Source organism: Corythoichthys intestinalis, chromosome 8 (genome assembly GCF_030265065.1).
Source record: "Corythoichthys intestinalis isolate RoL2023-P3 chromosome 8, ASM3026506v1, whole genome shotgun sequence".
NCBI classification, from domain to species: Eukaryota; Metazoa; Chordata; class Actinopteri; order Syngnathiformes; family Syngnathidae; genus Corythoichthys; species Corythoichthys intestinalis.
In genome coordinates this window covers 16,466,330-16,527,277 of record NC_080402.1, presented here as the reverse complement: position 1 = coordinate 16,527,277, position 60,948 = coordinate 16,466,330, and the positions used below count along the sequence as shown (strand labels likewise).

The 60,948-nt window shown below is 39.5% G+C and overlaps 3 protein-coding genes across 3 annotated transcripts in view; all 3 read right to left on the bottom strand.

The window, feature by feature from the left end:
• Window positions 1-401: 401 nt before the first annotated feature.
• On the bottom strand, window positions 402-36,472 carry LOC130920459 (lysyl oxidase homolog 4-like). The gene is made up of 15 exons (XM_057843703.1): window positions 36,432-36,472; window positions 35,466-35,722; window positions 31,889-32,475; window positions 30,916-31,127; window positions 22,230-22,268; window positions 21,952-22,159; window positions 19,012-19,192; window positions 12,455-12,609; window positions 12,214-12,381; window positions 11,573-11,735; window positions 11,253-11,496; window positions 10,354-10,469; window positions 10,120-10,256; window positions 956-1,067; window positions 402-777 (listed from the first exon to the last, which is right to left on the bottom strand). The coding sequence occupies exons 2-15, from the start codon at window positions 35,719-35,721 to the stop codon at window positions 707-709; spliced, it is 2,649 nt and encodes an 882-aa protein (XP_057699686.1). The 5' UTR covers window position 35,722; window positions 36,432-36,472; the 3' UTR covers window positions 402-706.
• A 4,474-nt stretch (window positions 36,473-40,946) lies between these two features.
• Window positions 40,947-53,158, bottom strand: tekt4 (tektin 4). The gene is made up of 7 exons (XM_057844276.1): window positions 51,287-53,158; window positions 47,435-47,505; window positions 45,112-45,255; window positions 44,962-45,048; window positions 44,739-44,874; window positions 44,478-44,632; window positions 40,947-44,399 (listed from the first exon to the last, which is right to left on the bottom strand). Exons 1-7 carry the CDS (start codon window positions 51,800-51,802, stop codon window positions 44,186-44,188), a joined length of 1,323 nt encoding a protein of 440 aa, XP_057700259.1. The 5' UTR covers window positions 51,803-53,158; the 3' UTR covers window positions 40,947-44,185.
• Window positions 53,159-59,285: 6,127 nt separating this feature from the next.
• metrnlb (meteorin like, glial cell differentiation regulator b) overlaps window positions 59,286-60,948 on the bottom strand; it is a 17,424-nt gene continuing 15,761 nt past the window's right edge. The window contains exon 5 of the mRNA XM_057844277.1: window positions 59,286-60,495. Coding sequence (XP_057700260.1) covers window positions 60,176-60,495 — 320 coding nt within the window. The 3' untranslated portion in view covers window positions 59,286-60,175. The remainder of the gene's footprint in view (window positions 60,496-60,948) is intronic.

Sequence of the window (60,948 nt, the reverse complement as noted above, 5' to 3'; positions counted from 1 at the left end):
TTAAGTAATGTTTAAGGCGCACTACTGTGGGGCATCCAGGTCTCATCTGATTTTCCCATTGTTGAACAAGTAAAGAACAAACAAGTAAATGATCTCTCAATAAAAATTAACAATACAAAACACAGCCACACACGGACAATGCCAACTCAAAGTACAATAAAATCTGCATAAATTAGAGACCTAACATTGTTCCAGAGAGGTAATATAAAACTGTACATGACAATACATGTGCAATACATTACAATATTTATTCAAATAAAGGCAAAATAGCACCATGGGGAAAAAAATGTTGATTCTCGTTCAATACCATAAAGCACACACGCATAACAGTTAATAATGCATTTGCAATTAGAAGTGAATGCAAGCAGACAGATGTAACCTCTGTCAATGTGGGCCTTCATGTCTTTATGTACTTTGGTCATGACTTAATCTTTGGAATCATATGTATTGATAAAAAGACATCCAAATCATTTCAAATGGATATTAAATGAAAATGAGTTGACAATTTTTTTTAAAGATGCGTGCTTTCCTTTTTTCTGCTTTTCAACATTAATCATCTTGACTTGAACTGCTTCCGATAGACTTCAACCAGGTACCAAAATTCTTCCTTCTCCCTGATTTATTCTTGTCTCTCAACCTCTTTGTTTTGTTGAGGTGTGCTGAGGAGTTTAATGGTTCTTCTTTCCCTGTATCTGTGATCATCCATTCACAGGAAATTGTTGGTGATCTGACGCTGGTGGTCAAACAAGTCCTCGATATCTGCGCTGTAAGCGTCACCTGATGAAAGACATTAAATTGATTATACAACAGTGAATGTAGAGATACTGTCGTATTTTATCTCAACTTGTTTCTTCTGATTGTAATTCATCATCACATTTGAATTTTTTCTTGCATTCTCTCTCTATTCCGCAGGTTAGATTTCATGCAAATCCCAGCTCGGATGATTTGACTCTACCTGCGTGGCATCCGAACATGTAAGCGCGCGCTCCGTCATATTTACACCGGCAGCGGATCACATTGTTTTTGAAATCGGACTCAGCCATATCCAAAGATGGGTTGACCTCAACCTGAAAAGGAAAGGATAAAGATTTTTTTTAGCAACACAGATCTAGTACACTTTTATACATGAGCACAGATATATAACTAGAAGTGGGAATCTTATGGTACCTCTTGATACAATACGATTTGCGATACAAAGCTGACCATAACGATGATCTGACGATATGGCGATACAACGATTATCGATACATTGGTCAGGAAATCATTCTAGGATGTTCTACAAACAACTAAAAAACAGAAAAACAAGCTGCTGTGAATTGGAATGAGTTTATCACTGGTAGACGCCGGCTTGAACGTTTATGGTCGTCAGTGGCAGCCAATGCCAGGCAATGAGGTAATTTTGGGCCATTTAAAGTAGGGCTGTCAAACGATTAAAATTTTTAATCGAGTTAATTACAGCTTAAAAATTAGTTAATCGTAATTAATCGCAATTCAAACCATCTCTAAAATATGCCATACTTTTCTGTAAATTATTGTTGGAATGGAAAGACACAAGACGGATATATTCATTCAACATACGGTACACAAGTACTATATTTGTTTATTATAACAATAAATGATGGCACAAGATGGCACTAACATTATTAACATTCTGTTGAAGCGATCCATGAATAGAAAGACTTGTAGTTCTCAAAAGATAAATGTTAGTACAAGTTATATACATTTTAATATTAAAACCCCTCTGAATGTTTTCGTTTTAATAAAATTTTCAATCAAAAATAAAACTAGTAGCTCGCTATTGTTGATGTCATTAGTTACACACAATGCTCATGTGGTGCTGAAACCCATAAAATCAGTTGCACCCAAGCGCCAGCAGAGGACGAAAAAACACCAAAACACACAAGTAACAAGTGGACATTACACCGTGCTGTCATTTTAATCTGTTTGAGCCGGGCGTTAAATGCGTCAAACATTTTAACGTGATTAATTTTAAAAAACTAATTACCGCCCGTTAACGCGATAATTTTGACAATTTAAAGTCATTTACCTGTTGATTTTCAGTCACTTCCTGTTGATTTTGGGGCATTTTATGGGTCACTTCCTGTTTATTTTGAGTTACAGAGCAGGAAGTGACCTGGGAATCACCTAAATAGGCAGTGACTCAAACTCAAAAGGAAATGACCTGTAAATGCCCTAATATTAACAGCAAGTAACCTGTAAATGCCCTAAAAAATCAGACAGAATGACTGTGAATGCTCTGGTTTCGAATGAACGAACGTTCCCAGTTTAAATGGATTGGGCTTTGAGCACCGTCAATGGCAGTCTTAGAGTTAACTGAGACACTATTAAGGTTGAAGATTTTGGTAGCAACTTGTTGGTTCCTATTTTTTGTTTTTTTTAAACGCTAACACCTTTTTAAAACGATATCTCGATTCTTGGCACGAGCATTTCGATAAGCTTTGGGATACGAAGTATCACGATATATCACCATTTCGATATTTCGTCACACTCTTATATACAGTATAACCCTAATGAAGCCTCATTTGGTGCGGAATCCAAAACTGATATCAGTTTTTCTCTCTCACATCAAGTTTGTGAACTATAGGATCCTCTTTTTTTCCCAAAAATATTAACAAAAAAAAAAAAAAAACACTGGGCGGGGGCGATGGTAATCGCAAGATCATTGGTTCGAATCCAACTCTCACTTGTTGACATTTCGCCCTACTTGCCTGTGTAAAAGCAGTGCAAGGAGTGGTTGATGGCGTTTTGAAAGGCAAATTGTCTGCCTCGCTTCTGTCAGTCTGCCCCAGGGTAACTTTGGCTACTATAGAAGCTTATCACCATCTAGTGCGGAGTGAATGCAATGTAAGGCGTCTTTGAATGTAAATCCAATTATTATTTTTACTAACATGTGCTTGTTTTATAAACAGAAATCAAATGTCAAGCAATTGTGGCATTTGAACGAAACAGGCATGACGAGTGCAACGTTTATTTGACTATTATGTGTTTACGAAGAATATGTTTACCAAGATGTTTGCATGTAGGAACAAAATAGTAAATCGGTGAACTGTGGAGGGGAAAAAAAAACTTTGACAGAGGAAAAACAGATCAGTTTTTGATTCCCAGACAACAGACCCAAAACCACGGATTTAAAAAAAAATTGCCGCCGAAGGTTTTATTACTGAATTTTTATGAAAATACATCCAAGAATTTCTGTAGACATTCAGTCTGTTTTTCCTGTAATGTAAATCAGGGGTGTCCAAACTTTTTGCAAAGGGGGCCAGATTTGGTGTGGTAAAAATGTGGGGGGCCGACCTTGCCTGACGTCCTTTACGTGGAACAATATGTTTCAGCAAATTTTAGCAAGCCATTCTGTGTGTCACATTTGCTTTATTAAAGAGTTCAATGTGAAGCGATATTCCTAAACAAGACACGCTGACATGTACGACAAGATTACAGGGAAGGTACGTAGTGAAAAACTGAAGCAACTTGAAGCTAGTTTAATTTTAAAAACTGCGACTGTCTCTTTGCAAATGAGGCAGACACAGTTGTTGCGTATTTTAGTGAAGAAATAGTCCAATTTTCACCTATCGTTGAGGCTCCGGGCGTCGCAATCAACTTTCTTTTTTTTGTTGTTGTTGATTGTCGCCATTTTAGAAAACTGGGAGTAAAGGGTCACACGGGGTAATGTTGCTTAAAGTGCTGCTGCCTTTTAGTGGGTAAATGAGAAGCAGCATTTATTGTGTAAGCTACTTCATATGCTGGTAGCAGTACTGAAGACCAATTTATTAAGTCTGTGTGCGGGCCAGACGTTATTGATTTTATGACAGAGGCTGGGGGCCGGATGAAATTTGACCACGGGGCGCATTTGGCCCCCAGGCTGGACTTTGGACATGTCTGATGTAAATGTTTTGGAAATGTGTTGATACCACTTTATTTTATTTACATTCTGAGTACAGCCCTGTTAAAATGACAGATTTCTTTTTCCATGCTACATTAGGGCCCTAAAGTGGCTTTCTGTTAAAGCCAGGGGTCTCGAACTCATTTTATTTCAGGGGCCACTTTAACGACAATTCGCTCTCAACTGTTTAGGACCAGTATATTTTTGGCCTAATAAGTTATTCATATAATATCAGTTCATCTTGTCACAATAAAACAAGGTATAATGTATATACTATTTGAAATGCACATGTCAAAGACTTCATAATTGTCACATCCGTCCGCCACTGCTTGAAGTAGGGGGCCGTCCTACAGTCCGCTTCAGTTATTCGCAATCGGTTGCAGTTAGTCAACACATTCAGCGATCCAACGCCGGATTTAGGTTGGAAAAGTACGAAGCTATACCGCATACAAACAGGTAGGATTGTCTCAGGAGTGATTTGTCCGAGGATTCAAGGTAATTATTATATTTTTCATGCCATGCATGCATTCTTCGACATATTTACGTAAAGCAAATGCTAACCGCCCAGTTTTTTGCTCTTTTAACAAAGAATCGAGACTGTTTTACGTCCATATCTATCAAGAATTCAGGGATTTAAGCATTTATTCACAAGAATTTTCACCCGAAAAGCTGTTTACATAAGGCGGCCGCTACATTGTCTAACAGACTAGCAACATTCATTGACATATGTACGTAAAATAAATCCTAACTGCACGTTTTTTTGTCTTTAACCAAGAATCGAGACTGTTTTACGTCTGTATTAATAAAGAATTCAGGGATTTAAGCATTTATTCACAAGAATTTTCACCAGAAAAGCTCTGTTTACATAAGGCGGCCGCTACATTTGCTTACTGACTAGCATCATAGTTCGCAATATTTACGTAAAGTAAATGCTAACTGCATGTTTTTTTTTGCCTTTAACCAAGAATTGAGACTATTTTACGTCCATATTTATGAAGGATTCAGGGATTTAAGCATTTATTCACAAGAATTTTCAACAAAAAAAAGCTCTTGTCTGTGATTCCACTCGGTCAGCTTTGACGGCCACGCCAACAATCCCGTCAATATCATTATGAAGTCTATGGCACGTGCATTTTCACGTCCATTTTGAAATCATGGCAGCTTCTACTTGACTCTTCACACCTTGAAAACTCAAGGAACAATTTAGTATAAAAGTGCACTTGTACCTCATCTTTTACAAGTAAATGTATGCATCAAAATGCATTAGTAGGCCATGTGTTAGTTATATATATACATTGCTCAATATTCCCATGCACAGAAATATTTAATTAAACGTTCAACTTTCATATATTTGTTTTGATGAGCATATTGTAATATGATTTATAGAGGTGTGCGGGAGCACACTGACTTTATGCTAGATGCGCCTACAGATTCCACAGTGTTCGCCACGGTAATTTATTTTCAGCAACCATGCCTCTCCGCACGACGTACGCTTGCGCCAACATTCCGCACTGTGTACCCACTGAAATTCTTAAACCTTGCTGAACTTTCCGCACGAAGAATCGTGGCGGACGAGCAACTACTGGCTGATGTTCGTAGCTAATTGCAGACACGAAAGAATACGAAGTGTACATACATGGTCAGACAAGCATTGCATGTGCATCGATCTTTACAAAAAGTAATATTTTCAGTTTAGCGGAGCTCATGTCAGAATAAAAGAATGTGATTCTGTATGCATGAATCAACAAAAACGTGCCTGTCAGGCGAAGCCTGTTTCGGTCTGCAGGCCATATATTTGACACCCTTGGCCTAAACCAAACCAACAGATCTTTTTTGATAATGTAGCAGAAGAAATGAAAACTTTTGACAGCTAGGAAACAGGCAGCTTTCAATGAGGGGAGGCTGAGAGACCACAGGATTATTGTTCTCTCTTTTTCTAAATAGCTCAAATTGGGGGTTCAAGTGATGAATGACATCACTTTCCACTGTTATCTCTTTGCAGGTTACAAAAACAGCCGACGGATGCAGATGACAGTTTTGGTTTACATTCAAGTTACAGCCTGTCATTACACTGTCGCCATGCTTGGTTGCCACGACTTGATATTTCCATCCTGTCTGTGCTGCCTGCTGCTATATAAGCACATACTGTAAGTTTATTTTCCCCAATGAACACATCAAACAGATAATGTGACGTAAAAAAAAATGCCACACACTGTGGCATACAGTACATAACCTACTTAAAATAACAGTATTCTTTTAATTAGGTTTACAAGCCTTATTGTTTGCATACAGGGACTTTTTATTATAATGTAAAAAGTGTATTTTAGACATCAAAAGTGTTTGTCACTCTTCAAATAGAATATAAAAATGTGATATTAATTGCAAGAAGGACCAATCAAGCTTGACTCAATGTTACTCATCACTTCCACCATCGTATTCCTAAAAACGGCTGCCTTTCTTGGTAGAAGCCACACCCAGCTGGTGGAAGAAAGCTGAGCAAGCATTTGCGAGCTCCCTCCCTCTATCTCCACTTATGAAATTTACGGACAGCTGCCAGGTCACGTAACACAACTTTTATGCGCGTAGGTGGTTTGCTGTCCAGTCGTGGCCTTATTGCCGCATGTGTGCCATGCAGCTGTAAACGCGCATGTCTGATGAAAGCATCTTTGATAATGCAAACGCTTAGAAACTAATTAGAAACCATATGCATCATCTATGTGGTGCCACTTAGCTTGCAGTAAAAAATAGAACAAATGACAGAGCGGGAGAACAGATGAGAAGGTCAGCATAGTAGATTGGACGTTTAGGAACAGACAAGACCAGCTAACTTCAACATAAAAAAAAAAATAATGTGAAGTGCTGGCAGTTTGTCCACTGGCCAATAGCTCCACTTACTCTCTAATAGCAGGTCTACTTTCTATATAAAGCCACATAAAATGTCCTCTACTTAAATACACACCCACCCTGAAAAAACATGCATACGGCATACCTGAATGGCCGAATGCTTAGCCAAGAGCCACTTCGCTACAATTATAGTTGGTTATCGTTTTTATCCCACATGTGTTTGCAGATTTTAAACTTCTGCGTTTTCCCCTAGCTTCAACACACTTAAGATGCCACTTCACATTCATTTTGGGCATATTCAGCAGATGGCTGAACTTTTACCCATCTTTTTTTCTATACCGTTTATACTGGGCGTCAGCAACCTGTGGCTTTGAAGCAGCATGTGGCTCTTTGAACCCTCTGATGCGGCTAAGTTTAAAATTAGATTAATGAATATCTGATTAAAATGTATTTTGCTGCTTGCTAGATTTATCAAAGAATTTTAACTTCATCAGGTCAGATACTGTGTCCGCCACTCAGAAGGTGCAACCACAAGTCTGTGCCATTCACAGGCAAAAAGACTTCCATGTGACAACCATGACTTTACATAGTTGGTGAATTCATGACCTGCGTGCGTGCTCTGTGAACCTGTAAATATAAAATTTGGCTTATACCGACTTATTCGAGAATTTTTGTGGTTAACCTTTTAACACCGAACATGACACGTTTACGCATATCGTCTTTGAAGCCTCGTCATGCTGTTATTACGTCACCCACGTGCCGCTGGTTTGTCTCATTTGAAAATGCGGAAGTTAAGGTCCACGCCCGTTTTTACTTGAAGCCAATTGACCAAGTAAAACAGGAGATAATGTAATTTGAGTTTTATTGTTTTTTTTTTGCCCTCATAAATAAACATTAAAATGCTGCATGGACCTTGCCTGGCACCGCCAGACTATTCTCCCTGTATTTTTCAAACACTGTGAGAAGGGTCTGGCACCCATGTCATTATTGGCCTCTCGAGCCAGAACAAATCATCCGTGCAATCAGATTTGTTTATTTGCGTGACGTGTTCTTAACGAGCAACGTCACTCTTGCGTGTTGGAAGTCGTCTCCACAACAACACAGATGGCGAACGGTAAAGCTGAGAATATGTTCCAATCCACGGTAAATTGTTTTAAATGACCAAATACACATAGTCGCTAAAACCAACAGTCTGTCTCTTGCTAGCCATATTGAATAAACTTCTCCGTTCTCCGTTCTCCTTGTATGTTTATTCCCTCGCGCTAGAGTTTTTTTGTCGCTCTATCAACGGCACGTCTGCCCGTCGCTGATTGGTCCACTCCGCTGTCTGTTTGCTGTGGCTTGCTCCGCCCTGGGAATTTGATCCGCCGAACGGTCGCCAGACTCTAAAGCTGGAACAGCGGTGAGTCCGTTGTACCAGGCAAGCATGGACCATGTGTTTATGTCCATATTTCCATCGCTTCTTGTCCTTTTTCAAAACTGAAAGTACCAAGAAAAACTACATGTCCGAGGAGCCGACACAATGTGAACATTTTCTAATAAATTGCCGAGCGAGGCACCACCTAATGGGAGGGAGGCGAGGTAGCGAGCAACGGCCGGTTAGATTGAGCGAGGAACTGTGAAACGTGCGGAATGAATCGAAAACTAAATTTTGCGCAAGCTAATGCATTATGCATCAACTCGAGGAAGAGGGTGGGCCAGATTTGTTGTTGTATTTTTTAGATTTAGAGTCGGCGAGTGAAAAGTGAGAACAGCGCGCAAACGGTGGAAGAGTGGGCTGTGTGACGTAGCCTTTTGTCCTGTTCAAGGGGAAATTGAGTAACATTCCTTAAAAAATGAACAGAACTAGTATTTTTAAATTGTGTTTTCAATGTTAAATTTGAAGTTTTTTCACAGTTTTTCACTCTTTTCAATTTGTATATAGATGTGTGTGTTTGAGAAGCTTGATTGTATGTGTATATACTTTTGATAAGGTGATGGGTGCAATACCTAAACTCACAAAGAGATATCCTTCAAACCCTTTTTGTGTTAGAGGATATATATGTATATGGCGGAAAACACTCAGGTGACTTGAAGTTCCGCTCTGAGACCCCCAATTTGGCCAAATTTCAAAATTGTCCAATATCCATGTGTGACACATCATTGGAAAGCTCAAAATCTTTATCTAAAATTTTCTGGTGAAAGAAAAATTTTGAACAGGACAGCATTTAAAAAAAAAACACACACAAAAAAAACTGCAAAACCCATGTGGAGGTGAGAGCACGCAAGAGACTTTTTTACAGACACCATTTTTTTCATTGTGACGTGATTAGTTTAAAAGTTTAAAATATGCGAGTGAATTTTTTTTTTTTTAAACTAAATATCAGACATCAATTAATGATTGTAAGCTTAAAATGACAGATATTTTGAATAATAAATATAATTAATTACCTTCATCTGGGTTGAAACAAAAGCGGTTGCGTGACGTCTGTAAACGTGTGTTTTGAGGGTAAAACGTACAAATTAAAAATAGCTCGGGGGCTTAATGCGCAATGAATCTGCTATGGCAGCATGTAGACATATTGTTCTATCAAACACAACGGTTGTTTTGGTTTAAAATGCAGCAGTTTCTTTTAAAGAGGAGTGCAAAAGCAGAAACTGCTTTCTCAGTCTTGTCTGTGTTTTCCGCCGTATATATATATTTTTCTCTTTTTTCCCTCTATTTTACACTGTTGGTCTACGGTATATAACCTGTTTTGACCATAGTATGTCGAAAGAACAAAAAGGCAAATGACCATACCTGTTGTTTCTGTTGAATCATCAAATATATGACTATTCAGTCTCATTTTTTTCTGTTGAATGTTTATCCTAACTATTTTAATAATTATTATCAAGCTTCAAAATGTTTAGTTCAGCAAGTTTGGTTGTCAATGGGTCATCAATATTACAAATTTTGACTAACAAACTGGGGATTTTTTTTGGGGGGGGGGGGGGGGGGTTCAAAATGTTGATTGTAATTAGTCAGTTTAAACATGAAGGTTATGGTGTTCTGAAAGAAGGGATCCAACCAGGCCATTGTGAACATTTTCTTTGAAATATAAAGGTAACATTAAAGGCATCCAAATTCGGACAAAATCGGCCCAGGTGTTAAACGGTTAACTTCCCTTGTGCAGGTAGATCAAGTCAAGTGTCTGCCACTCGGAGGGTGCACTCACAAGTCCGTGCCATTAACAGGCGCAAAGACCTCTGTGTGACACCATGACTTTACATCGTTGGTGAATTCATGACCTACATGAATGTTCTGTGAACCCGTAAACATAAAATTTGGCTTATCCCCACTTATTCGAGAATTTTTGTGGTTAAAAAAAAAAGTCTTAAAAATATAGCTACCTTACCTGGAACACATATTCACCAGGTCGCACATCCGTGATGTCGATCCACTGGCAGTCAATGTCATGGCGGTAAGTATCCCAGCAGCCAATTGAGATGCCTTGTTGTCCCATGTTGTAGCAGGAATACCGCTTCTGAATACCTGGGAGTCAAAAGGTTTGTATTATGAGGCCCTCTGCAAGCAACATAATATTTGGAAATGTAGAGCAAAAATGTATTATTCTTTGAATTAGTCTGACCATCAGGACAGTAGGTGTCCTCCAGACAGAAGCTGGCTTTGTGACCCTCAGCCACCCTAGTTCCATTGAGGGTCAGCAGATCGTAGTGGGTGAACACCTCAATGCTGTGGTAGTGCCTAAGAAATGAGACAGGGCAAAATTTTATTCACAATAATGTGAAAATTGTCAGAACTCTGTAATTTATTTGAGCTCTCTTTGAAGAATTCAATCAAATTAGTAATTTATATAGGATGGGTGAGCTGCTGACAGTTCATTGTGCAGAAAATGCACTGTTTCGAAATTGATCGTTTTTCCCTCTTTACAAAAGACAAAACTTGGATTCCGGACAAAAACAAGTCATTATGCAAATGTTCTTGGTAATTTGGGAAGATAGTTAAAATTGAGCGCTGTCGTAAGTGTTGAGGTACAAAACTGACTTCTTTGTTGTGATTTTCTTTTGTTTAGATCAACACGTCCTTTCGATACATTTGCGTAACATTTTATATGAGCATTGGAATTTCTATTTCCAAACATAGTATAGCTGAAGTCTGTTGTGGACTTTAAAGGCGTCACACAGTGTGGGTTGTTTATCTGCTTGCTGTCGCACTGTCTCTCGTTATAGAAAGATTCCCGCAAGAGGCCCTTGCAAAAGTTGGAAACCAAACCAATGTGCTAGCTGGTTTGGGAGGTAGTGATTGAGGCTGGAAGAAACTAAAAGCTCTGCCCCTTTTGTTTTCGGAAACAAAACCTCAGCAGCTGAGTAAAGACGTTAAGCTGCTCTGAAGTCAGTCTTAGCGCTGATATTAACAAAAAGGTACTTAATAAGTAGGTGGGTTTATCAGATTTAATCATGCAAGCCAAATTTCACACAGTTTTACAAATGTCATACATAACTTAATGGACAAAAATGAACCTCCTACCTGTGACACTGATGCCAAATCCAGTTCTCTCTGGATGCCCGAGGTTGGAAATCAGCACGGCCAACATTCAAGATACGAGAGGAAAATCGCAGCAGTCGGCGATGTCCGTAGGGCCAGTTCATCCTGGCAGCAGAAGATGAGAGGCATTTCTCCTCATTGGCACAGGTGAGCAGATGAAGAGGTCTGTCCTCCAGGTAGGACGACTCCTGGAGCAGCTGAGCATCTACTACCAGGTCTGGAGCAGCTTTTCATGGTAGACAAGCGGAAGTTCAAAATCATTGCCGATAATATATCTATGTCAAAAAGGTGTTTTTGCTCACTTTCCACACAGGTGACTCCAGCGGCCCTGCCGTCGCCACCTCTTGGACAGTAGACATTTGAATTTTTGCGGCATTGCTGGATGGAGAGCTCAGAGCCGACACAGTGTGTTCCACTCAGAATCACATCACGGGCATCGCCTGAACTAGCCCAGTACCAAGTTTCCTGGACAAACATATGAAGAACAGGTTTTTGCACAGTTAAAAGCTTGAAAACCAAATGATAGTGCCCCTCTTCAAGGCTGTTTTTGCTTTATGACTTGAAGTCCTCTTTTTCATAGACTATCAGTACATATTATCACATTTTACAGTCTTTTTCACAGTTTAAATCTTCCTTTTAAATGCCTCAACACTACACCAACACCCCTCTCTTTCCATGAACTACCCTATTTTCAGCTTGTTTTCCCTGAGAAGTTCTACTGATTTTTCTTTGCCTTACTTTCCCTATTTTATTTTCAGAGTGCTGGAAGTGGACCTTCTAGAAGCCTATAATTACCTCAGGCCTCGGTAATAACACAGCACAGACACACAAACCTAGCACAGAGGGTAGGGAAATGTGGGAGTACAAAGGATATATGCCAAGACGGAGTGACACAAAGGTTGATAGAAGCTACTATGTACGTTAAATTCACTTTTCTGATTACCTGATGAGCTCTGGCGGCGAAACCCAAACCAAGTTGTCGGCACACCACCATAGCCTCGTTGATTCCCCAGTTCTCGCTGCAGACAGAACCCCAGCGCTTCACTCCTCCGACCTCGATCAACACCTCGACGCGACCCTCTGCTCTGTCTCGTCCTCCTGCCAGTCTCACCTGAAACCAAAGAGTGTTTTTGTAAGACTGACCACAGCTTTCACTTGCCGTGTGTAATTTCTTTCTGTCTCACCGTATTTTGTGTACCGGTGTATGGGACATTGCAGCGGACAGCAGCATCTTGATTATGCTTGATGGTGTACAAGGGGACCGGTTTGGAAGCACATTCTGTTAGGGACCTCTCTCTGCCTGTGCACTGGACACTGTTCATGTGGATGGGCCCGGTACCTAGGACGGCATTTCCAAAAATGGTCAATGTTAAACGTTTCCATGCAGGTATTGAAATATATGTATCATGACCCTCCCAGAATAGAATAGGATAGAATAGAATGACTTTATTGTCATCGTACAGAGTACAATGAGATTTAAAGCGTCACCGTAACGTGCACCACATAGAACAAAAGTACAATAATGCAAGGTTAAAACAAAGTACAGCGTACACAGATAGGAATAAGTGACTAGCAGTAAGTGGTATTGTAGTGACAGTGCGTAAATAACAATTTACTGTACTCAGACTAGGAGGCAGATGGATGACTGTCATGCCTTAGGTTGAGTTTTGTTAAGATTTTGCCCTAGTGTTTCTAGTCATTGTGATTACCCATTGATTTCACCTGCTGTGGCCTGCTCCTTGTGTGTTGACCAATCTGCTGCCTCTTGTGTCACCCACTTGTGCCTGTGCGTTTTACCCCATGTCTGTGTTTAAGTTCCCAATGCGCTGTCTTTTCTTGTTGGATCATTGTCTATCCAAGCGTCTGTCTCGTCATCGTTCATGCCTCTGTTGTTCCTGGGCCTCTGCTATTGTAAGTTTTGACCACTTTTGTTTGATCCACTTAATTTTTGTTTGTACTTTGTTTTTTGTTACATTTTTTAGTTTTCCGTCACCCTGCCTTGCCTTTGCGTTGTTGCCTTATGTTTTCCCTGCGTTTGGTTCCAACTTGTATGCCTGCCCGCTATTCCTTGACAGACTTGATATGATAGTGAAAATGCCAGTTTGTGCATAGATATTGATGTAACAGTGCAAAAATGCTACTATGTAACCGTGAAAATATTGCATATGCAGTACCCAGATTGAAGCAGATGTCTGAGAACTTATTACTTAGTGACATGCATGTGATAATGTTGTGGCATTAGCAGTGCAAGGATAGTGATTTCAGTGAGTATGGTGAGAGCCTGTCTTTCAATTATCTTATTATAGTGATTCGTGCGTATCAATGAATTGAGGAGCTAAGGTCATTTGTGAAGGAGCAGACCAAGCAAAGTTCAAAACCCTATTTTGACACGTACATACATATGTTGAGCGACCAGGGCCGCCCTTTGGAGATTGACTGGGTCTGCACTATGGGTCTCAACTGGATATAGGCCGAAGAGACGATTTAGGCATGGGATCAACACCTGTGAAAGGGGCCAAAGTCAGGTGTTTTGTAAGCCAGGCACCTTGGCCTTCTGATCACAGGCTAGAGAAGTTGTCTTATCACTCAAAAAAATGACTCCGGTAGGTTGTAAAGTTTACTAAAAGACTGTGCATTTTCAGCAAGAACACATCATGTTTCCAAGGTGAGCTTGATTAAATCATGCAGTCCATACATAAACATGAACAATTAATGAGTAGCTAGATTAGATCATGTTGATGCAACATAATGTTAACGTGCCTTTCCAACCAATTGCAATAGTCTCGTCATTTCTCGCGAGATTTAAAAGTAGGGTTGCCAGCTCCCTGAAAAAATAAGTGACACCTCAATGGTAGAGCCGGCCGGCCCAATAACCGTCACCATTTCATTATTATTTTGTTTGTGAAAAGTGATTTTCTTTATTAGATGGGGCTTTGCAAGGCACAGGCCCAGCTAGTAAAATTCCTCAACTTTATTTTTATTTCTTTCTTTCATAATCTTATTATCCACATTTTCCCGGCGCACTGGAGACTCCAAACCGTCTGATCGACCGGCACCGTTTGAATATCAAAATGACCGGAATTCCATTAATTTTTAATGGCAAGCATTTTCCCTTCATTTTCAATGACAGGAAAACATAGGTGGTTGTGATTTTTGACCACTTACCATTACATCCCATTGACATTGACATTGAACTGGCGCCTAAGTAAGTCAATACCACTGACAGCTATGTACGTCCATGCCATTGACTATCAGGAATGTCGCTACTATTGATGCCAATGTACTGGATTCCATTGAGGCATATATAAATTGATGCCATTGACGTTAAAATTAGGGCTGTCAAACGATTAAAATTTTTAATTCAAACCATCTCTAAAATATGCCTTATTTTTCCGTAAATTATTGTTGGAATGGAAAGATAAGACGGATACATACATTCAACATACTGTACATAAGTACTGTATTTGTTTATTATAACAATAAATCGACAAGATGGCATTAACATTATTAACATTCTTTCTGTGAAAGGTATCCACAGATAGATTCTTTAAGGATAAATGTGACATTGTATGTTGTGACCAGGGGTCGCGTTAACCGGATATTTTCCGTCGTTGACCGGTTTTTTAAAACGGTGACGGAAAAAACTGAAATCCGTCCGTCATTTTGACAGGTTGCAATTCGCACCCCAGACCACAGGGTGGCGAGTCAGCATATTAGCTATTGTCTCTCTTAATGCATGACGTCGTTGGCTCTTCTGTCAGAATATTGTAGCGTCACCGGGGTCTGGCGGCGGCACCGTGATTGACACATCAAAGCGAGGTTCTTATTTGTGCACCCGGTGTGCCAGCGCGTCATCCAATCACCCAATCACATGACGTCACAACTCCGCCCCCCTGACCGGAGCCGCCATATTGTGTGTCAGCTCGTCATATTTACACATTACCGCTACGTACATGCCTCCTATTACGGCGTGTTTTTCTGCTCATTAATATTAATAATCAAAATGGTGAAGATGAGAGCGAGATGGACTGCTGTAATTCGACAAGGACAAGAAGTCTGGGCACCAAACGATCACCACAGACTATGTAGAAGTCTTTTTATATCTGGTAAGATGCATTTAATATATATTTAGAAGATTTTGGGCTGACAACCACAATTAAGATCATTGTGTGACGTTGGTGATTGGGGTCTATATCGTTGCCTCTTTTTCTTTGGGGGCGGAGTTGTTGGTAAGCAGAGTAAAAAGGGAGAAAAATACCACGACTTCCGTGTCTAATTTTTCGCCGCCAAGCAAGTGTTACAATATTAATTAAAAATGAATGAAAACTAAATACTATTGAATATGTCATCATTATCATTTAAAAAATTTAAGTGACGGGTAAAAATAGACTATGACCGGATTTTTATGACCCTGTCAGTCAAAATGACAGACAACGAAAATGTCTAGCGCAACCTCTGGTTGTGACTAAATATTGCCATCTAGTGTATTTGTTGAGCTTTCAGTAAATGATACTGTAGTGACTAAACTGTTCTGCCCAAATGCATGATGGGAAGTGGGGCAACCATGACTGTGTGTGGTGGCTGCAAATGCTATATCTTCTCTGCGTTGTGTACACTGCAGGGTGTTAAGAAAAAGATCAACTCCTGTTAGTCTTCCCTACGTCGCTCGCCTCAATAGTTATAATTGTTGGCAATTTTGGCAATTAAAAGCACGGTTCAAATGAATGTTTGTAAACACTCCACTCACTTGTCACTGCCTCTTAGCTCTGTATATACATAAAACGGCGCCATTGTAGTCTGTTTGCGGCAATGCGTGAGTGGGCTGTTCCGTGCATGCGTTAAATATTTTAATGTGCTTAATTTAAAAAAATTACTTACCGCCCGTTAACGTGATAAATTTGATAGCCCTAGTTGTGCCATATGTTGGCTCAACATCTGTGCTTTATGTTAAAAGAACACAATTGCTAAATACTGAAGGAAATCAATTTAATCAGGTGCAAATTATGAATTTCTTTAATGTCGGTTCAACATGTATTTTGGGTGAACATGAGTGCCTTACGTTGGCTCAACAAGAGTGCGTTATTTTCGCGCAACATAAGTGCCTAATGTTGGCTAGACATGTGTGCTTTACGTTAAAAGGACACATCTGCTAAATGCTGAAGGAAAGCAATATTATCAGGTGCAAATTCTTTCCATAATTTTTTTAATGTCAGTTCAACACCCCATTTTTTTGAGTGTATAGGGATGTGGAATGTTATCTCTCTAGCAGGAAGGAGCCTAATCTAACAAACTAGATAGGTCAGGCTTCCACTCACAGCTTTTGCTTTTTAAATGGGGTTGGAAAAAGTAATTCCTATAGAAATGTGTATGGCAATTAATGTGACTCATGCGAAGGGCCTGTGAGAGAAAGAGAGTCTTTTGTCCCATTTACAGCACCCTCCATCCTGCAGACCACAGGCAAAAATCTTTGAACTTGCAGAAGTCTGTGAAGGTGTATGAGGCCAATGTTTTATTAAGCCCTATATTTTTTCACTCAAATAGCCACTGATGTCACCGAGCCTTGAGTCAAGTCACTCTTCTCAAACTGCACCACCCATGAGCCCTCCCAGAACTCCAGCAAGGCCCAGACCACTCTCCTGTGTTTGTGCAACATGGCAAAATTAACTTTGTCAAGAAACATTTCAACCCGCAGCTCTCCGCTGTGACATTTACCATAGTCATTATTTAGACATAACACAAGCCCAGCACCTACTTTAAGAAACCTAAAAGGTTTCCATGAATTACTTCGTTAGGGCAAGCGGATAGGAGGAAATTCAGCAACATTTACGGGGTCATGCGATGTTCTCATTCGGTTCGAAATATAATGGCCGGAAATGAACTTAATTGCAGTAAAAGTAGGGCAAGAAAAAAGGACTGCCACTCAGCATGTGGAAGTGAACTTTAAATTGTTTTTGTTGGAGAACTGCATGTCAAGGTTTCTGGGGCCACAATAGAAGCAGTACCAAGAGAATGGTTATGCATTGCATGCCATTGTGAGCTCCAGGTGCTCCACTGGTCAAACAAGCGGTCATGGGTAGATGCAGTCAACCATCAGCTGTCCAGCTGTAAACTTTTTGTCTGCTTGGGTCCACAGAATTTGCCATCAGACTATTTAGAAACACCCATTTAGACTTATTGCTGTTTAGTCTGACCTTGTTCTCATGGGAATTTAGTCAGATGTCATACAAAGAGTAATGAACTGTAATTAGTTGAAAAACAACATATTTTGGGATTGCTTAAATCTTTCTCTTGAAATTAATGAATGAAAATAATATGCCCAAACTCTAACGCCCTAACCATAACCACTTAAATTATGGGCAAATATAGGCGTCAACGGCAGAGCAGCATGCAAACACGGTGACGTTAATGATGCTATAATACTTAGTATTAAGATAATATTCTACTTTAGATTTACACTTTTTAAATATTCGGAACATTTATTGTCAGAAAGGTATTTGTGAATAGTTTCAGAAACCGTGTGTATTGTTTTTTTGGTTCTACAAAGTTGCCCTGCACACTGATTAGCACCCAAGCATCAAAGGAGAATATTCTTGAATCTTGGCTTCACTTGCTTTTTTCCTCCCACAGTCCCAAAACATGTATACTGGATTTATTGAAGGCTCTAATTTATGCAAAGGTGTGAATATGAGTGAGAACGGTTATCTGAACCAGATGGAATATACCCGGCTAGTATGGAAAATTGATTAAGTCTACGTAGAAAGGCAGTTGATGATAATGGTACAACTTTTTTAGATCTGCTGAAGTTCTTACACACACAGAGGCGTCGCGTCCCATTAGGCAAACCAGGCAATTGCCTAGGGCCCCCAGCCAGCAGGGGCCCCCAGAGGGCTAACAGATTTAGCACACGCAGCTTTACTGCACTGTCGCAGCGACAAGTGTTGGGAGTGTTTCAATACCATGGAATCAATTAGCAGATTATCTAACGATTCTGTTATCAACCCCAATCAGTACTAACCATGTCACTTGGATTATAGATTTTAAGAAAGTTCAATCAGCTATTAAGACCACATGATTGTTTATAGAGTGACTCACCAAGTACTCTCTGGAAAGTCCTAGCTGAGATGTTTTACGTTGATTTTAACAGGCCACCTCATTATTCATGTGACTACCATAAGAAATGGTGATTTTTCCAATAAAGTCTATTAATGGGTCTATCGTATTCCTCGTCGAATACTCTAAAAGAAAAATATAACATATATGCATCTAAAATAATCCTAAACTATTTTATTAGCAATTTTAATACTCCTTTTAGCAAGGTTCCTTGGGTATGCGTACGTTCCCATAGCAACCAGTCCTGTTATTGTCCTACGTCACAAGCGCTGCGTATTCTGGGAGCGAGAATAGACGTAGTGTGCGCATTTCGAGCAGAGCACGGCCACCTGTTAAAATGTGTGCGTCCATGAACGAATATAAGTACATCCATATGAGTCAGTGTAAAGTGCTTAGTTTTCGCCACTTTTATGGCCAAGCTGACCGCACGTGCACGCAGCGCGCACTCGCACCCCCCCACCTTTGTGTTCATTATACTGCGCGAGTATGTATGTGAGTCCCGTGACTCAGAAGGGCCCCATGTTGCCTGTTGCCTGGGGCCCCCAGGGACCCTTGCTACGCCTCTGTACACACCTACAGTAAGTGCTCTTTTGTGTACATGTTAATCTACAGTACATGTGTCTTTTCTCACCCTCTCCCAACTGAGCCCTGGTCAGAGCCTCCTTGGCAGTTCCAAAGCCCAGCTCTCTGCAGACCACGCTCGCGTCTGTGATGTCCCACAAATGGTCTGCTACGGTGCCCCACTTGCCCTCTTTCAGAACCTCCACCCGACCCTCTCCAACACGGGGCCCCGCCTTCAGACGCACGTTGCTCTGGTAGGAAAAAGAAAATGAGTACACATTTGTTGTTTTGAAACACATTTAGATACTTTTTATTATTGAATGTTGCATTTTCCATCTTCATTCTTGAGTTTATTTTTAAACGTTTGTTTGCATATCCTCTCTAAAATCTCTTGGTGGTTTTACCCAAAGCTAAACTAGAAGACAAAAAAATATATTTTGACTTAATAGAGGAGTCCTTCAAGTAAGCATGTTCTCAAATTAAAGCTTCAAATAAACAAACTATACTAGTACACGCATTAAACCACCCAGTGACACCAGTTTTTGGTGGAGAAGAACTGCATTGCATTGAGACTTGTAATACATGACACGCTCTCACTTGCCAATTTATCAAGCAAAAGATATTAAATATGTTTTTGCTACAATGACAATATTGTGAAATACGATTTCTCTGAGAGAACCAATCTACAGTAGTATGAAAAGGTATCTGAGCATTTTGGAATTTCTCACATTCCTGCATAAAATCACCTTCAAATGTGAGCTGATCTTTGTCAAAATCACACAGATGAAAAAACTGTCTGGTTTAACTAAAACCACCCAAACATTTATAGGTTTTCATAATTTAATGAGGATAGTATGCAAATAATGACAAAAGGGGGAAAAATAAGTATGTGAACCATGACATTGAATATTTTGTGGCCCCCCCCCCCCCCCCCCCCCTTGGCGGCAATTACTTCAACCAGATGCTTCCTGTAGCCGCAGATCAGTCTGGTACATTGATCAGGACTAATCCTGGCCCATTCTTCTCTACAAAACTGCTGTAGTTCTGTCAGATTCCTTGGATGTCTGGCATGAATCACTGTCTTTAGGTCATGCCACAGCATCTCAATGGGGTTCAAGTCTGGACTTTAACTTGGCCACTCCAGAATGTGTATTTTGTTCTTCTGAAACCATTCCGAAGTTGATTTACTTCTGTGTTTTGGATCATTGTCTTGTTGCTGCATCCATCGTCTTTTTAGCGTCAACTGTCTGACAGACCGCCTCAGGTATTCCTGCAAAATATCCTGATAAACCTTTGAATTCATTCTTCCATTAATGATTGCAAGTTGTTCAGATCCTGAGGCAGCAAAACAGCCCCAAAGTCATGACGCACCCTCCACCATGCTTCACGGTGGGGATGAGGGATTGATGTTGGTGAGCTGTTCCATTTTTCCTCCACACATGACATTGTGTGTTACTCCCAAACAATTCAACTTTGGTGTCATCAGTCCATAAAATATTTTGCCAAAACTTCTGTGGAGTGTCCAAGACCTTTTTGCGAACATTAAACGAGCAACAATGCTTTATTTAGATAGCAGTGGCTTCCTCCGTGGAGCCCTCCTATGAACACCATTCTAAGCCGTAGTTTTACATATAGTTGATGTGTGCACAGAGATATTGGAATGTGCCTGTGATTTCTGTAAGTCTTTAGCAGACACTCTTGGGTTCTTTTTTACCTCTCTGAGTATTCTGCGCTAAAGTTTTGGCATCATTTTTGGTGGACAGCCACTCCTTGGGAGAGAAGCAACAGTGCCAAACTCTCTCCATTTGTGGACAACTTCTCTGATTGTCGATTGATGAACATCCAGACTTTGAGAGATGGTTTTGTATCCTTTCCAAGCTTTATACAAATGAAATATCCTTGATCGTAGCTCTTCAGACAGCTCTCTTGACCGAGCCATGATGCACATCAGACAATGCTTCTGATCAAGAAAATTCTTAGCAGTTGTGTGTTTTATAGTGGGCAGGGTAGCTTTAAACCACTCATCAGTGATTGGGCACACACCTGACTTAAATTGTTAGGTAAAAATTGGTTTCAATTGCTCATTAAGTCTCTTTAGGGAGAGGGTTCACTTACTTTTTATCCCCCTTCTGTCATTGTTTGCATGCTATCCACATGAAAATATGTTTGGGTGGTTTTAGTTAAAGCAGACACTGTTTTTACATCTGTGCGATTTTGACAAAGATCAGATCACATTTGATGGTGATTTTATGCAGAAATGTGAGAAATTCCAAACAGTTCAGATGCTTTTTCATAGCACTGTATAGTACAATATTACTCTCCCATGGCTTGTACTGAAGGTGTACCCTGCATTGTTTCATACAAGTACTGTATATACAGTGGTACCTCTACTTACGAAATTGATTGGTTCTGGAAGTAGTTTCGTAAATTAAAATTCTGTAAGTAGACGCGTTTTCCATGTAAATGCCCTAATCTGTTCCAAGCCCCCCCAAAATTTAAACATAAATCTTATATAATGCATGAAAATGCTCCAAAACATGTGACAAATATGTTACAATTAAATTATTGCACAATGAACATAAAATATGAGTTTTGCATAATGTAAAAAGCCAAGAATAAAATAGACAATAAAAGTTAATATACTCATGTAAAGTTGTCAGAACACAAGAGGCGAATGAAGAGGACGCTGGGATACACACATACACATACAGTAGAGGTCCCTCTCAGCCAATTGGACGCTAGGAATGCTAGGCAATAGCCAATGGCAGAGCAGCTATAAGTATGTTACGTTTAGTAAACTCTGGGAGCTTCGAGAACCAGCCATACTGTATTTTTGCTTTTCGGTCCCTGAAATTTCTTTCGTGACAAGAGGCAATATTTTCCTGTTGAAGCGTGTTTTAACCTGAACATTGTGTATGTTGAGACGTTTGCAAGTAATGTTACCACTGTATTTCCATAAATGACAATAATTTCATTCCTTCAAATAAAGGTATGAGGAACCAGAACTGACCGACGTGGGGTGTGTTGCCTGTCTTCGGCCGTTGCGCGCAAACTGTGCTCCAGGAACACAGCGGACTACAGCGTGCATGCCTCCCGCGCATGGACCGTCTCTTCTGCGGACTGACAACTGGGCCTGACACTGTGACAAGGAGACCTCCACTCCCTGACACTGCACCCGCTCCACCCAGTAAGCCTTCTTGGTAACCTGTGATCTCAGTCTGAGAAGGAAAATTGAATGTGAACTACATGCATGCGTAAACGTTGGACTTCTATTAGAACTGAGTTTACCTTGATGATGGATCTGCTAGCTTGGAGTCCCACAGTTTCCTGAAAAACAAAAGTATGAGAAATTTCAGGAACATACTCTAAAAAGTTGTCTATTATAACCATGCACCATCCAATATATTTTATGTTGATTTATTTTAACTCGTATTATGGGAAATTAAGTCCTAAATTTGCTAGTCTAAAACCGACAAGCATTGAAAAAGGGAACATTAAGGATATAAAAAGTTTCACAAGCCAGAAAGTGCCTGGAAGGTGTCATTTAGTCAAGCACACTCACACCAATGCTGACCACTTGCATCAACCAGAGACCACAAGCAGGTGCAGCCTAAAGGACACCCTTTGTGTATTCAGAGTGTCAGAACACTCAGTAGCACTGTTTACCTGCATCACCAGACCAGTGATGCAAATGTAAATATTGAGCAAACCAAAGTGATGGATATATTGTATTACGAAATCACAAATTCAGTGTCTTAACATTGGTAGGGACGATATGGCATAACCTGTATTTACACTTTTTGCTGGGGACGGGACATTCATAATGATCAATGCAAAATAAATCTGTATCGACTTATAGTAAAATTTATGTGTATTGGTTCAGCCTACATCGATCAATTCAAACCTTTGTTTTCAAACAAGAAAGAAAACTTCCAGAATAAAATATCCAGATTTTATGAGCAAATTTGAATTGCATGATTTGAACATAATTTAAATTACATTAACATACACAATAAATAAAAGCTTGTAAACCATCTATGGTATTAACTATTCAGGAATGCAAAAAAAAAAAAAAATAAACATTTTACTTAACACCACTCAACAATGTATGAATAAGAAAATTAAATATAACTGAAAAAACTTTTGTCTGGGAATAACAAAAAAAAAAAAAAAAATGGAGCCGTCCTTTAGGTAAAACACAAGCACAGCCAAACTCAACAACAACAAAAAAGAAAGCTTCTTTGGGGTGCTTTAAGACCGCATAAATGAACTAAAAATGAAAACTGGGCAGAAGGGGGTAAACCTCAGTTCACTCCATTTCTCACAGTTTAATTAACACTAACAGTAGAAAACACATACAGGAGGACACTTCTCTCTAAGCAGCTTCCTACTCGAGTTTTGCAGGTTAGCAAGTTCACACTGTTTAATGTTGTGCTAACTCTGATGCAGGTCGGACTTCTAGCTTTTAGCAAAATTAGTGGTGTGTTCCCCACTTCCACAACACATCTTCATTCACATCGTTCCTCATCTTTTTACATTTATTACAGTGGCTGCTGCTGGCTGAAGAAAAAAAAAACTTCTAATATCCCTAGTATCTCTAATATCTAATGTCTGTGTTTGTGTGTGCATGGGTTAGGGGGCGGGGGGTCAAGTCATTAGCCAATCAAATGTGCGTTCAGGAGGAAAAAATGGACCGGCACATTCAGCAAGTAAAAGGGGTACATGTAAGTCTGGACATAATGAAAATAATTCACTTAATAATGGTGGGTTGTTGTGATCATGTTTTTTTGCTCCCGTTTCGATCCCGGTCATTTTAGTTTGAGTATCTGCCGATCCCGATATTTCCCAATCTGATTGCTTTTTTTTTTTTTTTGCTCCCGATTCAATTCCAATCATTCCCGATAATTTTTCCTGATCATATACATTTTGGTAATGCATTAAGAAAAACATGAATAAAACTCGGACGAATATATACATTTAACATACAGTACATAAGTACTGTGATTGTTTATTATGATAATAAATCCTCAAGATGGCATTTACATTATTAACATTCTTTCTGTGAGAGGGATCCATGGATAGAAAGACTTGTAATTCTTAAAGGATAAATTGTGACTTTGTATATTGTGACTACATATTTCCATCTAGTGTATTTGTTGAACTTTCAGTAAATGATACTGTAGCCATTTAACTGTTCTGCCCAAATGCATGATGGGAAGTGCAACCATGAATGTGCGTAGTGGCACCAATTGATATATCTTCTCTGCGTTGGGAAATAACATAGGGTGTTAAGAAAAAGATCAACTACTATCTTACTTCCCCTCATTGCTTCCCACGATATTTCTAATTGTTGAGCGAGGGATTGTAAGGTTATGCCAATCAAAAAAAGGCTCCAAAGACTGCCAAAATTCACTCTACTCATTTTACGCTGCGTTTTAGCTCTATATATAGATAAAACGGCGCCTTTATAAATTGAACGCGACAATGCGTGAGTGGGTCGTGCAGCACATGCGTTAAATATTTTAACGTGATTAATTTTTAAAAAAATTAATTACCGCCGTTAACGCGATAAATTTGATAGCCCTACTTTAAGCCAAAACTAAAGACTCTGGATGAGTGTAAGAGATTTTGTCTGTAACGTTAAATACAATTAGAAAACGATATAATTAAAAAAAATATATACATTAAAAAAAAGCACGTCCGATATTTTTTTGCCGATTCCGATAATTTGATTGGACCCGATCGATCGCTGGGGTCAATTACAACAATTAAAACATATTGTAAGACAATCTAAATGACCTATATAATTGAAGTCATTATGTAACGCAAATAAAGTTGCTTAAAAGTTGGTAGGGACAATTTCAGCATCCTGAAAAGTTGGTAGTGTTTTGTCCCTACCGTCCCTTGGCAAACCAACACTCTTGCGTGTGTGACACCTTAAAAGCTGTTCTGTAAAGTACACTGGAAATCACTTATTTATTGTTGTGTATCCATCCTTAACTGCCATTTTACAGAGTCAAAATATTCCCAATGAAAAGTTAATTCAAACAAATTTGACTCTGACTAGGTGGTATTCCAAGACTTAGTGTGCAATATACACTGTGTCATACTGTATATATAGTAATTACTACTTTTTTTTTTTTTAACTTACATAAACTACTTTTTGTGGCATCTGTCTATGCGCGCTGTTAAAGATGTTTCATAACTCAGCAATGGAGCAACAAGACAGTAAAGGGGTGTTAGTTCACGGGGTTCTGAAGGGTGAGGTTAGTGGGAAGGAGGAGGTGAGAGTCACCCGTATAATTGCCTGCTGTGCTTGGCGGTGTCTGCTGTGCGGTCGACTCGAGCAGTAGCATGTTGGTTCACACACACCAGACGTGGAAATATGCATGTACATATCGACTTTCCCTCGGTCGCCGCCTCTTTTAAAAAGTCTTTAAAGCTCAAAGTGACATGGCGACCCAGCGTCATGCTTGGAAACAAGAGGCTGGTGATGTAAGATTCTCTCTGAAGGTTTAATAGGATTTGCCCAACCTCTGAAAAAGCATGCTATTGTGGGTTCAAGTCTAGATATATTCTGTAAGGAGGTCGGAGATTTGAAGAAAAGGAAATCAGCATCAGCAATAAAGTGTTTTTTATTTAATTTTTTTTTTAACTGAAGAAAGATGAATATAGTATTCCCTTTTATAACCCTGACCACACAATCCCAAAAGTGAGATTGGAAAGAGCAGCTTAGCGTCAAAAGAGTAGCGTTAACCTATTATTATGTTATGTTAGCTTGAAGTTGCCTGAAAGGAACAAATGGCTGTGTCAAGTGGTGGCAGGTTTGACTGCCTCCACGCACGCACCAGACACATCAAACTCGCAAAGTTCTTAATCATACTCATTTTTACAGTCAGTCAATCCTAAAGTGTCACTACTGAATAACCCCTCTGAATTTTATCTGTAATGCTCATGGCGTTGAATACTAAAAATAAAATGGTAACTCAATTGGAAATGCAACTTCCATCTGTGCAAATTCAAATATAGTACGTGTCTTGTTCAGCCAGTCTCAGGGCCTCAAAATATAATGTGTCTGTGTGGGTAATTCACATCAAAGTTTGAAGGCTCAAGCAAATATTGATCTCAAATAACTCAACCAACATTACCAGAGGCCATCAGAACACTCCTCTTGTGTCATTTGGTCCAAAAACAAGTTAGCCTAACAAAAAGTTGTTTACTAGCCGGTGACCTGACATTTTGCAACAACGTACACATTGGTGAATGCCAAATTTTTCCTTGAATAAACTAACGGAATACATAAAAGCTTGGTCACCAGTCAGAATGAAACAACAAACACAAAAAAACAATGCAACAGAACAATTGTCTACTTTACATGCACATCGTTAGCATGTGTGTACCGTAATTTTTGCACTATAAGGCGCACCTGACTATAAGCCGCTACTTACCGAATTTGACACGAAAAGAGCATTTGTTCATAGATAAGCCGCAATGGACTATAAGCCACAGCTATCCTCACTGTATTATGAGATATCTACACCAAAAGATATCATCCGGTAACACTTTATTTGACAGCGGCATCATAAGACTGTCATACGACCAAATGAACCACCATGAAGCTTTGAACCAATTGGCTGCAAAGCTTCATTGCTTCAAGAAGCTTCAATTTGGCCATCATTGTTGTCTTAGGAGAGACAGTCAACCTCTGCTGCTAGCTGCAGTCAACACTGTTGTTGTCCAACATGCCTCCTAGCATGTATTGCAGCGCTACAGATGTAAATAACAAATTAATATTCATGTTCTGTGCTAATTATTTCTCCAGTTACTGTTCTGGTTCTTTCATTCATTGCTAATTATGGAATATGGTAACATTTTATTTGACAGTGGCGCCATAAGACTGTCATAAGACCATCATATTTATGACATGAATCTCTCATGAGCATTAATGAATGCTTATGACATGTCATTTTGTGTCTTCTGGTAAATTATCTCAGTTTTGAATTGATGTAAAGATCCGAGCTGGACATAAATGGAGTTAGTGACATAATTTGCCTGATGGCACTTAATGACATCTGTCATAAGCATTCATTAATGCCCATGACAATGTCATGTCATAATTATGACGGTCTTATGGCAGTCTTCTGACGACGCTGTTAAATAAAGTGTTACCTATTAACCCAAATAAATCAATAAATAAGCCGCACTGGACTGTAAGCCGCAGGATTCAAAATGAGGGAAAAAATTAGCGCCTTATAGTCCGAAAATTACGGTAGTTTTAAAATGCCTGGGAACTAGCAGTGGTTTGTCACCCATATAATGTGAAGCCGGTGGTTGTGCAATATCAGTAAATATCAAATTCAATGTTCATAAATTCGAAAATATTTATTCTGAAATTTTTCGAAATTGAGGTGGCTTGGAGTAGATATGTCCACATCAATTTTGGTGATAATTTAATGCTTTTTTGGACATGAGTGTGGTGTTGGTCGAAATTCATTCCTCAACTTCGGGGGTGTCAGGAGTCGCTGACTGAAGAAAACCCACTTTCAACAATGCTTTTCGCATCGATGATATATTTATACAGCTATACTGACATTACGCAGGTTGGTTTTAGCCAATTTGTGTTAGCTTGTCAATATGATGTACCCCAGTGCCTTCAGAATCAATAGTGCTAACTGATGTAATTTGTAACTGAACTGCTTCTGTAACCTATCCTATTTCAAATTAATCCTTGCAAGGCCCTTCATTTTCAGCATAACGGCTATGATTAAATGAATTGAAACTGGTGATTGGCAATTGTGGCTATTGGTGCTAGACGTGGCTCCGGCGTGCGTCCTTCTGGCAAGCTGTTGGGCAGGACAAGGACAAGGGGTAATTATTGGAGACAGATGGCACGGCGGTGGTCAGTCTAGTTGTGATGCTAGCCAGTCTAGAAAAAGACATCTGTGGGCAGCCACACACAGAACTGTTTGCATGTGCACTTTGGCACGTGTATTTGTGTGCATACATGGATTTTGTTTATGTCAAGTCTTGTAAGATGCATTTCTATGGAAAGGGGTGCTGGTGTTTTTGTATTTGTCCTTTTGGGTTGTATGCGGGAGTCTAAAGGGTATTAAGTTAGTCGGAAAAATTGCATTCATGGAGACTAAATTCGAAGAGGGACCAGACGGTCTTTACAATTAAGAGATTTTTGTTTGCTTTCTGTCAATACTTGAAGCAGTTCGTTGGCTTGATTAGGAGAGATCACATGGCCTTATTAGCAAACATTCTCAATTAAACTTTAAGATGTGTGAATATGTTTTGCGGATATGTTTCTTTTTACCCCATAGGTGGTGACAACACCTGTGCATGGTTAGTAGGGTTGTATGGTTTCTTAACACATTCACTTACCGTAATTTTTAACTATAAGCCGTTATTTTTCCCCTCATTTTGAATTCTGTGGCTTATAGTCCAGTGAGCCCATTATTTGTTGATTTATTTGTGTTAAAAGGTGAAACTATATTTGACAGCGACATCATAAGACTGTCATAATTATGACATGACACTATCATGGGCATTAATTAATGTTTGTGGCAGATGTCATTAAGTGTAATCTGGCAAATTATGTCACTAACTCCATTTATGTCCAGCTCGGTTCTTTTACATCTATTCAAAAGTGAGATAATTTGCTGGATGACACAAAATGACATCTGTCATAAGCATTTATTAATGCTCATGGCAGTGTCATGTTGTAATTATGATGGTCTTATGACAGTCTTATAGCGCCACTGTCAAATGCGTTACCAAAATACCATAACTAGCAGTTAATGAAACAACTGGAACAGTAACTGAAGAAATTATTAGCACAGAACATGAATATTTGATTGTTATTTACATCTGTCGTGCTGCAATGCAAGCTAGGAGGCATGTGGGATGACAAAACTGTTGACAGAAGGTGGCAGCAGAGGTTGACTGTCTCCCCCAAGGGAGCAGTGATGGCCAAATGAAGCTTCATGGTGGTTCATTTGTTCTTATGACAGTGTTATAATGCCGCTGTCAAGTAGTGTTACCGGTAGGGTTGTTCCGATCATGTTTTTTTTTGCTCCCGATCCGATCCCGATCGTTTTAGTTTGAGTATCTGACGATCCCGATATTTCCCGATCTGATTGCTTTTTTTTTGCTCCCGATTCAATTCCAATCATTCCCGATAATTTTTCCCAATCATATACATTTTGGCAATGCATTAAGAAAAAAAATGAATAAAACTCGGACAAATATATACATTCAACATACAGTACATAAGTACTGTATTTGTTTATTATGACAATAAATCCTCAAGATGGCATTTACATTATTAACATTCTTTATGTGAGAGGGATCCACGGATAGAAAGACTTGTAATACTTAAAGGATAAATGTGACTTTGTATATTGTGACTAAATATTGCCATCTAGTGTATTTGTTGAGCTTTCAGTAAATTATACTGTAGCCATTTAACTGTTCTGTCCAAATGTATGATGGGAAGTGGAACCATGACTGTGCGTAGTGGCACCAATTGATATATCTTCTCTGCGTTGGGAAATAACATAGGGTGTTAAGAAAAAAAGATCAACTACTACCTTGCTTCCCCACATTGCTCTCCATGATATTTCTAACTGTTGAGAGAGGGACTGTAAGGCTTTAGCCAATTAAAAAAATGCTCTAAAGACTGCCAAAATTCACTTTACTCATTTTACGCTGCCTTTTAGCTCTAAATATAGGTAAAATGGCGCCATTATAATTTGAACGCGACAATACGTGAGTACGTCGTGCAGCGCATGCGTTAATTGCTTTAAATATATTAATGTGATTAATTAAAAAAAAAAAAAAATTACCGCCGTTAACGCGATAAATTTGATAGCCCTACTTTAAGCCAAAACTAAAGACTCTGGATGAGTGTAAGGCATTTTGTCTGTAATGTTAAATACAAATAGAAGACGATTTAATTAAAAAATACATATATATTAAAAAAAAAGGCATGTCCAATATTTTTTTGCCGATTCCAATACTTTGAAAATGACTTGATCAGACCCGATCGATCGGGACATCTTTAGTAACCGGGTTATAAGTTTTTGTGTAAATATCCCAGTTGACAGTTGCGGCTTGCGGCATATCCATGAAAAAATGCTCATTTCGTGTCATATTTGGTGGGTGGTGGCTTATAGTCAAGTGCGCCTTATAGTCCAAAAATTACAGTACATTGAAGAGTATACTTCAAATCCTGCTTTTCAACGGAAATGGGTTGGGGAGTGTCTGATGCTTCTCAAATGTGAATTTCAATCTTGGAAACAATTTTGCTGACATACAATTGACAGCAGATGGCAGCAATGTGCCATTTTTAGATATGCGATTTTCAAGTTTTTGGGGCGAAATGGCTGCATTTTGTAAACCCAACCATAGTTCTACTGCTGGTTACTGAAGAACAAAAAAGGTAGTATACAACTTTTTTCTCTCTATTCATTTGGTAGATTTAGTGTATAAATGTTCATAGAACACAATATTTGTGAGTCTTGAAAAATCACTCTAAAATTGTTGCAAGATTGACTGTTCTGAAAATGACTGGCAGTTGATATGTTAAATGAGTTGACATAGTAATTTAAGGATTATGATGAAATTTTCTTATTTTTATCATTCTTGGTCATACATTAATAACACCCTCTCTTGGATTATTATCAAGGCATTGAGGCCCATCAGTCAGCCAATGGGCCAGACAGTCCCGGTGGACAGTTGGTTTTGGCAAATGCCTCAGTGGACGAGTCACGCCAAGTGTGGTCGTACTAACGGTAGCAGTTGTGGTTACCATCCCAAAAAAAGACGGAACAGCGATTCAGGCATGAGAGCAACTAGTCCGCAAAAGGAAGTATCTAAGACCACACTTTTCCATCCCTTTCAGAGCCTGTGTCCAAATATGAATGTGCACGTGCCTATGTACACGCACAACACATACTGACTCACTCACCTGTAGGCGTTCTGATCAAACGCTTCAGCAGAAGGGAATCCCAACATTCCGCATACGACGCGGCTGTTGCTGAGGTCCCAGCCTTGACTGCACATATGACGCCATTTCCCAGCGTACTTCACTTCCAGCACTCCTTCAGACACCAGACCGCCACGGCTGCCGGATAGCACGGCTCTTAGACGGGCCTCTTCAAGTTGAACACTAGCACCATTCTGGAAAGAGTTTATGAAGTTAATTGAGGAGCTCTAAGTTCTGTAGGTTGTTTGTAATCTTCAACAAAGAATTTTAATTACAAAGGGCTGATGCTGTGAGGAACCCGCTCCAAATCAGAACATAAATACTGACTCTTAAAATTGCTTCAAAGTATGAACAGATGTATCAGAATGTATGCACTTCAATTGGTTTTCTAGTTGTTTAATTCTTATTAGGGCTGTCAAAATTATCGCGTTAACGGGCGGTAATTAATTTTTAAAACTAATCACGTTAAAATATTCGACGCATTTAACGCACATGCCCCGCTCAAACAGATTAAAATGACAGCACAGTGTAATGTCCACTTGTTGCTTGTGTTTTTGGGTGTTTTTTCCCAAAATTTTACAAATTTTATTAAAACGAAAACTTTAAGAGGGGTTTTAATATACAATTTCTATAACTTGTACTAACGTTTATCTTTTAAGAACTACAAGTCTTTCTATCCATGGATCGCTTTAACAGAATGTTAATAATGTTAATGCCATCTTGTTGATTTATTGTTATAATAAACAAATACAGTACTTATGTACCGTATGTTGAATGTATATGTATATCCGTCTTGTGTCTTATCTTTCCATTCCAACAATAATTTACAGAAAAATATGGCATGTTTTATAGATGGTTTGAATTGCGAGTAATTACGATTAATTAATTTTTAAGCTGTAATTAACTCGATTAAAAATTTTAATCGTTTGACAGCCCTAATTCTTATATATTTTACCTGGATGTACTGGCTATCCGGCTCCAGTCCCATATCTGGATAAGCAGGATCTGGTTCGACATGGTTCCCACTGTATGGCTGATGCCTTTCAGGTTGGGTCGCGTAATTTGTCTGCTGATTGGACTGTCTCTCGGGCTGGCGCCTGGGTGAAGGTGCTCCTCTTGGCGGTGCCTCCTCCCGCCTTTGGGTGGTACTGGGCGCCGGTCGTGATGATACCTGCTGGCCCCTGTACCTTAGTGGGATCTGTATCTCATGGCCGTTCTCCTGTGGTGAGATCCTATTGCGGCGTGAAGATGGGGGGTTGCGATGGAGGGCGATTTCGTGTCCTCGACTGTGAGGAGAGGGATTGTGAGATGAGACAGGTGGCTGGGCTGGTTGTTGCGGGGTCCTCGGTCTGGTTTCTCTCTGCTCGTTTCTGGAAGAGGGAGAGGCCTCCCCTCCTGAAGAGCCTTGCCTCCTTTCCGGAGCACAAATGATCCCCAGGTCCTCAGAATGGGTACAGTCATGGACTCCCCAACCATTGGAGCCACAATCAGCGATAGAGCGCTCATTGCCTCTGCAGTATACATTGTCCAACCAGATCTGACCTAGGGAAGGGAAAACAGTGACACACAAACTCTACCGGGGTAAAAAAAACATCTCTACACTAGGCATGTGCTGGTTGCCGGTTTTAATGTTTACCGTAGTATGAAAATGTCACGGTTTCAAAACCACTAAGATTTACCATTATACCATCGTACGATATTAGCTATTTTTTACGTCCCAAAAATGCAGCGAGAAATGTCTTAGAGTGGCCGCGCTCACCCCTCCGGTTGTTGCTCCATCCTGTGTGTTGGTGACACGGCAGTCGCTGTCAAAACTACACCTGAGCTTTTTCAAAACCCCTTCAAAAAAAAGTCTAGTCTAGTATGGGAGTATTTCATCTACCGAAAAGAAGCAGACGGCCGCGGCTTAGAGGAGGAAGGACAGCTGACGTGCAGGCAAAACCATCGACATGATTTCAAATTTACATGACCATTATCCATTACTTTTCACAAAATTTAAGTTAACTAAATGCTGTTTCCCACAAGCTACGAGAGTTCACTCCAGAGTGTTTCATGTGTCCCGTGATGGTAAAACAAATACTATAACGTAAGCTTGTTAACGAGGCTGTTAACGTGGCTAGTTGGTAGCAAGCATGCCCAGGCGGCTAATTAGTTTTCTCTCTATTTGCGTGGTTTTTTAAGTCTTCCACTATTGTAAACATCTGTTCAAAATAACATTTTCATAATACAGCCTGTGGTGGTTTTTTTCTCTATGGCAACTTTCTGTGTTGAGACGGCGGGTGGGTGTGTATAATGTTTAAATAATGATACGAGTCATACACACGCGCTGTTTCTTGCTGTTCTTCTCCATTAATATTCAACTAATTAATATTGATATTAGTAGTGGTATATCAACCCAGAAAAGGTGAACATACTCACATTCCTGTATCATAACTTGGACTTGGAGGGAGAAATATGAAGAAAATGGAGCTTTAAAGTCAGTGAAGTGCCTGCAAAATGTATTTACAGTGCCCTCCATAATTATTGGCACCCCTGAAAAAGATGTGTTTTTTAGCTTCTAATATTTTTTTAAATTCAAATAATATGGGACCTGAATGGAAAAAAAGAGAAAAATCCATCCTTCAATACAAGTGCATTCATTCAGTGGGGAAAAAATCCCACATAAAGAAAAATTATTTGACATCAAATAATGTGTGTCACAAATATTAGAACCCCTGGTGTTAATACTTTGTACAACCCCATTTTGCCAACAAAACAAGGTCTGGGGACTGAGATGGCCATGGGAGGAGCTTGATTTTGTGTCTGGTGAACCATTTCTGTGTAGATTTGGCCATATGTTTAGGGTCATTGTCTTGCTGAAAGACCCAGTGACGACCCATCTTCAGCTTTCGGGCAGAGGGCAAGAGATTTTGACTTAAAATGTCCTGGTATTTCAAAGCATTCATGACGCCATGCACCCTAACAAGGTTCCCAGGGCCTTTGGAAGCGAAACAGAAATGGTTCACCAGACACAAAATCAAGCTCCTCCCATGGCCATCTCAGTCCCCAGACCTTGTTTTGTTGGCAAAATGGGGTTGTACAAAGTATTAACACCAGATGTGCTAATAATTGTGACACACATTATTTGATGTCAAATAATTTTTTCTTTATGTGGGATTTTTTCCCCCACTGAATGAATGCACTTGTATTGAAGGTTGGATTTTTCTCTTTTTTTCCATTAAGGTCCCATATTACCCTAATTTTCGCACTATAAGGCGCTCCTGACTATAAGCCGCAGCCCACCAAATTTGGCACGAAAACGGCATTTGTTCATAGATAAGCCGCACTGGACTATAAGCCGCAGCTGTCATCACTGTATCATGACCGGTACAACTTTATTTTCATATGGCCGACTGTCATAAGACCAAATGAACCATCATTAAACTTTGAACCAATTACTGCAAAGCTTTATTGCTTCAAGAAGCTTCATTTGGCCATCACTGTTCCTTTGGGGGAGACAGTCAACCTCTGCTGCTACCTGCTGTTGACTGTTGTCATCCAACATGCCTCTTAGCATGCATTGCAGGGCTACAGATGTAAATAACAATCAAAAATCATGTTCTGTGCTAAATATTTCTTCAGTTACTGTTCCAATTGTTTCATCAATTGCTAGTTATGGTATTTGCTAACACTTTATTTGACAGTGGTGCCATAAGACTGTCATTACACAATCATAATTATGACATGTCTCTGTCCTGAGCACTCATTAATGCTTATAACAGATGTCATTAAGTGTTATCCAGCAAATGATCTAACTTTTGAATGGATGCAAAAAATCCAAGACGGACAAAAATTGAGTTAGTGACATAATTTGCCAAATGACATTTAATGATATAAGCATTCAGTAATGTCCATGATAGTGTCATGTCATAATTTTGATGATCTTATGACAGTCTTATGACACCGCTGTCAAATAAAGTGTTACCTAAAAAAATCAACAAATAAACCGCACTGGACTATAAGCCACAGGTATCAAAATGAAGGAAAAAAGTAGCGGCTTATAGTCTGAAAATTACGGTATTTGAAGAAAAAAATAGCTATATTAGAAGCTAAAAAACACATCTTTTTCAGGGGTGCCAATAATTATGGAGGGCACTGTATAAGTGTTTTTTTTTTTGTTTGGTTGGTTTTTTTTTTTTCAAATGGAAAATAATTATTTTTGTTCTAATGTTTAGCAACTTGAGCTGTGGCTGTGGGTTTCGTGAATAAGTTCTATTTTAATTCTATTTTAAAATATTTGTTTTTTTATTATTTATTTTAACATTATATTCATGTTGACGTTCCAATTTGCAAATATGTTGTGAAAAATATAAAAATCCCGTTCAATGGAGAAAAAAAATGTATTTTTTAGCCCCTATATCTAAAAAAAACACATTTTATAGCTATAATTGAAATACCGTGATACCGTGAAACCGCGGTATTTTTGATTAAGGTTATCATATCGTCAAAATCTTATGCCGGCACATGCCTATTCCACACCATGCCGGACTTACCTTGCCCCTGACCAAACCTGGTACTGTGAGCCCAAGTAAGACTACGCTGAAAGCCGAGTTGTCTGCATACCACATTGGCCAGGTTCAGATCCACCTGGTCATCACACACGGTGCCCCACACGCCATTGTGGAACACTTCCAGACGCCCTTCATCAGGGCGGCCTGTACCTGCAAGCCGCACCTGCTGTGCATTTAGCTCAGAGGGGTAAAGAAACAGCAGCAGGAATGCGGTGGATAGGGAGCTGAGGAGCAGCATCCTGAGGGAGGGAAAGACATGGTTAAGAAAGAGAATTACTCTCCCTTGAGGTGAAGAGTGTATGACTCCAGAATAAAATACACCGCAAAATTCCTTTGATTCATGCAAAGCCCTGTTGAAATTCCTTCCTTTCACACAGCATATAATTAGAAATTGCTCTTCTTTCCCTCTTGTGGCATTCCGGGATTTTATACATGTTTTATTTGGATTTTTTAAAAATTGATACTCAAAATGATCTAAATGATTGAGAAATGGCTTAACCAAAGAGTGTAAGAGGGCTAACAGAGCTAAAAGTGGCCCCTCCATCCAGCCAAAGAAAATGTTGGCTTTCCGCAAACCATCAAGTTTGGCTGCATGCATTTAGAATGCAGACACAAAAGCAAACAAACACCATCGTAAAAATGTGATCAACAGCAGGTATGGATATTTAGGAGACAGGCCAGGAAGCAATTATAAATCAAGCTTTTTTACTTAGAGAAATAGTGAAACGTATAAATGTTAAACTTCTAATATACTCGTGGAAAACTTGTTTGAAATAATGAACCATCGTAAATTCAACTAAAAGTTTGTCTAGAGGTTAAATGACAAAAAGAGCTTACTGTTCCTGCTGCTTCAAGATGGGAAAATGAACTATAATGAAAAATGTATTTAAGAATAACTCACCTAAAAATGTCTATTCAAGAGCAGGGATTGATGAAGAATTAACTCACCTATCTGTTGTTCTCAACCTGGAGTCACAGGGAGGAAAGGAGTAAGGGAGCACTGGATGAAAAAAAGCAATGACTTTTTGCTCCTTGTCTCTCTATTCTCCACATTTCCCTCCCTCTTTCCTTTTTTGTCACACCCTCGGATGGACAATTTTAGCCATCCCTCCCCTCTTTCTCATTTTCCGTATTTTCACATACATAATCAAGTGCATAGTCAAACAAAGGGAAATCATTAAAATATGCATTTTATCTGTATAATATCTGTATTTGTATATAATCATATGGCTATTGGAGCTCATTAAAGTGTTCCCCACAGATATTAATGAATTTAGATACAGGTCAATTAAACTCCCGCACACCCTTTCACAAAGGTCACATGTTCTAAGGACACGTGTGTTCAAACTTATGCAAGTCCATGTTTTGGAACATTTTCTCCGATCAAGTCGTCGTCAATCATACTAATTTACTCAGGTGAAAATGTAAATGCTACTTAACTTGGTATGTAGCCCACAATCCACTCTAAAAAGCCATCATAAACAGAGACAAGCTCCCACTAGGGGTCCTGACTGTTATGCAATGACAATAATGTTATGGGAGTTGGTTGTGACCACGATCACGATGTCTGATGTGCTTGTGATTTTTTTTTTTTTCATGAAGTTTCATAAGCTCCTCAGTCGTGGCACCACCTCGTTTTATTTAAACCCAAGAGTACATCTGGGAAGTTTCCTATTTAAAGCTCTAAGGCAGACATTTCCAAAGTCCGGCCCGGGGGCCAAATGCGGCCCGTGGTCAAATTTCATCCGGCCCTCAGCCTCTGTCATAAAATCAATAACATCTGGCCCGCACACAGACTTAATAAATTGGTCAGCAGTACTGCAACCAGCATATGAAGTAGCTTACACAAGAAATGCTGCTCCTCATTTACCCACTAAAAGGCAGCAGCACTTTAACCCTTTATTGCCAAATGTATCACGTTTGATACACTTAAAATTTCATGATTTTCTGACTAATTTAGAATTTTGACATTTCTTTTTGAAAAAAAATGATGGATGCAAGTCAACACATGCATTTGCAGGTTCTATGAGAAAACATGATTTAGCATGGGTTATAGATATTAGGGCGCTTATTACACATATTCATTTTGACTTTTCTTTTCACAAATTTGAAAAAAAGGTTTCATTAGGACCGTATTTTTCAAATGTTGGGATTCTCTGATAATTGCTTCATGTTGCAGGTGTTTAAGGGCTAAGTAACATTACTCCATGTGACACTCTAATTCCAATTTTCTAAAATGGCGACAATCAACAAAAAAAGTTGACTGTGACAGCCAACGCTTCAAGGATAGGTGGAAATTGGACTATTTCTTCACTAAAATTCGCAACAACTGTGTCCTGCCTCATTTGCAAAGAGACAGTCGCTGTTTTTAAAGATTTCAATGTGAGGCAATATTACCAAACAAGACACGCTGGCATGTACGACAAGATTACAGGGAAGATACGCAGCGAGAAATTGAAGCAACTTGAAGCTAGTTTAATATCACAGCAGTAGTATTTCGCAAGAGCCCGAGAGACGAAAGAGAACATCGCAAAGGCTAGTTGCGAGATTGTTGAAATTATTCATTTAAAAAATAATAAAGCAAATGTGACACACTGAATGGCTTGCTAAATTTTGCTTAAATATATTGTTCTATGTAAAGGACGTCAGCCAAGGTCGGCCCCCCACATTTTTACCACGCCAAATCTGGCCCCCTTTGCAAAAAGTTTGAACACCCCTGCTCTAAGGGAACCAAATCTTGTATGAAATATAGTGATTCTTCAATTCAAACGAGTATGTGTACACATAATACTTTACAAGACATGCAATGTAAAACTGTTAGGGTTGTTCTGATCATGTTTTTTTGCTCCCGATCCGATCCCGATCATTTTAGTTTGAGTATCTGCCGATCTCGATATTTCCCGATCCGATTGCTTTTTTTTGCTCCTGATTCAATTCCAATCATTCCCGATAATTTTTCCTGATCATACACATTTTGGCAATGCATTAAGAAAAAAATGAATAAAACTCGGACGAATATATACATTCAACATACAGTACATAATTACTGTATTTGTTTATTATGACAATAAATCCTCAAGATGGCATTTACATTATTAACATTCTTTCTGTGAGAGGGATCCACGGAAAGAAAGATTTGTAATTCTTAAAGGATAAATGTGACTTTGTATATTGTGACTAAATAAGGCCATCTGGTGTATTTGTTGAGCTTTCAGTAAATGATACTGCAGCCATTTAACTTCTGCCCAAATGCATGATGGGAAGTGCAACCATGACTGTGCGTAGGGGCACCAGTTGATAAAACTTCTCTGCGTTGGGAATGAACATAGGGTGTCAAGAAAATGATCAACTACTACCTTACTTCCCCACATTGTCACCCACGTTATTAATTGCTGAGAGGTATTGTAAGGCTTTAGTCACATAAAAAATGGCTCCAAAGGCTGTCAAAATTCTCTCTGCCCATAATACGCTGACTTTTAGCACTATCTAGTTAAAATGGCGTCTTCAAAGATTGAACGCGACAATGCGTGAGTGGGTCGTGCAGCGCATGCGTTAATTACTTAACGTGATTAATAAAAAAAAAAAAAAAATTATCGCCGTTAACGCAATAAATTTAATAGCCCTACTTTAAGCCAAAACTACTCTGGATGAGTGTATGACATTTTGTCTGTAACGTTAAATACAATTAGAAAACGATTTAAACCCAAAAAATATATATATTAAAAAGGCATGTCCGATATTTTTCTGCCTATTCCGATACTTTGAAAATGACGTGATCGGACCCGATCGATCGGCATCTTTAAAAACTGTATTTATCTGATTGTTGCAAATGTTGTTCCGACAGCGACAGACTAAATGTTAAGAGGTTTGTAGAGTGCCCGAAAAATTCACTCAAGAGTAGCCTTACTTCAAAATAATATTACTCAAGTAGAAGTAGTCATCCAAAAAAATGTACTCAAGTTCAAGTAAAAAAGTATTTGGTGAAAAGAATACTCAAGTAATGAGTATTTTTGTTTGATTGTTTTTTTTTTTAAACAATTGTATTATTTTTCTTAGCACAAAGTTATCAATATGAGCTGTTGTTAAAATGATACTGTACAGTAACCCATTACATAACCAAATTAAGCCAAAGAAATGCAAATAAAGAAAAAATCTTTGAATTTCGCCAAGAGAAAAGAATGACAGAAATTAAGCATTATTCGTCCAAAGAGCATGAGTGCCCTCTAGAGGAGAAAATTGTTCCTAGTTTGAATAGGGAATAGTTCCTTCGTAGTTACTATTTTTAAGTAGTCTACACTAAAAGTGAGTTCATGAATAAGTCAATGCCATATACACAGGTGGGTAGAGTAGCCAAAACTTTTACTCAAGTAAGAGTAGCGTTACTTCAAAATAATATTACTCAAGTAAAAGTAGTCATCCAAAAAATGTACTCAAGTACAAGTAAAAAGTATTTGGTGGAAAGAATACTCTAGTAAAGGGTAACATTGTGAACAACTGCTTACAATGTTTTTTTTTTTGTTTTTTTTTTTAAACAATTAGCCTATATATTTTTTTCTCAGCACAACGTTATCTATATGAACTGTTATTATACTGTATCTATTGAATAACCACATTAAGCCAAAGGGGGGAAAAATCACTGAATTCCGACGAGAATAAAACCTGAATGAAGCATTATTCGTCCAAAGATTATGAGTGCCCTCTCGTGGAGAAAACATTTCCTATTATGAAATTAACAGGTCAAGCGACGCCAAATAAAAACTGGGAGAGAAGTTTAAATCCGCGCTTTCGAGTCATGTTGAGTGCAGCGCTCTACCTCACTTTTTTCGGTGCTTTAAAGACGCCACATGATTGAACAGGCTGGCATATAACGGCAAGCTTGCATCTGATTGGTGATTATTGTTGCAACGTCTCATTGGTGAAATTGGGAGTTAGTCTTGACATCGCTGGCAAGAAAAAAAAAAAAAAAGTAAAATAAAGAGGGAAAAATGTAACGACTCTTGTGTAGCCCTGAGTGGTAGGGTTTTTTTCTTCACAAATCTACTCAAGTACAAGTAAAGAGTATGGCTTAGTAAAACGATAAGTACATTTCTCTCAAAAAGTTACCCAAGTAAATGTAACATTTTTACATTAGTACGTGTAATGCGTTACTACCCACCTGATTTTTGACAATCCCAAGAAGTACAAAATGGGAATGATATTTTAAAAGAATGGTTAACAATCTGTACTGTATCTCTTTTGTAGATAATGTTGAGTCTTTCCCAGCTAAATTAATATGTATAATATTTCACAATTTGTGTATTTTTCATACTTTTAGACAGTGACTATGCAATTTGAATCCCAATGTGATAATACATAGTAAAATGAGGCTCAACGACTCCCTCTAGTGTAGTAAATAGTCCACACTACAGATCCCATTTGAACTGAATAATGGCCTTCACTTTTAATGGCTTTATTCAACCACCACAAATAAAATCCACAAGACAAGACATGGATACGTTGTGATTATTAAAACATTTAAAACGACAATATTCACATAACATCAACCATCAACTAAATATTCCCCAAAACAACAAAACAATTGTTACCAATATCACAACATTCACATTTCATGGAAAGCTCAGACTCCTACCCACATAATTCTGTTAACATGACTATTTAAAACCATTATACAGTGTACCCCTGTTTGACCATGATTACTGAAAATAATAGCATCCATTGAAAATGAAACAAAAAAGTGAAAACCCCTAGATTCTCGTAATAGCGCTGATAAAGTGCCACAAGTCACGTCAAGTGATATTTATTTACATAGCCTTTAATCAAATAAATGTCTTAAAGGGTATACTGTATCGATGAAAAAATATCTTAATGCTTGCTGTAAACGCTATGAAAGTGGTGCACCACCAACAGGCGCTGCTGACCTTAACCTGGGATGTTTTGAGCCGGTAGGCCAAATACTTTGAAGACCTCCTCAACTCCACCCACACGACTTCCCATGAGGAAGCAAAGCCTAGGGCAGGAGTAGCAACCTGACCCAAATAATCAGGATCGTTATCAGGCTCCTGCAGAGCTTACTGATGAGCTGATCATTTGATTCAGGTGTTTTAAAGGAAGTAGACATGGAAAACAAGCTGGGTAGGGGCCCTCGAGGACCGGAATTGGCTACCCCTAGCCTAGGGACTCTGAAGCGAGCCCTCCTATCGCTGGGGTTGAAGTCACTGAGGTGGTTAAAAAGCTCCTCAGTGGCAGGGCCCCTAGGGATGGATGAGAGCCGCCCTGACTTTCTAAAGGTTCTGGATGTTGTGGGGTTGTCTAGATTGACACGCCTCTGTAACATTGCGTGGTCATCGGGGACAGTGCCTCTGGATTGGCAGACTGGGGTGGTGGTCCCGCTTTTTAAAAAGTGGGACCGGAAGGTGTGTTCCACAATAGGGGGATCACACTCCTCAGCCTCACTGGGGGCATTGGAGAGGAGGGCCCGTCGGGAAGTCGAATCTCAGATCCAGGAGGAGCAGAATGGTTTTCATCCTGGCCGCAGAACCGTGGATAAGCTCTATACCCTCAGCAGGGTTGTCGAGCATTTCCGCTCGTCTCCAGGACTCACATGTCTGATGGGATTCACGCATGACTATGTGCAATTAGACACACTCAAGTAGAGAAACTGTCAGGATTAGCGATCAGGCAGCATAGAATAGGATGCCAACATATCCACACTCACAAGGGATTCACACAAATACTGGGTTCTACACCTCACATAGCTGATTTGTGTACACTTCATCCCTCCCAATCACTTATCTTTCTGACCCCCCCAGGGTGTCAACTGGAAATACAATTAGTTAACAATAGCACCAACATATTCATAGTTTGTGTAGGCGTTCATTGTATTTCTTGTTGTTGTTCCTGCTTCTTCCGTCTCTCTCCTATTCTCTTTTTTTTCTGTCCCCCCCAACCCGTTCGCTGCTTTCTCCTAATAAACGAGGCAGTTGAATGATCACAATGGGAGTATTCATACTCCCGTTTGATACAATAAAAATGTTCAGACCAATCAGACACTCAGATTCCCATTCTCCTTGTCTAGTAGCTGAACAGGACAGTAGGGTTCACGGGGGGTCATGGGAGTTCTCCCAACCAGTTTACATGCGTTTTGTGGTTTTGGAAAAGCCGTTTGACCATGTCCCCTAAGGAGTCCTGTAGGGAGTGCTCTGGGAGTGTGGGGTGTTGGAATCCCTGATACGGGGGTCGTGTCCCTATATAACGTGTCAGACAAGGCATTGAGGGAGTATGGTTTGGTGGCCTCAGTATTGCATCTCTGCTTTTTGCAGATGATGTAGTTCTGTCATCAGGCCGTGACCTTCAACTCTTACTGGAACGGTTCGCAGCAGAGTATGAAGTAGTTGAGATGAGAATCAGCACCTCCAAATCTGAGACCATGGTCCTTAGTCGGGAAAGGGTGGGATGCCCTCTCTGGGTAGGAGATGAGACCCTTCCCCAAGTAGAGGATTTTAAGTATCTTTCTCTCTTCACGAGTGACGGAAAAATGGACCGGAAGATCGACAGGCGGATCGGTACTGCGCCTGGAGTGATGCGGACTCTGCATCGGTCCGTCGTGGTAAAGAGGGAGCTGAACCGAAAGGGGAAGTTCTCTATTTACCGGTTGATCTACGTTCCTACCCTCACCTATGGTCACGAGCTGTGGGTCGTGACCGAAAGAACAAAATCCCAGATACAAGCGTCCGAAATGAGTGTCTTCTGTAGGGTGTCCAGGCTCTCCCTTAGAGATAAGGTGAGTAGCTCTGTCATCTGGTAGGGGCTCGGAGTAGAGCCGCTGCTTCTACGCATCAAGAGGAGCCAGATGGGGTGGTTCAGGCATCTGAGTATGATGCCTCCGGGGCGCCTCCCTGGTGAGGTGTTCTGGGCACGTCCCACTGAAAGGAGGCTGCGGGGCTGACCCAGGACACGCTGGGGAGACTATGTCTCCCAGCTGGCCTGGGAACGTCTTTGGGATCCCCCAAGAGGTGCTGGATGATGTGGCTCAGGGAGGAAGTCTGGGCTTCCCGACTGAAGCTGCTGCCCCCGCGACCCGACCTCGAATAAGCGGGAGAAAATGGATGGATACTTGCTGTAAATCATTTTGAATTGACGTTACATACTCATCTGTCATAATTACACCCTGCTGTATAGTATCCAAAAGACACTACTTGCGTAAAAAGTTTTTGATCATTATTAAGAACCAATATAAGTACATGTAATGACAACTGTGCTCATTATTATTATTCATCTCAAAGGGTACCAAAGTGTCCAATTCACGATCTATCGTCAATTGAACAGATTTCTATTGTCACAGCTTCTCATAAAAACATACACTTCACATTTTTTAAACAACCAGTTTCATTGGTCAACACTGAAGAAATTACCTTTTTGCTACAATGAAATCACTAGACTGCTTGATTTGAACAGTGGTGATGTACTTTCTCCTCAAAATAAGTCTACATAAGTGAATAGTCACTTTTGTTGTTTGATTAAGAAACTTCAAATCGGAGACTTGACATTTCTCTCATGTTGTTCTATGTGAAGCATATCAATGTGCGGAGGTTTACTCAGACTTACGGAAAGTGACGTCGTGAGTGAGCATTTTAGAGTCCAAACCTCCCTAGCACTGCAAACAAAATGGAAACTAAACCCACTACGTACAAAAGAGTCTCTGTTCAGTACCCTGAAAGTTTGGATATTGTCGGATACAATTTGCGTTGAGTCATGCATTTCTCCCTTTCGATGAACAGCGAATAGGATTTACACTTTATGTCCTTCTCGAGTGCCATGCGATCATTTTCCAGGTTGGCTAGCGAGTTGCGGGCGTCCCTCAGCTCTTGGTGCAGCGACGCAAGGGTCTCGTCTATCTCCCTCACTTCCCCTTCCAAGCTGTGTTCAGGCAAAAAAACAAGACACGTTAGACATTCGCGTATGTGTTTGTGCACATGCATGTGTTTAGTCCTGTACCTAATCTGTGGTTCATCCCTGCACAGCTCCATGTTGGGTCTGCGAAAGCGTTGGAACAGCCTGGACTCAACCACTCTCTGTGGGGCATCTTTATCGTCAATGGCCTTCTGCAGAGCCACTATGTTCCTCTCCTGAGCTCCAATCTGCTCCAAGGTCTACAAATCCGACGTGCAAAAAAGAACGTGTTTAGGCGTAAACTGCCAACTACTGCCAAATACGTAGCGCGTAATTATCTGTCAGCACAACTGTTTGTGTGTCGACCTGCTTGAACTGCATCTCTAGCTGGATCTTGGCATCCATCTGTTCACCACAACGCTGGAGGAAAGCTTGGTCCACATTGGAGCACTGGACTCTCAGGTCCTTAGTGGTATCGAGTAGCACCTGCTGCCCCAACTCACTGACACACAACACATAAACACAACAGTTAGTAACCCAGTGATGTTGTTGTTGTGGACCCAAACACTAATCAAAACAAAGTGCTAGCCTGAGATCTTTAGAGGCCTTTTCCTCCCGGAAGGCCCTGTAAAGGTTGTCCTGTGTGAACTTTATCCATGAAGGGACATTAGACATCCTGTAAGACAAAAAAACATGAACATTCCTATTTAAATTCAATATACACTACGGTATTACTCACTGCTCCATCATGGCAGCTGAAATGCCATGGTGCTGCGTATCTGTACTCTTGTTTGTGAATCTTCCGCATTTGAGGTCCAAGGCGTAGGCCTCATACTTATCTGACCAGTCAAACTCTAACGCCTGCTTAGCATCTCGATTTAACCTATCACACAAACACCAAAAAAAAGAAAGTTAGTTCAGATTATTTTTCCTCAAAAATTCAGCCCAACTAGTGCCAGTTTTGCATTTGGAAGCCATCAAATGTCTCAAGGTGCTTCAATTCCTCTCGGTGTTTCAGCGGCACTAAATAATGCTAGCACGTACAGTGGGGCAAATAAGTATTTAGTCAACCACTAATTGTGCAAGTTCTCCCACTTGAAAATATTAGAGAGGCCTGTAATTGTCAACATGAGTAAACCTCAACCATGAGAGACAGAACGTGAAAACCCCCCAGAAAGTCACATTGTTTAATTTTTAAAGAATTTATTTGCAAATCATGGTGGAAAATAAGTATTTGGTCAATACCAAAAGTTCATCTCAATACTTTGTTATGTACCCTTGTTGGCAATAACGGAGGCCAAACGTTTTCTGTAACTCTTCACAAGCTTTTCACACACTGTTGCTGGTATTTTGGCCCATTCCTCCATGCAGATCTCCTCTAGAGCAGTGATGTTTTTGGGCTGTCGTTGGGGAACATGGACTTTGAACTCCCTCCACAGATTTTCTATGGGGTGGAGATCTGGAGACTGGCTAGGCCACTCCAGGACCTTGAAATGCTTCTTACGAAGCCACTCCTTTGTTGCCCTGGCTGTGTGTTTGGGATCATTGTCATGCCAAAAGACCCAGCCACGTCTCATCTTCAATGCCCTTGCTGATGGAAGGAGATTTTACCTCAAAATCTCTCGATACATGGCCCATTTCATTCTTTCCTTTACACAGATCAGACGTCCTGGTCCCTTTGCAGAAAAACAGCCCCAAAGCATGATGTTTCCACCCCCATGCTTCACAGTGGGTATGGTGTTCTTCGGATGCAATTCAGTATTCTTTCTCCTCCAAACACGAGAACCTGTGTTTCTACCAAAAAGTTCTATTTTGGTTTCATCTGACCATAACACATTCTCCCAGTCCTCTTCTGGATCATCCAAATGCTCTCTAGCGAACCGCAGACGGCCTGGATGTGTACTTTCTTCAGCAGGGGGACACGTCTGGCAGTGCAGGATTTGAGTCCCTGGCGGCGCATTGTGTTGCTGATAGCAGCCTTTGTTACTGTGATCCCAGCTCTCTGTAGGTCATTCACTAGGTCCCCCCGTGTGGTTCTGGAATTTTTGCTCACTGTTCTTGTTACCATTTTGACGCCACAGGGTGAGATCTTTCATGGAGCCCCAGATCGAGAGAGATTATCAATAGTCTTGTATGTCTTCCATTTTCTAATAATTGCTCCCACAGTTGATTTCTTTACTGCAGGTGTTTTACCTATTGCAGATTCAGACTTCCCAGCCTGGTGCAGGTCTACAATTTTGTCTCTGGTGTCCTTCGACAACTCTTTGGTCTTGGCCATAGTGGAGTTTGGAGTGTGACTGAGTTTGTGGACAGGTGTATTTTTAATACCGATAATGAGTTAAAACAGCTGCCAATACAGGTAACGAGTGGAGCCTCGTTAGACCTCGTTGGAAGAAGTTAGACCTCTTTGACAGCCAGAAATCTTGCTTGTTTGTAGGTGACCAAATACTTATTTTCCACTCTAATTTGGAAATAAATTCTTTAAAAAATCAAACAATGTGATTTTCTGTTTTTTTTCTTTCCACATTCTGTCTCTCATGGTTGAGGTTTCCCCATGTTGATAATTACAGGCCTTTCTAATCTTTTCAAGTAGGAGAACTTGCACAATTGGTGGTTGACTAAATACTTATTTTCCCCACTGTATTTGTGAGCATATTCTGCTGGTTCATTTTATGCTGACATTGCAACGTGATTTACCACCAGGTGGCCGAGATACAATTTCAGAATTTTTGCACTAGCGTTGTTTCTCCATGGTTCACTCTGCCATGTCTGAAAAGAAATAAGCCGAGAATGTTCCGGCACACGGCCTAGTCTAAAAAAGACACATTACGTATAGATTCTGGGTCACATGTTGCATGTGCATGCAAATGTTGCAGATTTTATTTATTACTGCAGTTATAGATCAAATACAAAGTAGCAATTCCATACATACACATTCTAATTCATTCATCCTTACTGTACGTATCGTGGAACTGGAAACTAGAAAATAAGTAAGGGCTAAGTAGGGCCCAGTCATTTTCCACATTACTGTACAGTAGCAGTGAATAGGACGTGATACTCACTTAATCTGAGTTGTCACCTGGGCAATGGTTCTCTGCAGAAGGGCCTGGACATTCTTGATCAAGTCCACTTCCTGTAGTTGAACACATACATGTTTGCTGTGTAATTTGTGAAACTAACTTATATTATAAATAAATAAAAATATGTATATTTATGGCAGAAAACACTCAGGTGACTTGAAGTTCCTCTCTGAGACCCCCAATTTCAAAATCTCCATTTTCTGCAGGAAGGAAAATTTTGAACAGGAGGGCATTAAAAAAAAAAAACATTAACAGCAAAACCCTAACTGGAAGTGAGAGCATGAGAGAGCATAATTAAAGACGCCATGATTTTAACGAGATATTAATAATATATTACCTCTTTTTGATTCAAAAACTCCATGTAGCATGTATCACCAAGTGTCAAGACACAGCTGTGAATGGCCATTGTCGGATTTTGGGGGGATTTTATGGGTGAAACATGGTAATATAACAAAAGTTTCAATGCAGAAATCGCAGACATCAAAGAGTGGTCGAGAGTTTCTTTTTCATATATGTACACTTTTAATTTTTTTTTTTTTTTCCAATTTTTCTTTGGATCGATTATTTATCATCTAAAATATTGGGGAAAATGCAACAGTATATCTTTGACTTATATACAGACACTATTGTTTTCATTGTGACGTGATTATTTTAAAAGTTTAAAATATGCGAGTGAATAATTTTTTTGTTTTTTTTTTAAACTAAATATTAGACATTAATGAATGATTCTAAGTCAGAAGATTAGATTTCAAATAATAAATATAATTACTTACCTTCTTTTTATGGCTGGGTTGAAACAAAAACGGTTATGCGACGTCTGTAAACAAGGGTCTCCAGGGTAAAATGGACAAATTAAAAATAGTTTGGGGGCTTAATGCAACATGAATCTGCTTTAGCAGCATATAGACATATTGTTCCATCAAACACAACAATTCTTTTGGCTTCAATACAGCAGTTTATTGTAAAGAGGGGTACAAGAGCAGAAACTGCTTTTTCAGTCTTATATATATATATATATATATATATATATATATATATATATATATATATATATATATATATATATATATATATGTACATGGCGGAAAACACAGACAACAATATGTCTATATGCTTCCATAGCAGATTCATCGCGCATTAAGCCCCTGAACTATTTTTAATTTGTCCGTTTTACCTTGGAAACCCCCATTTACAGACGTCGCGCAACCGCTTGTTTCAACCCAGCCATAAAACGAAGGTAAGTACCGTAATCGTATTTATTATTCAAAATGTCTGTAATTTTTAGCTTAGAATCATTAATTGATGTCTAATATTTCATTAAAAAAAAAAAAAACGACCCCAAAAAATTATTTACTCGCCTATTTTTAACTTTTAAATAAATTACATCACGATAAAAAAAATAGTGTCTGTAAAAGTCACGGATATCTACCTCATAACTATTGCTTAATTGTATTTTTTTTGTTACTCTCGCATTTTCTCCGATATATTAGATGATAAATAATTGATCCAAACAAAGAAAAATTGGGGAAAAAAAAGTTTAAAAGGGTAAATATATGAAAAAAAAAATCTCGACTACTCCTTGATGTCTGCGATTTCTGCATCGCGACCCATGTTATATTGCCATGTTTCACCCATAAAATCCCCCAAAAATCCAGCTGTGGCCATTCACAGCTGTGCCTTGACACTCAGTGATACATGCTACATGGAGTTTTTGGATCCAAACAAGGTAAGTACATGCAGAGGTGTAGCAAGGGTCCCCGGGGGCCCCAGGCAACATGGGGCCCTTCGAGCCTGTGCAAGTAAGGGGGACAGTTGGGCTTGGAGCAATAGCATATTTAATAAAAGTCTATGCCTCGCTCTCATAGAGCGCTTTTTAGGACACTTAAAGTGTCCCCCCCATTGCATTATTTATTCACTCCACACTCAGTGGATTTAAGCTTCTATTGTAACCACAGCTGCCTTGGGGGGACTGACACCTTCTGAAAAAATTCCCAGATGAAAATGTGTGTGTATGTTGATTTTAAACACTGATTTTATGTTCTAGGTAACATCTTTATGTATGAAGAAACGCTAGCGCGCTGCAATACTGTTAGCTAACAAGCTAGTTACAACAAGTCAAGGCAGTTAATTGTTTTAGGACATAAAAATACTACTACTACTACTACTACTAGTCTGCAGTGCTTCTACTACATTAGGACATGAAACTACAATAACATAGTACACTCACCGCTGTCTTACTTCCTTTTCTCCTCTTCTGCTTTTTTTTCTTTCTTTTTTCGCTTCCAGAAAGATATCTTCTCTTCATTTTGCCAATTAAAAAAAGGACAGATCGCCGCCCACTCTCACTCTGAGTCACGTGACACACATACATACTCGCGCAGTACAATGAACACAAAGTTTGGGGCGGGGGGGGTGCGACTGCGCGCTGTGTGCACGTGCGGTCATCTTGGCCATAGAAGTGGCGAAAACTAAGCACTTTACACACTGACTCGTATGGATGTACTTAAATTCGTTCATTGACGCACTCAGATTACTCTCTGCTCGAAATGTACACCTTACGCCTATTCTCGCTCCCAGAATACACAGCACTTATGATTTAGGACAATAACAGGACTGGTTGCTATGGGAACATATGCATACCCAAGAACCCTGGCCAAAAGGAGTATTAAAATTGCTAATAAAATCGTTTAGGATTATTTTAGATGCATATATGTTATATTTTTCTTATAGAGTATTCAACGATACGATAGACCCATTAATAGACTTTTTTGGAAAAATCACCATTTCTTTAAGTAGTCAACATGAAAAATGAGGTGGCCTGTGAAACTCTTCATGAAATAACTCGGTAAGGATTTTCTAAAGAATACATAGTGAGTCACTCTGTGTAATTGTGTGGCAATAATAGTGCTGAGTGGTAAGGATAACAGAATCATATAAATTAGGGGTCCCCAAACTTTGCTAGTGAGGGCCACATAACTATTGTCTTCTTTGATAAGGGGCCTGACAAATTTGTAACAGAAACAATGTGACGATGTCAGGAGTGTCTAATTGTAAAAATTTATTGTTTTTCAGAACGCCACAATCAAATAACCCTTACTGGATTCTTCACAGAACAAATGTAAATTAAAAAAAAATAAATAAATAAAATAAAATAAAATATAATATAGTATAATATCGTATAATATCATATAATAACACTATTAATTAAATAGATAATAACCAAATAACCCTCTCTGGGTTCTTCACAGAAAAAAAGCCACGAAATAACTATTGAAAAAAAAAAAAAAAATTTCAGGGGGCCGGTCCAAATGTGGAGGCAGGCCGTATCCGGCCCGCGGGCCATAGTTTGGGGACCCCTGGTTTAGATAATCTGCCAAATGATTCCATGGTATTAAAACACTTCCTACACTTGTCGCTGCCACAGTGCAGTAAAGCTGCGTGTGCTAAATCTGTTGGTCCTCTGGTGGCCCCTGCAAGCTGGGGGCCCTATGCAATATCCTGGTTTGCCTAATGGGCGCGACGCCTCTGAGTATAGGATAATATCTCATTAAAGTCATGGCGTCTGTAATTCTGCTCTCGCGTGCTCTCACCTCCAGAGAGGCTTTTGCTGTTTGATTTTTTTTTTTTTTAATGCCCTCCTGTTCAAAAAATTTCTTCCCCCAGAAAATTGAGGTTTTATGGTTTCCAATGATGTATCACACATGCATATAAGAAAATTATTAGTTTGGCCAAATTGGGGGTCTCAGAGCGGAACTTCAAGTCACCTGAGTGTTTTCCGCCATAAACAGTATTTCATTTTCTGCTTCCTCTGTGGTTGGGTAACATCTTGCTTACCTTGTACAGCTCCTCCTCCACACAGTCCCGGACAAGGTCCGGGCCCAGTCGTCGGCTCCGGCAGGTCAGGTTATCGACGGCGATCGCGTAGGGAGTCTCGGTGGCGTCCAGCGCCTTCTCCAGCCTCAACTTGAGCGCCAGCAGGGCCGTCGTGTCGGACAGCAGCCGATTAATGTGCTCCTGCAGCTCCGACTTCCAGCGATGGATGTCCTGCAGCCTCTCTCCCAGCAGGCGCGTCCCATCGGTCTGGGTCTGCATGGTGGTGGCCTCCGTGTCATTCCGCATCTGCCTGGACTCCTCCTGGATGTTCTGGGCCGCCTGATGGTCGGCGCCCGCCTGCTGGAGGAGGCTGCGGTAGCCGCTGAACCACTCGGCTGGAGTGTACTTAGCGGAGCGGAAGCCTGCGGAGGCTAAGCCCGAGGACGTCTCGAAAGGGGCCCCTTGCTCCTGCAGGGCCCCTTGAGCCATCGCTCCGCTATCATAATGCGGCTGAGACAGTAACACCTCCGCGCTCATTTTCTTACAACGACTAAAACAATTCAAATACAAGTAAGAGCAGAAGTGAGCACAGAGACGTGAGCAAAAGTTTGTGACAGAATATGGCGAGTTTGTTTACGGGTCGCTTGGATACAAGAAACCCGAGGAGAATGTGATCAAATAACTAAAATATGTGTATAGCATTCTATATTATTCCATCGTGTGTGTCCTTATATCGCAAAAACATATTCAATTCTCTGACCTGCACATTATTTGCTCTAATGTGGAGGAAGACATAACGACTGATTGATTCATGAAGGCGGCAAACACGACCATGTAGATAAGGGTTGGAAAAAACAAGCAAATTAGAATTCCTCTCATTTTTAGTGACTCTCTAACGACCTCTTCGGTTTTTAGGATATCGCTGTGTAACAGAGCCCTTTGGGAACTTCGTTCTGTGTCCACTATTTCTGATGTCATCCCGTCATCCAGATACACGTCGGTGAGACACGTCGGTGCACGATTTTTACTCGTCACGTTTGGCAAATTTACACCAACAGTTTCGATGGAGCGCACAAAAACATACCTGCGTGACCATAAATCGCCGCTAGAGGACGCCCTTCGCCTAAAAAAACAACACATTAGTCTTTTCTATCCTAACTATATATATATAAAAAAGAAAAGACTAAATATTCCCTTATTTATTTTATATTAAAAAAATAAAAATAAAAAACGTTTTTTACATTTATAAAATGAGGAAAATAGTAACATTCGCTGATTTCTGTTATCTTCAATTAAAGCAGAATGATTAATTGGGTATTTCATCAGAATTAGATGAGATCTGCTTTTGTTCTGGGGAAAATGATAGTTAAGTCGTGTTAGTTCAACTTTTATATGTGCATAACTTTTTGTTCCAATGCACATATACAGCTCAAATAAAAAGTCCAAAATAATGCAACACAGTGGTGTTACCAGGATGCCAGGTGTGGGTGGGCATTAGTCTTACCTGGGTGGGGGGCAAATAAAAAAAAAAAAAGCTCAAATGCTCAAATAGGTCGAAATCCAACACAGGGCTACTGCACCTTAAAATGTGTTTTGTTGTCTCCTTGAGATAACCGTTGTTGTAATTTGGTCTAAACAAATAAAAGTATTTGATTTTATTTGACTTGGAACACAACCATAACTGAAGAGTATGGACATGAAGGTGACAATGTTTCTTTGGGTAACCTATTGTGGTTCCTCGGGTTTTTTTTTGAAAAAATTATTATTATTATTATTATAGTTATTCTTTGTTCTGCAGCCCCTTTGAGCTCAATTTGACCACCTTAGAATGCTTCAAAATGCACCAAAATCGGCAGGCAGGTCAAGACAGGTGCAATCTTTGATACCGTGTAAAGACAAATTCTAAATACACTATTTAGCGCCCCCTAGCAGTCATTCTTTGTCCCGCCGATGCTTTGACCCCTACTTTGACCCCCTCAGAATGCTTCAAAACTCACCAAACTCAACAGCTAGGTGAACACTGGTGAAAACTTTGATAAAATGTAAAAAAAAGAAAAAAAAAAGAAAAAAAACAATAATATGCGTAAATGTGTGTAGCGCCCCCTAGGAACAAAACCAACATTTCATTTTTTTTTTCAAGGTGAAAGAGGATGTAACAACGCAAAGGTTAAAACTTAAAACACATCAGTACTATATGAATGGGATACCATATGCGGTGCCCAGACTGCCGTTAGTACTACATCTAGTTTTCTTTGAGTGGGCAGAGCGTGTCCGTGGGTGGGCACTTGACCATCACTGCTCCCTTGAGGGGGAACAGTCAACCTCTGCTACCACCTGCTGTCAACATTGTTGTCATCCAACATGCCTCCTAGCATGCATTGCAGCACTACAGATGTCAACAACAATCAAAGTTCATGTTCTGTGCAAATAATTTCTTCAGTTATTGTCCCAGTTGTTTCATTGAATGCCATTTATGGTATTTGGTATCATTTTATTTGACGGTTGCGCTTTAAGACTGTCATAATACCATCAACAATTATGAGATGACAATGCTATGAGCATTAATGAATGCTCATGACATGTCAAATTATCTTACTTTTGAATGTATGTACAAGAGCCAAGCTAGACAGAAATGGAGTTAGTGACATAATTTGCCGGTTGACACTTAATGACATCTGTCACTCATAAGCATTGATTAATGCTCATGATAGTAGCATGTTAAAATTATGGCGGTCTTATTTCAATTCAATTTATCTATTAACCCTAATAAATCCACAAATAAGCAGCACTGGACTATAAGCAGCAGGATTCAAAATGAGGAAAAAAAGCAGCTTACTGTCTGAAAATTACAGTACATTTTTGTGTATCTGTACTTTACTTGAGTACAAATATGAAGTGGTACTTTTTATTTTTACTTTACTACATTTTACAGCACATGTCTGTGCTCCACTCCACTAATTTTCAAATTGTCGCCTGCATTCCCTTTGTTTTTTGTTTTTTTCTCATTGTGATTTGATAGTTTCGTTTTCATGCCTCCGATTCAATCGATAAGCCCCGTGCAACTATACCGTGACTGAACACTGGGGACAGCAAAACAAGTACAAGCCAGATCAGGCAGGTGAACAAGAAAAACAACAACAAAATAACAATCCATTGACTTTCCTAATGACCAATTTAAAGGTGCGTTAAACGGGAGTGGGACGGAATCGGATGTACTTATTGACTCAACCAACATTGTGATGGAACTGGAGTTTTTGTCTGTGAGTCTGGAAGGGACGGGAATGAAAATCCACTTCCGATTCATGCTCTAGTATGCACCTGACAATTACTTGTAATCTGCCATTAAGCTAGTTAAGCCTCGGTTTACAGTGCAATCAATTTTATTGCTTGTTTTTTTTCATTCTGCTGTTTTAAATCAAACTGAGCAGTCAATGAATTTTCTGGTTCTCTCTTTACATGTTGGTTCTGATCTCATGTATCACATTCTGGGATCAGAAGAAAGTATTTTTACTTTTTACTTAAAAAGTAAATTCTAAAGCAAGTACTTTTGTACTTGAGTAATTTTTTCTTATATCAGTAGTTCTTAACCTTTCTAAAGGTACCGAACCCCACAAGTTTCTGATGTGGATTCACAGAACCCTTCAGAATGAGATAATAAAGCGCATTTTTCAGATTCTAGACTAATATGTCTAAGCCAGCACGCTAGTTAGCAACTAGCAAATTCCCGTTAAAAATGCTTTTCATTTTGACAGCATGTTTTATAAACAGGTCAAAATTTGAGACCACACTGCCCGTTGGTCTGTTGTATTCCCTCATACCAAGGGCGAGTCAACCTTCCACTGAACAAACCAGTTTCTCCTCCCATCAGATCGAGGACTGGCAGTTAAAAGAAATGGATTAAGAATGTAAATTGGGTCCAAAACCTGTTTTAAAAAGCCACTTTGCCTAGATTTAATCAGCGTACAAAAATTGGGCTCTGCATTTTTTTACCGAACCCCTTAGACTTACCGAAACCAGGTTGAGAACCACTGTCTTAGATACATGTACTTTTATTTAAGTATTTTTTTGCCCCTGTATCTGTACTTTTACTTAAGTAAAAAAAAAAAAAGTGAGTACTTCATCCACCACTGCAACGGCCCATTCCAAGTTCATCCCACTTTGAACAGTCTGTCACAGTAAAATGGCACCCCAATACTAGATGCAATCAATCATACTGTGCAAGTTGAGATCCAGTTCAATCGTGTGCCTCTGTCATTCTATTACTCTGGAAACCAGCCATATTTACAGCCTAAAATATTTTTACCACCTTTCAGAACTGCTGACCCCACCATGCCCTAAGTAACGGATCATAAACAGCCACATTGCTGATGGTACAATGTGAGCTCAGCCATTCCCATGACTCCAGCATGAGCACACAGCTGCACTTCTTGAATATTGCAATTCAAACTTTCCATACCTCCTACACCCGAAGGTTAGAAGTAGGAACCCAGCATAGAGGGATAAGTGTGTCCCAAATTAGTGGAATGCCGAGGGTAGCTGTGTCTGTTGCTAGGCGGATTCACCGTATCCGTGGTTTTTGACTTTCTGCTGCTGACATGAAAGCAACACGTACCGAAAGACACAAATGCCCCAAAGTCGTTTGTAAACAACAAGCCAAGACAAACATACTCCCACACCCATACATGAAGCAGAGTAATGTGTGTGCAAGGAGGACTGATATTTATAGATACTAAGTCTTCAGGGCCTTCCGTCAACCTTCAGACTGTATTATGTCTATTCTTGGTTGCTTCCTTTCACTTGCCTCCACACCTCGTCACATTTACTTGATGACAGAAAAACCATTACTACTTAACTGTTACAACCCTCTTAGAGATATTTGTAATTGCAAAAACATTATGTCAAGTTTACAGGGATGTCATTAAGTCCATTATTTTAGCAGCCCACGAAACACCTCCACCCCCCAAAAAACATCAATAAATTAGGGCTGTCAAAATTATCACGTTAACGGCCGGTAATTAATTTTTTAAATTAATCACGTTAAAATTTTTGACGCATTTAATGCACATGCCCCGCTCAAACAGATTAAAATGACAGCACAGTGTCATGTTCATTTGTTGCTTTTGTTTTTTGGTGTTTTGTCACCCTCTGCTGGCGCTTGGGTGCGACTGATTTTATGGGTTTCAGCAACATGAGCATTGTGTAATTATTGACACCAACAATGGCGAGCTACTAGTTTATTTTTTGTTTGAAAATTTTACAAATTTTATTAAAACGAAAACAATAAGAGGTGTTTTAATATAAAATGATCTGGTCTTTGCCTTTTTGGCAAAGCCAGATAATGTTATTCTGCGACTTTATTATTATTATTATTTATTATTAACTTATTCTCCGAGTTTTTTCGGCGCGCCGCACAGCCCGTACCGCTGCACCGATCGGCACCGTTCAGGTATCGACACGTCCGGAATTTTCGTGTGACTGTGGCTTTTTGTCAAACGGCCCCGAAAAATTTTCCGTTTTCACGTAAACGCCAATTTTCCGATTTTTAAAAAAAAAATCAAAACGCTACTTGTCCTACAAGTTTTGACCAAATAACATACAGTAATTTGGACATCAAAAAATTCCCGGATGGTGAGGGGCATAAAGATTGTATACAGAATTTGGAAAAAATTTACGGTTCCCCGGGAATTTGCCAAAAACTTTGCCATTCATTTTTAATGGGAAATGTCCCATTCACTTTCAATGGGATTTCCAATAGAATCTACATTGCATTGTTGCCATTGACGGCCATGTATGTCAAATCTATTGATGCAAATAGACTTGAATTCTATCAACGCCTATGTAACTCAATGCCATTGACGGCCATGGACGTCCAAAATGTTTCCCATTCATTTACAATGGGAAAAACAACAACAACAAAAAAAACAAATCAACAGGAAATGACCAGATATCAATAGGACGTGTCCCCCAAACTTCCCCGATTCCATTGACGCTTTTGAAGGGTGCTGCCATTGACGGTCATAGACGTCCAAATTTCCCATTCATTTCTAATGGCATTTACTTTGTTTAATGCCATTGACGGGCATGTTTGTCCATTCTATTGATAGCCCTCCGCGGGGGTAAGGTCTGTATCTCCACACGGCAAAGACCAGAAGTAATTTCTCCAGAAATTGCAGTTTCTAGTTTCTATAACTTGTACTAACATTTATCTTTTAAGAACTACAAGTCTTTCTATCCATGGATCGCTTCAACAGAATGTTAATAATGTCAATGCCATCTTGTTGATTTATTGTTATAATAAACAAATACAGTACTTATGTACAGTATGTTGAATGTATATATCCGTCTTGTGTCTTTCCATGCCAACAATAATTTGCTGAAAAATATGGCATATTTTATAGATTTTATAGATTACGAATAATTAATTTTTAAGCTGTGATTAACTCGATTAAAAATTTTAATTGTTTGACAGCCGTAAAATAAATAAATAAATAAATAAATTAAAAAATAAAAGACTTGAGGGAATATTTAAAAAATGTGGCTGTTGAATTAAGGTGTCAAACTCGCAGCCCAGTGGCCAGATCTGGCTCACCACATATTTATTTGTGGCCAACTAAAGTAAAAAGTAAAGTTTGTCATTGCAATTGTTTTTCTCTTTAGCACAGTTTTTATTCTTTTGGAAAGAAAGTTGAACAACACGCGTGGTCTAAAAGGCAAATGGTTGTTGTATTGTTATATTTACCGTATTTTTCGAACTATAAGTCGCAGTTTTTTTTCATAATTTGGCTGGGGGTGCGACTTATACTCAGGAGAGACTTATGTGTGAAATTATTAACACATTATTATATAATTTCACATGTTATTTTGGTGTTTTGGAGTGACACTGATGGTTTGGTAAACTTGTTAGCATGTTCTCTATGCTATAGTTAGCTGAATAACTCTTAATATCTATGTTACGTTAACATACCGGCCATGTTCGAATTTCGTTCTACATGCATCATGTAACATTATCATACTGTACCTACTAACCAAAGATGGGACTTATGGTTTTCTTATTATTGCCACAATAAAGTAGAGAAAGCAGTCAACCACTCCTCTCCTTCTTTCCCCCCATTCGGGGCAATTACAATACATTTTTAAAAAACGTTTTTATTATTATTATGTTCTATACACGAGAGGTGCAAGATCTGACCATATAAGTCCTGGAACATAGGGAGGCCAAAATCAAGAGGTGCCGGATCTTGTTATGCCAGGATCCGGCACAAATTAACCCCTGTGTACCCCACCTACAGCCCATAGTTAGCTGGGATTGGCTCCGGCAACCCCATGTCCCTCGTGAGGATAAGCAGCTCAGAAAATGAATGAATGAATGGATATAAATATACTTTTACTCAATGTACTCCATTTTGATTTGGTTTTTTTCTAAAGTGATATGGCGGAAAACACAGAAAAGACTGAAAAAGCAGTTTCTCCTCTTGCACTCCTCTTAAAAAGAAACTGCTAATGTGTTTCATAAAACAATATGTCTAAATGCTGCCATAGCAGATTCATGGCGCATTAAGCCCCAGAAATATTTTTAATTTGTCCGGTTACAGACCTCGCGCAACCGCTTGTTTCAACCCAGCCATAAACCGAAGGTAATTAATGATATTTATTATTCAAAATAACTGTTGTTTTTAGCTTAGAATCATGATTTGATGTCTCATATTTCGTTAAAAAAAAAAAAAAGACATTAGAAAATTATTCATTCACATATTTTAAACTTTTAAACAAATTATGTCACAATGAAAAAAATGGCGTCTGTAAAAAAAGTCAGTGATATCTACCTCATAACTATATCGCTTAATTGTTTTTTTTGTTTTTTTGTTTTTGACAAATTAAACATAGTTTGGGGGCTTCACGCGCCATGAATCTGCTATCGCAGCACATTGTTCTATCAAACACAACAGTTCATTTGGCTTAAAATACAGCAGTTTCTTTTAAAGAGGGGTGCAAGAGCAGAAACTGCTTTTTCAGTCTTGTGTTTTCCGCCATACATATTTTTTAAATGCCCTCCTGTTCAAAAATTTTCTTCCCCCAGAAAATTGAGATTTTAAGCTTTCCAATGATGTATCAGACATGCATATAGGACACTTTTGAAAGTTGGCTAAAATTGGGGATCTCAGAGCGGAACTATAAGTCACCTGAGTGTTTTCAGTCATATACAAATATCGCAGTAATCGTCTTCAAGCGTAGTTTCAGAATTAACCGGGATCAAATCAAATCGTGACCTGTGAATTGTCGCATCGCCAGACATGAGGCAATACACACCTGTAGTTCTGTTTTCCCATGATACCCCAAACTCAGTTCAACACGGTCATCTAACAAAAGTTCTAGAAACAGACAGTTCAATGAATAAATGTAATTTTCTGTACATACACAAAAATGGACAAAACACTGAAACTTTTTAAAAACTCACAGAGCTGCAAATTGTACACTCCTGGAAGAAGATACTAGTTTTCATTATATATACAAAGAGCTTTTTGCAAAGCAAACTTTCATTTTAGAGCGACCGAACTCAAGCAAAATACATCACAATTTTTTTAAACGTTCCAAGCAAGTTCTATGCTTCTACATCATTAAACACTCAAAATATCTCAACTATCCGTTTCATCTCATTAGATCATGCTGTTTCTGAAACTATGAAAAAATATTACATTACGTTAGATTCCTTTGGAACCAGATGAGAAACGCCCGACTTTGCCTGCAAGCAATTGACAAAGCCTTAGCAGATGTCCATGGATTTGTAGTCTAGAGATCAGCTTTTTCTACGCAGCAACAATATAAGGTTGTAATTCTTGCAAAGGTGTTGCCCATATCATCTTGATGACCTCCATTCTGAAACTTTAAAACAGTTTTAGACCTTGCATCCACTCAGTCAGTGTTAACTTGACAAGGGTTGCTACCCGCTCTCCTTGCATCGCTATAAAGCTTCACAAAGTCTTTGTAACGAGGGGCGCAGCCGAGCCAAGCTTCTCCGAAATGGACCGAGCCGGTCAAAAGGTATTTATCTCCGCCGTGGGGAACGCCGCACTTTGTGGGAACGTTGACCCGCCCTGTCCAACGTCGCGCTTTGGCTCCACCGCTAGCAAATATGGCGTTCTTCTGGCGGAAGAGGCGACTCAAAGTCAGCACGGCTTGGGAGTGTTTGTCGGTGGCGAATGATGGCTGGGCTTCAAAGTAGCCGCTTCCTGCTGCAGAGACAACACAGAGTTTCTTTAATCCTACAGCAACGTTAATGATGTGTCCGGATAATAGAGTGGGCCTTTTCAATTTTTTTCCCCAATTTTTTTTTTAGCATGAATAGCAATTGATTGTACGAAAAGATACATCAACGAGAAAGTAAAGAATTAAACTCGTATTCTAAAATGTTTTAGGAATAGTATTTGTGTGTTGTTGTGAGTTAGCAACTTGCAGCGTGTTGTCCGATAATGACTTTTTAACTGGTAACCGATATTGTCCAACTCCAAAACTCCGATACCGATATCAAACAGATGCAGATATACATGTATGTGGCCGTAGAACATAGTATGAATAATTGTACTGTGATGACTCACTTAATGTTTTAATAATGATATACAGTGGGGCAAATAAGTATTTAGTCAACCACTAATTGTGCAAGTTCTCCCACTTGAAAATATTATAGA

Excerpts from the sequence above, each read along its gene's own strand:
- LOC130920459 (XM_057843703.1), bottom strand. The coding sequence starts at position 35,721 with ATGCTGCTCCTCAGCTCCCTATCCACCGCATTCCTGCTGCTGTTTCTT. Across the intron at positions 12,610-19,011 it reads CAGGGCTCAGTTGGGAGAGG|GTACCGGGCCCATCCACATG; the intron begins GTGAGAAAAGAC and ends ATGCCGTCCTAG. Across the intron at positions 778-955 it reads CATGTTCGGATGCCACGCAG|GTGACGCTTACAGCGCAGAT; the intron begins GTAGAGTCAAAT and ends GTCTTTCATCAG.
- tekt4 (XM_057844276.1), bottom strand. The coding sequence starts at position 51,802 with ATGAGCGCGGAGGTGTTACTGTCTCAGCCGCATTATGATAGCGGAGCG. Across the intron at positions 44,875-44,961 it reads AAGGCCTCTAAAGATCTCAG|TGAGTTGGGGCAGCAGGTGC; the intron begins GCTAGCACTTTG and ends GTTGTGTGTCAG. Across the intron at positions 44,633-44,738 it reads TAGAGATGCAGTTCAAGCAG|ACCTTGGAGCAGATTGGAGC; the intron begins GTCGACACACAA and ends TCGGATTTGTAG.